Source organism: Paramisgurnus dabryanus, chromosome 17, assembly GCF_030506205.2.
Source record: "Paramisgurnus dabryanus chromosome 17, PD_genome_1.1, whole genome shotgun sequence".
NCBI classification, from domain to species: Eukaryota; Metazoa; Chordata; class Actinopteri; order Cypriniformes; family Cobitidae; genus Paramisgurnus; species Paramisgurnus dabryanus.
In genome coordinates, this window is record NC_133353.1 from 13378331 (window position 1) to 13441060 (window position 62730).

A 62730-nucleotide genomic window follows, 5' to 3' on the forward strand; every position below is an offset into this window, starting at 1 on the left:
AAAACCATTGATAATTTTCCTAAGGATTGAGGTAAAGCATATTCCCAAAGTCCCACCTGCTTTTCAGTCTTCTTTATATACTTTCATAACCGTGTAGATATCCCTTTGTGTTTATCGTTTAGTCAGATATCTTTTATTGTTAATAATTAATTTGTTATTGTAAGTTATGTAAACACCAGGACCCCATAAGAGGGAATTTTGTGATCATTCATTTAAGGAAAGGCATTATTTCTGTGTTAGTAATGTGTTAATGTGTATTAATGTGAGCTTGTGTATGATTTGCATGTAAATCCACCCCCTGTCAACAAACTTACCTCAGCCCATTCAAGAGATGATGCCTCAGCCAAGCAACCTGCTAGGCCTTCAGTTTGAAGATTGAAAGTCACCGCATCTATGAAGTAAAGAAATTCACGTCTGACTGTGGTCTGGCTTCTTGGACGTAGATTTGAGGTGAGCCCAGGACAAATCCATCATAAAGTTGAATCTATGGTTGGCCAACTTGTACAATAATTTCCCAAAAACATTTTCCTAATGAAGTAATTTTTGGCCCCTTTATGTGACACCCAAACAAACACTCAGATACTTGCAGAGTGTGACTGCAGCAGGCCCGCTTGTGCAATTCTGCTATCGTGTCTTTGTGCTGACAAAACAACAGGCCTTTTCTAAACCTGTGATGAGACAAATGAAGGGTCTCTCTCTCTCTCTCTCTCTCTCTCTCTTTCTCTCTCTCATACACATACACAGAGACAGAAAGAGAGAGAGAGAGAGAGAGAGAGAGAGAGAGAGAGAGAGAGAGAGAGAGAGAGAGACAGTCATTCTTTTCAGATCCATCTGGAGTGGTAAATAATGCCTGTTACATGTTATCCAAACATTTCCCCATGTTTATGTTAACAGGTTGTTTATCCTGTGAGACAATATGTTGTTATCATAATAACATTTCCTACCCGACATATACGTTTTTCAGACATAGGCTGCTACTTGCTTTTAAATTTTCTCTGATTTCATGGCATTTTAAATATATATAAAAAGTACCAGTTTTTTCTGAAAACTAAAGGCTGTGATGTGTGAGGGAGAGAAGGACCAGAGGACAGAAAGGATGTCTTGTAAAAGTCTAGAGAAGAGTGAACAAATCGAACGGTCATCGGATGCTCCGGATGGTGGATGGGGTTGGATGATCGTGGCTGGTTGTTTCCTTACCACCGTTTGCACACGTGGGGTCACTAGGTCAGTTTTATGACTACTTCAGGACAAAGCTGTATTTTTCTGGCTTACCTGTACAATAATTTCTGTGGTATCATACTAATGTGTGAGATATTTTCAGTGCAGTGGATCATTTGAGAAACTCAACCAGAAGGAATTTGACAGTCTTGTTTTGTTTTAAAGCTTATCTACACAAAACTAAAATAGTCAAAAAGCGTATACAAAATCAAACAGGGCTCCTTGACACTTCATCTCACAAATCTATAATTTTTTTGCTGATTGCAGGTGTGTGTCAATCTTCTTTGTGGAATTCCAGACATATTTTTCCAAAGATTATTCTGCAACTGCATGGATCCACTCGCTGTTGGATTGCACTACAATGTTGTGTGGTAAGAACCGTGTAAAATCATAAAGTGTTGGGATGCCTTTAAATAGTGAATCTGGAACTCTGGGGTCTGAACCGAATCACTCTATTGATTTGCAAACAACTTTGATGTCAGAAAGTTAGTGCCGATAGGTTCATAGTACATAGTCCACTCTGTACCACATTTAACGTGCAGCCAATGAGAAAAAAATGTTCCCACAAACACTTTATTGTCACAGTAAGTTCAATTGTTATCATATACACTGGGAAGATCCCTTTAAAAAGTTATTAATATGCATACCATTTAGGTACAGATATGTACATACCTTTGCAATACTAATATGTACAGTAATAGGTACAAGCTGACCCAGTGACAGCTTTGTACCTTTTTTCTAAGAGCGAAGGGATGATTAACAAAGTCACATATATCAGAAGGGTTTAATTTGTGATTAATATCTGAATTATCATTTTCCTCTGTCTCTCTCTAGCTCCATTGGGTAGTTATATAGGGAACCGCCTCTCCTCTCGTGTAGCTATCATAATTGGTGGGTTACTTTCCTCTACTGGCCTGCTGCTCAGTTCACTGGCCACCAGCCTGGAGTTTCTATACCTCACACTTGGTGTTCTTACAGGTCAGAAACTGTTGACACATACACATAAACCTATGCATTCTCAACACTGTTGCATACATTTATTTAAAGGAGAACACCACCTTTTTAAAATATTTTACTATGTTCTTACCTCAACTTAGACGAATAAATACATACCTATCCTTATTCAATGCGTGCACTTAATCTTTGTACAGCATGTTGTGAATGTGTTAGCATTTAGCCTAGCCCTATTCATTCCTTAGGATCCAAACAGGGATGAATTTAGAAGCCACCAAACACTTCCATGTTTTCCCTATTTAAAGACTGTTACATGAGTAGTTGCACGAGTAAGTATGGTGGCACAAAATAAAATGTGGCAAATTTTTAAGAGGGTAAAAAATTAGAACTATAATGTATGACGGAAGAGCACTTTGACCTCGGGCGCAGTAATACTGATGGAAGTTTGAACAAGAGGGGAGGAGTCAGAAGTGATGATGTTACTGCGCTGTGAGCTCGAAAGTGCTGCAAACTAAGTGCTCTTCCGCCATACAATATAGTTATCATGTTTTATCTGCTTAAAGGTGCAGTGTGTAAATTTTTGCGCCATCTAGTGATGAGGTTGCCGTTGCAACCAACGGCTCAGTTCACTGCTCACCCCTCGCTTTTCAAACGCATAGAGAAGCTACGTTTAGCTGCTACCGGACAGACACGTCATCGTCGGAGACAAATTAGTAAAAAAAGTTTATCTGTTAAGGGCTTCTGTAGAAACATGGCACAAAATGGCAACTTCCATGTAAGGGGACCCTCGGTGTATGTAGACATCTTATTCTAAGATAATAAACACATAACGGTGCATTATGAAAGGTCTTAATATACCACTGATCATATAGTTTTGTATAATATTTAGCATTTATGTCAAGAGATCCTTCTAAAAATTACACACTGCACCTTTAAAAAATCACCACGTTTTATTTTGTGCCACAATTCTTACTTGTGTAACTACTCAAGAAACAGTCTTTAAACATGGAAGTGTTTGGTGGCTTCTAAATTCATCCCTGTTTGGATCCTAAGGAATGAATGGGGCTAGGCTAAATGCTAACACATTCACAACGCGCTGTACAAAGATTAAATGCACACAATGAAAAAAAATAGGTATGTATTTATTCCTCTAAGTTGAGGTAAGAACATAATAAAATATTGAAAAATAGTGGTGTTTTCCTTTAAATTAAATCTGCGTACATTACATAATATTGACCATCTAAAGTTGTTACTCATGCAGTCTATGTGTTTATTAGCATGAAACCGGGGATGCTAATTCTCCTGATTTCCTGCATAGGTGTCGGATTTGCTCTCAGCTACACACCTGCAATCGCCATGGTGGGTTCCTACTTCAGTGAGAGAAAAGCATTGGCCTATGGAATCTCCATGTCAGGAAGCGGCATCGGAACTTTTATCCTGGCACCTGTCGTGCAACTCCTCATTGAGCACTTCACCTGGAGGGGGGCGCTGCTTATCCTGGGGGGTCTGGTGTCCCACCTGTGTGTCTGTGGAGCCCTCATGAGACCTCTGGGGAGGAGGCAGAAGATGGATTTGGAGGGCAGCAAAAATGGCGATTTTTTGGACGTAAACCTAGCAGAACTCAAAATGGAATTGAGTGCACAGGATATTATGCGTTCGGTAGAAAAATCAGAGAAGGAAAAATTGATCAATCGGCAGAGAGGTGGAGAAAAACAGATGGTGGTGGATAAATCCAAGTCCTTTGATACAGAACAAACACACTCCAGTGAAGAGCTGAAACATGAACTGGAGCGCTCGGAATGCTCCGTAAACACAAGCATGAATGAATTGAACAAAGACTCAAACACAAACCTCACAGTCCGAGCTTTACTACAATCAGGTGACTCGCGTTCGGGCGACTGGAAGAATGTAACAATCCCAGAATCAAAGTCTCAATCAGTAGTCAAAACTAACCACACCACTCTGGCACAACCAAAAACGCTGGATGGGTCCAGGGACACTTTATGTGCTGACATAAGGAATGCAGCTTTTAGGGAAACTTCTTTCCTGTTGATACCAGACTTCCTGCTGCTGCTGGTATCCTTATTGTTCCTTGCGTACGGTTGCAGTGTGCCATTTGTTTATCTAGTGCCGTATTCCCTGGGTGCAGGCGTCAGCCCTCAGCAAGCACCATTGCTTATGTCTATACTTGGAGTTTCAGGAATTGTGGGTACTATAACTTTCGGCTGGATTGCGGACAGGAAGTAAGCACAAGTTTGTTGTAAAACCAAGTGTGCGCACTAATTGTTAAAAGGTTTATAATTGTTGTAGTTATAACCCAGATTTTTGCTGTCTTGTGTGTTCAGGTGTTTGAGGTCGTATAGGATGGTGAGCTACATGTTTGCCGTAGGGTCAGAAGGGCTCAGTTGTCTCTTTCTGCCTCTGCTGAGAAGTTTTGCCCTGCTGGTGCCATTTTCTCTTTTCTATGGCTACTTTGATGGAGCTTATGTTGCACTGATCCCCGTAGTGACTTCTGACACTGTTAGCCCCGCCCACCTAACCTCAGCACTGGGAGTTGTTTACTTTCTCCACGCCATCCCCTACCTGATCAGTCCACCTATTGGAGGTAATCCGTTACCCTATTTTACTTACTCACTATATTTTATGTGGCCAACACACACAAATATACACAAAACCAACTTGCTCTTATTACACATATAAGGATGCTTAATTAGTTGTAAATGCTCGCAGCATATTGAACTAAATCTGAATTTTCAATGAGAGCTTTCTATCTCTTCCTCAGGTTGGTTAGTGGATCAGACAGGGTCCTACACTACTACATTCTTTCTCAGTGGAGTCTCTTTGATCTGCAGTGCTGTGATTCTTGCGGCTGTCAGATTGATCCTTCATTGCAGTAGAGGGCGCTCTTACCTACACTAATCCTAAACAGGATACATAAGTGATTTGCAAAAAACAAAAACATTCACTTGGACAAGGACGTTTAGAGGAGTGTCACCACTGGAGTTAAATGTTTTATTATGGGGTGCCGTTTGTAAATTAAGGCATAGTGTTTTATCCAGCACAGTTTTAGCACATTTAGCATCAAAACATGTAAAAAAGGCGCGCCGCAATTTTGAAGGATCTCTTTTTTACTAATTTACTGACAAATTTGTGTAAAATGACAATATATTTTCTGGGATAAGATTTTATTGAAGGGAAAAATATGAAGTGAAATGTTAAATGTAAATGCTTAATATAAATGTAAATGTTAGCACACACACACACACACACATACATTTATAACAAACTAACATTTAAATGTAAATATAAATGTGTGTATACATATATATATATATATAGTCTTAACATTTATATTTATATTTTCATTCATATATATTTAAAAACAAATGTTAGTTTGTTATAAGTGTGTGCGTGTGCGTGCGTGCGTTAACATTTATATTTATACTTAACATTTCAATTTAACATCTACATTTATATTTAACATTTCACTTCATGTTTTTCCCTTGGACAAAATCTTATCATAGAAAATATATTGTCATTTTACACCAATTTGTCTGTAAATTTGTGCAAAATAGATACTTTAAAATTGTGGCGTTGCTGTTTTACATGTTTTGACGCTAAATGTGCTAAGCTGTGCTGGATAAAACAATATGCCTTAATTTACAAATGGCACCCTGTATTTTATTGCCAAAATACAATATATACACCAGCTTTTACCAGCAGTCATTATGGACTAATTTATGGACCATTTATTGTAAACATGGATCACAGTGAAAAGTAATTAAAGGCATTTTAAATAAGAAGGGAAACAAATCTTTATTTTTTATTTTTAGAAAACATCTTACGGTTGTTCAGTTTGGAACAATACAATAAAGTGTCCTTGTATTTGTATCGTTTGCATTTACCTTAGATAAAGTAGGAGCAGAAAATTATTTCCAATGCACTCATACTTGTAACAGCTGTAATATGTGTTATTATTACACATTAAAAACAGTGGTTTAAAAGCAATTGTGCAAGTAGTAAATCTACTCAAGACATATAATTCGGCTCCTAGCGTAAATCATAAATGCATATATAAATATGGAAGTGGAATCAGTCCCATTTTACTAAAATGCAAAGCAAGGCAAAATAACAAAGCCTAAATGCAACAAATGTACTTTCACACATTCCCAACACTTAAAATAAACTTGGATTAGTTAGATGTTGAATTTACTTTTGTGTAAAAAACGTGTTTGATGAATTTTAAAGGCACTTAATGGTAGCGAGAACCCTAGAAAAAATTCATGGGGCCCAGAGCAATATTGTAAGTGTGGGCCCCAGCCCCATCCATACAAACAGCATACACACATCAGTGTTAAAATAAGTACATGTCAAGCATCCTTACAGTACTATTTATTCCAAAATGTTCTTTGATATTTTTAAGTATTTTTTGGAAGGGCTTTCTTGCCTTTATTACCTAGGACAGTAAAGAGTTGAAAGGAAAGCAGAGGGTGAGAGAAAGACCTGGGTCAGACTCAAAAGTCCCTGAGAGCCAACAACTCTTTCGTGTCTGGCACATGTGCATAGCCCACTGCTCTACAGCTCAAGAAAACATTCACAAATTTTCATTTTTTTTGTCAACAAATGGATTATCCGTGTTATTGATATTCTATATATACACTTCTCTACCTAGGCACATATGATATGAGGACGCTTCTAGCACACTATGTTACCTTATCTTATTTTTCATCTGTATTAGATAATAGAGCTGGGTATCGATTCAGATGTTCCAGATCGATTCGATATCTATTCACAGGCTATCGGATCGATTCTCCTTTCGATTCCGATTCTTGGATCGATTTTTATGCTCGATTCTCGATGTGACTCAATGAATATAGATTTAATACAAATACTATATTTATAAAAAAGAACAGTGAACATAAGTTTACAAGGGTAATTAAAGGGATAGTTTGGCCAAAAATGATATTAAACCCATGATTTACTCACCCCCAAGCTGTCCGAGTTGCATATGTCCATCGTTTTTCAGACAAACACATTTTCGGATATTTTAGAAAATGTTTTAGATCTTTCAGTTGATTAAATGTAATGTTACGGGGTCCACGACCTTCAAGTCCAAAAAAAGTGCGTCCATCCTTCACAAAATAAATCCAAACGGCTCCAGGATGATAAACAAAGGTCTTCTGAGGGTAATCCGCGCAGTGTTGTTGTAGAAATATCCATATTTAAGACTTTATTAACGTAAATAACTACCTTCCGGTAGCGCCGCCATCTTAGACTCCTCTGTATTCAGGAGAGAGTATTAGCGTAGTGTACGCATTTTTCTTAGTGACGTATGACAAATTCGGAGGGCGGGGGCACAGAGCAGCAGCAGAGTAGCCTCCGTAGGCTGCGTAAGCTCTCATCCTGAATGCGGACGCGACTAAGATGGCGGTGCTACCGGAAGGTAGTTAACATTACATTTAATCAACTGAAAGTTCTAAAACATTTTCTAAAATATCCGAAAATGTGTTTGTCTGAAAAACGATGGACATATGCAACTCGGACAGCTTGGGGGTAAGTAGATCATGGGTTTAATATCATTTTTGGCTGAACTATCCCTTTAATCAAAAGAAATTAATAGCCACAAACCTGTATATTAAACTCTTTTATTTTAGGTACACTTGGGTACATTAAAACAGAACCCATCTCTAATTTTCAAATGCATACAATTATGTTAAATACAATACAATTCTGATGCAAGATGAAAAATGTATGCTGAAAAAAGTCATTCCTTGATCAAACAGGATCAAGTTATTTCATTTTTTTCAAAATTGTGGCCTTTGAGAATCGATTTTGAATCGACCAGGTTAAAAAAAAAATATTAATCGAAAAAACTATTTTTTTGCCCAGTCCTATTAGATAATCCAGTAAAGATCAACATGAAACAACAGAAGAGAACAGGACTCAAGCCAGACTTTGAAATCCGGCTATCCAAGCACTGCTGTGTCACATGTCAAAGAGCTGCCCACAAGACTATACTGTAGCTCTGACAGATTGATCTTATTTTAAAGTATACTGTTTTCGTTTACAGTCTTTAACTTAGCTGTAGCCTCGTCTCTCTTGACGATTTTCCTTATCTGATCTGCCGTTGTTTTATGCCCCTGTTCCTGAAGTGTTTTGAGAAGGGTTGGGTAGGCTTTGCTCAAACCCTGAAACTCATACCAGTCCTGCAGAAGTCTGTAGGTCTGTTCCTTCACATCTTTTGGGTGGTTTTCCTGATGTTGTTCAATGTCGACGGGAGGCATGCCAGTGCGCCGGGCAACCCTTCTCATCATTGCTGGTTTCATAATTGAAGCAATATCTTCGATGTAAGGATTCAGGTCAACATCTGTACGTAAAAGATGAGAACATTAATATAGGCTCCTTTTATTGATAGTATTTAACCTGATGTTATAATATACATACCTATGAGTTCTTCCTAAATGGGAAAAAATGTAGAAAAAAAAAAGAAATGTATCATTACCAGTCTTAAAATTTCTTATATTGTGTATTGAACACAGTTCATCTGTACAAGAGTGCAACATAAGAACATGATAAATTACCGGTGGGACTGTCTTTTCCTCTGTTTTGTCCTTAAAACAAATCTTTTTTCTCCATAGAACAAACACTATCAAAGCCACGACCAAAAGTGCCACTAAAACACCAATAACAGCCCCTGAAACACATAAGCAACCATAGTTATTTGTCTATCACCAATCTCTGTACTCTATTTATTTTAATATTGCATAAGCATTAGAGTATATATTTAGTAACTAATAATACTGTATGTATACACACAACAGCACTCAAGACAGTGCATTTTACTGCAATCTAATATAAACAGGCTCTTGGCTGTGCTTGTAGATTGTACCAATAATTTTGCCATTAGAATCAACAGCATCGTTGCACACGGTATTGTTGGTAGAAGTGCAATGTATTTTTACTCCTCTTTCCTCACACCTGTAAATAAGAGGCAAACAGAAAAAATACTTAAGATCTCTTCGAAACCCGGTCTGCAAACATTTGGTTCTCATTGCACACCCTATTTCTGACTGGAAGACCCTTCAGCAGAGTCTTTATTCTGTGTCAGTCTTTATTCTAAGCTTATGCAGTTAACGCTTATCTCTGTCATAACTTAACTCATAGACACAGATGCATATATTTACATTTGCGCGTTTAATCTAACAATGCTATACATTTTATCAGTTTACATTATGACGAGTGTCCAGTGAAAAATATGTTTTGCCTGACAACTTACGTGTCACAAGGTTGACACACCCTGCATAGGTCACCTTTGTCACAGTAGTGACCCTCCATACACCCACAGACAGTGTTGTAAGAGGGCGAACATTTTTCTTTTGTCTCCATTCCAGCTGTTGAAGTAAAGCACAAGCAGAGAACGCAAAAATGTAAATATCTGCATATCAATCCTACTTTGGAAAGGTATTAGCTCACATTTACATTATAACGTCTATTTATAGCTGGCAAATAATCAGGTTAAAAGGACAATACAAGCACCTTTGACCTACCATTAGGATCACAGATTTTACAGCCGTGACAACTGGATTCACTGTTTGGTTGTGTCGTAAAGGAGTTAGGCCCACATGGTTCGCAATTTGTTACAACTTTGTCGGTACAGTTATTGAAGTCTTTGGCACTGAAACCTGAAACACAAACACACATACACCCCTTAGGAAAAATGACAGAGCAGTGTAAAGCACACTGTCACTAGACTGTGGATAAGTGGCAACATGGTTCTATGGTTAAACTACATGCTGGTGCCTGTAGTGAGATATTAATTCTGGTTACTCTGGTTTTACTAAATTTCACTGCCAAACTGTGGTTGCTGTAGTAAACCATGGTTCATTTTGTTTTAGCAAATCTTTTAAAAACCTGGTTGCATTTAATTGATTTAAATTCACTAAAATTTTATTAAATAGCAATTAATTACTTAAATAATGATCATAGCACATTTTAACACACATAACACACTTCCCATTATTTAAAGGGATAGTTCACCCAAAAATGAAAATTCATGAAAATAATTTTCTCATCCTCGTGTTGTTCTAAACCTGTATGCGTTTCTTTTTTCTGATGAACACAAAATAAGATATTTCGATAAATGATGGTAAGCACACAGCTGATTGTAACCATTGACTTCCGCTGTAGGAAAAACAAATACGATGGAAATTAATGGGTACCGTCAACTGTGTGCTTACCATCATTTATCAAAATATCTTCTTCATCATTTATAACAATACCTCCATAATATTTGTTTTTCTACTATGGAAGTCAATGGTTATAATCAGCTGTGTGCAAAATCTGATATTCGCCCTGTGTTATTCTGTCATCCTTCCCCTTTTTTTCCAAACCGTGACAAACACCACTCTCCCTTCTCTGCAGAATGCAATAAATCTGCTCAACAACTCACAGCGCACAATTTCACGCATTGTAAATAGGGATCGACCGATATGGATTTTTCAGCGCCAATGCCGATACCAATTGTTTTTCATCAGCCTTAGCCGATGACCGATACAGGCTGCCGATATTTGAAGCCAATACTGCTTTTGCTCACTCAGTTTACATAAAAAAAATGACACGATGATGCCAAATGTTACAAGTCTCAATTTTAAAAAAGTAACATGTATAGAACTAAAAAAAAAAACTATATTTAACAAATAGTAAAAACAGGTGAGGGTGCTATGGAACCATCTTTTGATGTTGTCATGGAAAGGTTGGTTGTTTTTAGTCACATGACCTGCAATCGCTTGCGGCTTTCAGCATTCTGTCTGTAAATAATGGCGAAAAAAATCGGTGAACACGGCAGCCACTTATCGGCCGATGCAGATACACATAAAACTCGCAAATATCGGCCGGCCGATATATCGGTCTATCACTAATTGTAAACATGAGGGTGTTGCTTTGAATACACACGGAAACCTGGTTTTCCTACTTAAACTTCGTGAACAAAAACAAAATAATAATTTACGTGTGGGGCACTCGAGCGAAGGAAAAATGCCGGCTGTTGCTTGTTCTCACAAGACAGCATTAAGCTTTTGTCATGCTAACACATTGACCACAGGGGATCTTATGAAAAACTTTCCATTATTTTACTCGAAAATAAAAAAATTATTTATTGCGTTTTGCGAAAAAAAGTGTTTTTATAACAAATATTTGAAAATAAAAATATGGATTAGAATGTTTTATGTACTTTTACCCTAAAGATGCTATGTGAAAGTTTGTAACAGAAAATAGTGGTTGTCATCTTGTCATTTTCTTGGTATAGAAAACACATTTTTTACCCAAATTAGTCAAAATGGATTTATTGCGTTTTGAAACCGAACTCTTCATATCTTCTTTTGTGTTCATCAAAAAAAAGAAAAAGAAATTCATACAGGTTTTAAGGTTTAGAACAACATGGGGATGAGAGAATAATGACAGAATATTCATTTTTGGGTTAGCTATCTCTTTAATCATGTTGTCAATACTGGAAATTACTGAATCGCAAGTACAGTAACATGACATACCTTATTATAAAATAGATATTTTACCTTATTATAGTTTAAGCTTAATTAATCTGCATATGTTTTAAACACTTAATCTCACCGGAGGGGCAGAGGCAGCAGGTTTTCCCCTTTAGTAGGTAAGTCCCGTACTCACAGTCCTCGCGTCTCCTGCGCATCAGCCTGCACTCGCCCAAATCTTCGACCATCATCTTAAATCAACAATAACTGTGTCAGACAGATATGACATGAAAGCGAGTATCTTTCCAAACCATTTTGGTTAAAGGGATGTTTTATCCAAAACTGAAACTCATTTACTCACCTTCATTTTGTTTTAAACACGAATGAGTTTTTTGTATCTTTTTAAACACAAAATGTCGATAAATAGTAACAAAACATTTGACGATACGTATTGACAGGTTTAAAACAACACGAGGGTGAGTAAATGATGACAGAATTGACACTTTTTGTTGTAAACATCACCACTAAAGTGAAATCGAAAGTGAAACCGCTTTCGAATGCATTATTTTAACGAAATAAATATTCATTTAATGTTTTGCAACTTTTCAGAATTTGTCATTATAAAACAAGACATCTTTACACAAAGACTTATGACCAAATCCATAAAAGAGTTTTCCAGTCTGTATTTTCGTTTCTTTGTCATTCACATGTTATGGTCATGGTCGAATTGATTTTTAATTTTAACTTAAGTAATAGTTTTCTACATACAAGTCGGTAATGTTTTACGGATTTACTTACCAGACAGCATAAACTAACGGCGAGTCTGTAAACATTCATGTTTCAGGAGTAGGCACCTTGGTTGGCACTCCGAGCACATACAGTTACAGTAATGAAAACGGAAAGGGAGTAGGAAGTGATGTGCTTCTCAAAAACATTTGAAGAAGCCGTGACACCAGTTAAATTCCTTTAGGGAGCGCTAGTCAGCTTACAGTAGACAGACACAAATACTGATTTGAAATATTTTATTAGCTAATTGTAACAAAATCAAATATGACATAAAAAGACAGCGGAGTGATAAGTTAGATAAGCATTTTAGTACTCGACCAGGGGTGTATTCCAGAAAGCGGAGTTAACTTACCATTAGCGAAACTCTGAACTTTCGGTTGATTAACCTAAAACCTGCTTACCATGATCATGTCGGTTCTGGGGGTTACCTGATAAGAGTTCATTCAACCAATCTTCTACTGTAACTTAAGAGTTAATGCGCGCACACTGCTTTACACCTAGGTGACCAAAGTACACATTTTTTGGTAATGGAATTCCCTTTTGTGAAGGCCTGTCTAATCTAACTATAAATAAGAAAATGCCGTTAATAAAACGAGTCACACGATGACTTATTGACCTTTCACCGGACAATCTCTTCCGGGACGGTCCCTCGCTCACTCACGCATGCAGCGCGAGCGCGCTCACGCCTATACAGAAGGATCCCCCTCGAGTACATTGACCGAAATGCATGCTTAACGTTAACTAACTTATATTATTTTACAAGAACGACGCGAGTTGCTGTGTGTAAGCTCTCTAGAACGTTAGATGCAAGTAACGTTAGCAGCGCAGCTAAACGTATACACACAACATACAATCAATCATAAAAAATGATGCATACATGTTCACTTACTTCGTTTTTTGGGGGGGATTCAAAGGATTGGAGGGGTCTGGTCTTTGTTTTTTGACTAAAAACTAGTCATACTTTAAATTACTATCATAAAAAAAACGTAAAGTGCCATAAAAATATTTTTCACACCCCTGGTAAACACAGGCAGGCTCATACTGATCTTATAATTCTTTGATAAATCCTCATAAATGTTGTTTTTTTATTATTTAAATCATTAAAAAGAATACATTCAGAACAGGATAAGAATAAAAAATATGACAACCAAAAAATAAGCCTGTAAACCTTATATCATAATGTCAGAATGCAATATACATCATATCAAAACTAGAGAAAAAAAAAAGAATAATTAACAGCCATGTAGCCTAATATAAAATGCACAGTGAAATGATAATTGTTTTTTTTAGAGATACTTTTCACTCTTATTTTCTGTTCATGGTTGTAAAAAGTACCCAAGGTTTTGCCATGGCTGCTGATATCATGCTAAGGGAACCTAAAGGCCATGTGGTCATGTGATTTACAGAAATTGTTTTGATGCTCATCACATGGTTTCCTCACTGCTTGTTTTGTTTAGCTAAAATCTCAAAGTAAAATTAAGTTATATAAATTTTATATTTTTAATCCATGTTTCTTAAATTAAGCAATAAGCCACATATTTAATGAAATATATGTGGTTCCTGCCCAACCTTATAAACCCTATGTCATTTGTCAGGTTATCTGTGGTTGTTTTCTGTAGAAACTGTATGTGTGAAACTGTAGGTCTTTCTCTTTGTTTAGATGTTGCCATAACGTTGCATCATTTATTTTAGGAACCAGCACACAGGAAGGTTACACTTGCGGGAGCACGAGATGGCCATTTCAGATCCCTTTTATGTCTAAACAGTTAGGCTACAGTAAAACCGGGAAGTTTAACTCTGAGATCATGTTCTTACGTAACTGTGCCACTGCCACCACATTCTCTATGACAGATTGACTTTCAGCTATGTGACCCAGTTTCTGTCATTTCCTTATTGGTTGAACCCCTGCTGTGTATTATGGTAAGTTTAATTTCTGCTTTGGTATACTGGCAGATGGCAGCAGAGAACAATACACAGACACATACACAAAGCACAACATGTTTCACTCCTACAGTCATAATACGTTGGTCACATCCACATACAAACATTTACATAAAACCACACATTATATACATTTATGACGTGTTCTGTGTTTCTCTAGAAGGAAAAAGTATGAAAGCAATTACTGTAATCTCTAACACACCCATTCCACCCATACAGAAAAATGTGCACCTCTGTGCAAGGTATGAAGCTGATCACACTCAGAGATTTATCACCACTTTGCATGTAGCAATATGGTAATATAAAAACCACCAGACCAACCTTCATTCTCACCTTAGCAAGTTGTCACGCTCGATTTTCTTTTTGTCCTTCTCTGCTTACATTAGGAACTGTCAGGTAAAGCTGTTTGCTTATGTGACAAGCATTTAAAGTTAGAAAAGGGTAGAAAAGACAAATAAAGAGATAAAAGAGATGGGGTGCAGTACTTGCAGTTAATTTTCATCGGTCCTGCCAATACACTCTAAAAAATATTTAAGTTATCTTCAACCCAGCGCTGGGTCAAAAAGGGACAAATTTAACCTGTTGGGTGTAATTTTACTATTTGTTGTTTAAACCCAAAATCTTGGGTTCTTTTACCCACTGTTCATTTATATAAACAGTTTCTGGGTTAATATAACCCAAAGGTTGTTGCTTTTTGACCGAACACTGGGTTAGAGTGTATATGGGCTATTTGTAAAAGTCCATAAGACAACTTATACCGGTAGGCTTTTTGTGACGGTCCTCAAATAGCTACTAAGCAGTCATTAGACCTTAGTTCTTTCAGTCCCTGTCATTTTTTCTTGTTCAATCTTCATAAAGTTATCTATATATTCTAAAAATGTGTTGGGTTATTTTTTTAAACCTACACACTAAAAATGTTGGGTTATTTTCAACCCAGCATTGAGTTAAAAGCGACTAGCCTAGCCTGCTGGGTTGTAATTTATTTAACCCATGCTGGGTTCTTTTAACACATGCTGGGTTCTTCATTTAACCCTTTGTTGGGTCACATATGAACTTTTTCTGGTTAAATTTCAACGTAGCTGCTGGGTTCGCCCCTTTTTGACTCAATGGTGGGTTGAAAACCACACAATATATTTTTTAGAGTGCAGCATTTGGTCAAAAAAGGTCGATTTAAATTAAACCAAACAGCTGAGTTTTAATCCAACAGCCATGTGTTGTCATCGGTTTGTGGATGCTGTGTTGTTTCAACCCAAAATACATATCATTGGGTCACATATAAACATTTTCTGGGCTAAATTAAAGTTGCAATCTGTAACTTTTTTTTTTCAGTTCAAAATTCACATAAATCAGTTACTAAATATAAAAAAATGAGTATTTAAAACCGTCTCTGTACCTTGACCCAATTCAAAATGGTAGCTTAGTTAAAAGTTTGAAAAGAGTAATTTATCTTTGCGTGATGACGTCCCGTCTGTAAACAAAGAAATAGGAGCCGGCCGCTTCATCGCATGTGCTCGAATGAGAGTGTGTAGCTTGTTGCTTTTAAAAATCTGTTGCTTAAGAGTTTTAATATGTCATCTAGATGGCCGCGTTTAATCTGTAAAGTTTTAAAAGACCATCAAGATCATCTGGCGATTGGCATGTAAATATGTCAGTGTATTATGTTCTTAAATCAAGGGAATCATCTGTATAAAAAGTAAAAGCTCAAAATTAAATACTGAACCAGAGACAGCTTTCTCAAAAACAGTATGGTATCTGTTGAAACACTTGCCTTATCATTTAGGCAAAACAAACGTGGCAGATATAGCTTCACTTCAATGTTTACCCCAAACGTGTGGCACATCCACCAGGTAGATGGGTGACAATAGATAACTAACATTATTCCCCAAATAGCAGCAATTTTATATTTCAATCAGAGATGGTGATATAGAGGCCAGAGTTACGGACTGCAGCTTTAACCCAACAGTTGAGTATAGTCATCGGTTTGTGGATACTTTTTGTGGCTTTAAAGGGGTCATATCATGGAAATCTTATTTTTCCATGTTTAAGTGCTATAATTGGGTCCCCAGTGTTTCTATCAAAATGTGAAAAAGAACAAACCAGTAACTTATTTTTGGTAAACCATTCTATGTGAAAAAATAGGTCAAATAGGGTTGATTAGGAGGCCAATGGGCTAGTTTGGGCTCTTTTTCGAATGACATCCAGGGATTTTTAACGACCACAGAGAGCCGAAAGACGGTAGTTTTTGACAGGATAGTGGCCTGAGTGGGTCCTAACTCCCCAATATAGTGACAGGTGACACTATATTGGGGAGTTAGGACCCACTCAGGCCACAGGGTGAGCACCCCCTAACACCTCCACCAGCAGCAACCTGGCTTTCCCAGGAGGTCTCCCATCCAAGTACTGACCAGGCTCAGCCCTGCTTAGCTTCAGTGGGCAAGCTGTCTTGGGCTACAGGGTGATATGACTGCTGGCATTCACACCAGCCGCGGTAGAGGTGGCTATTTGCGCGTATTTGGACGCGTGAACATTTAAGTTTACTCGCTTTATTTGCGTGTGAAATTCTAGTCATTCGAGACATTCACACGGAAATTCAAGTCATGGGAGGGGCTTCTGCGACTCTGCTAAAACTCTGCTCGCTTCCTGTAATCACGTCACTACTACAGCAAGGATTGGTTAACACGCCACGGAAATCCGCCGAAGTTCAGATTTTTCAACTTACGCGTTTCCCGCGGCAATGCTCAATTTGCACGGAACGTGCCATCCGCGCCGCAGGATGCCTAATCGCGTCTTTGTATTGACTTCCTATTGACAACACTGCCATTTAGTGCAGAGATCAGATAATTTGCATTTAAAAGGACACACCCCAAAACGGCACAACAAAGTGCCAATTTTAACATGTTATAATAAATTCTAGATGCTTTTTTGAGGTAAAACTTTAAATATGTATTTTGGGGACCCCAAATATTTATTTGATATTTTATTTTATCTTTAAAAAGTCTTGTAGATATGTCCCCTTTAAAAATTAAAGTTGGGAATGAATGTGTGTGCATTCAATAAGGCTGTTATCATCCCTCTGTGTTTGTGATTACGTATTAGAAAATCTATGTGTGTTTGGATGATAATGTGTTAATGTGTCATGCCAACAAAGACCGAGAAGATTTCCAGAGAGGTTTTCATAATCTGAGGTCAGCTCAAATCCATTTTAAACCTCTATGATTGCCTTTGTCTGTATATGAGATGTATGACAGTAAGCCAGGTTCACAGAGAGGACACACTCGTCAGTGCTGATATGAGAAGCGTTGGTGCCTGTTATCCGAACCCTGTATTAATTTGGCTGTGACGAATGTTAGCACGGTCTAGCATGGCTGATCGTTTCGGGGGAAAAACACGGCATATTCCTCTAATCCTTTCCCCTTGGGATTCTGTCTAATAAACCGCTCTTTAAAATGAGAGCGTATACGCTTTCAGAATACCAATGTCCATACATTACCAGTTCTTGTCAATCAGTGTCTGACTTTTTTTCACACATGCACAAATGGGCCTTTTGCTAACTGGTAGAAATTTAACAGAAACAAATAGGTTATTCTTTCAGAGACTTGGACATAACTACAATTTCTCATCCTATTTCATTCAATAAAAGTCTTAAAGGGGACATATAAAAATCTGACTTTTTCCAAGTTTAAGTGCTATAATTGGGTCCCTAGTGCTTTTATCAACCTCGAAAATGTGAAAAAGAACAACCCAATAACTTAGTTTTGCCAGTCTCTGCAAGCATGTGAAAAAATAGTTCATTTGAAATTTGGCTCCTCTTGTGATGTCAGAAGGGGATCTAATTATAATAAAAGGACAGATCTGAAAGCTAACTCAGGTCATTGGGTTAATCCTGAAATGAGCCTCAACTTGAAATGTATTTCTGTACTATTTATTAAAATGCCACAGCTATACTTGTAAGAATTTACAACACCCCCATATTTCTTACTGTATAGCAAAAGATATTGCAGAACTTGCAACCCATGGCTAATCCCCACTTCCGGTCTGGGACTAATCCAAACATAGCACATCTGTGCACCAAAATTAAGTTTATAACCAGAATAGTTTTGTACTGCCCAACCGTGTAGTTGAGATTTAGTCAATACTTTTCAATATGAGAAATATCAATTCAGTAATGAGATAATGTAATAACAAAGCCATATCACTTTCCAAACTTAAATCAAATAGCTAAGAAAAAGCCTTTTTAAAACAAGGAAGTCCTCAAAATGTGCACAAGAGCCTCAGACAGTGCACAATGGTTTCCAGACTGTCATTGCATTGCATCAGCAGGAAGTTTTAAGATATGAACTGGAGGCGTATATATTCATGGTGACTGAACCTCTTCCTGATGAAATAGAAACTGTGCTTGCCGACAGAGGAGGACAAGCACCTCATTGGTCATTCAGGCTTCGTTTCTATGGCTCCCCGATGGGCAACCAATTACAGTGAAGCAGAACAGTTCCAGTCTCCATCATTAGTGGGTGTAAGTTTAGTTTGATGTTTTTATCAACACCAAGGGAGACGTTTGACAGACTATGAAAAGATCATGAGGGGCAAAAAAAGAGCAAAATGAAAAGGAAGCGAGCGAGAGAGGGGTTATATATCAGTCTTTGTTATGGGATTAATTTTCGTCTCTGTGTCTACTCTCTATAATCTTGTGACTGGAGGAAACCACATACATAAAGAAACTGCATTACGGCTGGACAATTATATGCACTATACTCCAGTTATATTTAAATGTCAAACCCTAAATAGCTCCAAACAAACTGGTTTAGATCTAAAGAAGTGTGCCTAAAGCCAGCATGGGCCTACAAGGGGCGATTTCCCAGACCAGGTTTAGATTAAGTCAGGACCAGGCTTAAGCTATAAAAGGATATTTGAGTAGGTTTTTACAAATATACCTTACAAAAACGTGACTGGTTTTGTACATCTTAAGACAAAACTATGGCAATGATGCACATTAAGATGTCAGTATAAGCTGTTTTCAGTTAGGACAGCTGAAACAAGCATTTTAGTCTTGGACTACACTTAAACCCTGGAAACAACCCCTGCATCATGCATATGTCAATCTAAAAATATACATTTAAAATTGTATTCCTTAATCCCAACATTACATTTGACAGCATAACCAGCATTCAATAACTAGCTTTGTAAAAAAATAAATTATGGAAAAAACTTTTACCAAGGTCTAGATTTTTACACAACATTTTTTCAACCTCCTGGCCAACTGGTTACAAACTTTTTCCACTGTTGGAATAAATTCAACATGTTGGTTTCTTAGCTTGGTGATGCAAGAGCTGGCGATAACATGATTTACTTTTTTTACTAAATTAAAAGTCATTTTTATTTACTTCCCAAATATTTGCACACCAGGCCCACTAAACAACAGTAATGATGGCAACTTACAAGCAGAGTTGGACAGTACAAGTACAATTTTAGTTACGTTTTCCAAGCATCTGTACCTTATCAGTGAATGTCTTGGGAAAACATTTACTTTTTCTAAAGCATAGAATCATAGTTTATTTATTTATTATGCATATTAAAATATGTTCTTTTAAATACATAAAACTTGTATGCCATCGTTCTTTTACCGAATAGGAATACATGAAGAATGTATTACAGGGGAAATATCATGAAAATCTGACTTTTTCCATGTTTAAGTGCTATTATTGGGTCTCCAGTGCTTCTATCAACCTAGAAAATATGAAATAGATCAACCCAGTAACTTAGTTTTGGTAAACTTTTCTATTCAAACATGTGAAAAAATAGGTCATTGAAATGTGACTCCCCTTGTGATGTCAGAAGGGTATCTTATTATAATAATACCACTATCCAACCATCAAACATGTTTTTCCATTTCCATTTAAAAGAGACACACCCAAAAACGGCACATTTTTGCTCACACTTACAAAGGGGTGGGGATGTGACGATTACCGGTTTCACGATTATCGTTTAAAATTTTATTATAATTACAACCGTGTTTGAAAACCCACGGTAAATCCTGTCCGGCCAGAATCAGTTTGACGCAAGCACACAAGAAGGCATTTAAGGGATAATGTGTTGTATTCATTCATGGTAAACTTATTAGACAGATTAATTTTTTTTACCACAGAAATAATTTCAGGGACATGAAATATTAAATTGTGATTTTCAAAAATAAAACTTGCTCAAATGTTTTCAGTGTGTGTATCAGGTCTTTTTGAACATTTCCATCTATAATCATGATATGAAATTTTCATACTGTCCCATCCCTACAAAGTGGCAATTTCAATATGCTATAATTAATTATCTATAAGGTATTTTAAACTAGAAATTCTTATACATACTCTAGGGCAGTGGTTCTCAATCCTTTTCTGTATGCGGCCCCCCGGTGCATTCCTTCGCGGCCCCCCCAAAGTAAATTTATGACAAAAAACTGTTCTAAAATTTTACATTTTAATTAAACAAAACATTAAGTTATACAAAGTAGTGCTGTTGGTTAGTAGCCTTATTTTCTTTTAGGTTTAATTACACAGAATTCATGATAAATTAATGTATTTTATCAAATGTCATAAAACTGGGGCCCCCTGGCACCATCTCGTGGCCCCGGCCCCCAGTTTGAGATCCACTGCTCTAGGGTCACCAAAAATGTATTTTACATCTTTAAAAAGTCTTGTGAAATGTCCCCTTTAAGAAAAAAATAAAAATATTTCACTACTGTCCACCTTTGCTTACAAGCAACCAATCATGTCATGACATATAACCATGCCATTTGCTGAGAAATCCAGTTTGCAATCATGCTGTGGAAATGCAACTATAATTGGTTAATAATATGCTCAGAAATCTGTGCAAAAGTGCTTGCTGACTTAAGAAATGTTTAACCATGTGGATGCCCTCGCATGAACTGGAAAAAAAACCCATCACAATACCAGCTCAATGTGATTAAGTGATTTACCATGTTTGCAAATTGATATCAGACAACTGTTTAAGAGAGTTCTGACACTTTTGTTTTAATAAAAACACATCATATAGCATTTATTAAACATGGACACTGACTCCAATGACATGCACACCAATTTGTCCTTTAAATGTTGAGTGTTAACATTATTGCAAACACTGGTTCCCTGCGCTTTCGTGTATTATATTTTTTATTATCTTAGGATAAAAAAGAAAAAATAAAGAAAAAAACATCGACAATTACATGGGATGTCGTGTTTTTCTGCATAATTTATCGTTATACACAGTGGGGGTGGAGGAGGGTGGGGTATGTGAGGCTAGGAAAAGGGATGCTGGCACACCGCAGCCTTGATACAAGAGCCTGAAGGACTACGTATCCCAGCACACATTGCGCAAAAAGGGGTCAAAGGTCTTAGCGCCTGCAGACAGCACAAGAAGCATTCACAGTAAGGAGGGGAAGAGCGAGGGAGAGGTGGAGAGATTGATTGCAGCACTGGCCTGGGTAAAGACAGGGAGGAGAGATGTGTGGTCTGCTCTGCCTCTCCTCCCCTCCCCTCCCCCCAATCTCCTCGCCTGATTGCCTAGATTTTTATCGTCTTTGACACAAAAAGGGATTTTATATACACAATAGCTACAGGACCCTCCCTCCCACCTCGGACGACGGTGTCATTATCCACACAAGAAAATCATCAATCAAAATGAAGTAAAACAATATATTGGTCAGGATATTTCAATCGATGGCGTCTGACATGACATAAACTGTCCTCGAGCTGTTGGGAGGGCTGGAGGGGGAGGGTCCTTTTCTCTTCAGTCTATTTTCAAGTTTTCTCCTTGTTGTATTTCACTGGTGTTGGTTTTTCTTGGTTTTGTCCGGCAAGTTTTTGACTAAGTGTATGTGTGCAGATGCCAAAAAAAAGTGTTCAGACTTTCGTTATCTGTGCGTGCTGTTCCTCATCGAAAGGTTCGTTTTCCGGATCGGAATCAGTGGTGTCGGAATATCGGTAGTGATCGGGTTCGTTGTCACTGGCATCTGGAGTGACAGAGGTTGAAGTGCTCGCTTCTGAGTTTGAGGGTTCCTCTACCGTTTTGGTGAAGTACAACTTCACCTAAGAAAGAGAACAAAACTCAATAAGTCATCGCTGAGTCGTATCTATACACATAAAACAGCATAATAACAGATTTTTGAATTTAAGTATAGGACTGACACCGAAAACTCATTGGTTTTACCAGAAACAGCATATCAAAGATCTCACCTTAAAGTTGGGCGAGAAATATCGGTTAGCTTTATCTTTGTTGGCCTTATCAAGGTCGTTTTTCGTTAAGGTCAGAATCAAGTAGTCTTTATCTCCATCTGCCGATGCCGCTCTCTCTCCTCCCCTATCTGGCCCTCTGTCAAGTGTTCCTCCAACGATGACCGCTCTTTCCCTCTCTCGTTCCCTCTCCCTCTCTGCCGGAGAGCTCAGGCTTTGAGAGGAGAGGCTGTCCACGTCATTGACCACTGACCCATTCTCCACTTTCTCCCCAGCTTCCTCAGGTCCCGGGATGAAGAACGTGTTTATCCAGAAATGGAACATTTTATCCTGCACACCCACACAAGCACAGCAAAGGTTTACATTTGGGCATTTGATGGCCATAAATAGCAAGTGTTTACAAACACAAATACACATTCCAACAACTGCACTTATAAACACTGTTTGTGTTTCTGAGCTCTATATAAACTCCGACATAGGACAGATGTGCTCTGTTAGGTTAATGTAATTAAGAACATATTCAGAAGAAAGTAATGCGATAACATAGTCGAGTTGCTGAACTGAACAGTCTAGAGATGCACAACAATAGGAAAACCACAAACCGCCAGAAGGCGACGCCTCCGTGCAGCCATGCCAACGGCCATTACAATGCCAGCGGTAAAATGTATCAAAGGTAAAAGGTACCAGAACTTACCTTCTTCATCATCTTGCTCTGTTTGTGGAAGAACTCCACTTTGATGTCACCACAAACAGGAAGGGGCTGAGGGAACTCGAAGATCATGTGCTTTTCTTCCCTTCGTGTGTGGGCCGGATTTGACGTGTGGATTTTTACCTTCAACTGATACACAACGAACTGAGGGTCTGTTTAAAAAGGGAGAGAGAGATGGGGAGATGGAGAGAGTGAGAAAGCAGGGAAAAAGAGGAAGGGAACATAACAGATAGATGAAAAAAAACATTGAGAAATATGCAAAAGCAGCACAAAAAGGATGCATTTATAAAAAGGGGAAAAAGAAATGTAAACTGTGTTTATTATCAGATAAAATAACTCCACCCGCTCTGACATCATTAGTCAAGACATGTCAGCGGTTAAAAAAAACGGTGTTGATGATGCAGAAAGAGAGAAGATATCACCAAAGAAAGAAGAACCCCACATAACCGGCAGCCCAACGCCTGCATGCAACCAGCACAGTCAGCCAGGAAAGAAGACCTGAGACCCATGTTCGCTGTGAAACACTAATTTTAACAGGGAGGTTCATCTGGTAAATGTACGCTAGAGCAGATAGTGCCCCTACGCCATTCTAAACGTAAGAGCTAAATGTAAAAATATTAAGTAAAAATCTAAATTAGGTAAGAATTTATTATTACAGATGTTAGGATGTTGTGAACAAGTAAAGTTACTTTGTAACATATTTACGTCAGCAAATAAAAAAAAATGATCAGTACATGCCTTAAAGGAACACTCCACTTTTTTGAAAATAGGCTGATTTTTCAGCTCCCCTAGAGTTAAACATTTGATTTTTACCGTTTTGGAAACCATTCACCTGATCTCCGGGTCTGGCGGTACCACTTTTAGCATAGCTTAGCAAAATCCATTGAACCCGATTAGACCATTAGCATCGCGCAAAAAAAATAACCAAAAAAGTTTCGACATTTTACTATTTAAAACTTGACTCTTCCGTAGTTACATCGCATGCGAAGACCGACAGAAAATTAAAAGTTGTGATTTTTTTAGGCGAAATGGCTAGGAACTATACTCTATTTCTGGCGTAATAATCAAGGACTTTGCTGCCTTACCATGGCTGCAGCAGGCGCAATGATATTATGCAGTGACCGAAAATTTTCCCCTACTATTGAAAGTAACCAAGGGGACTATTTTCGAGCGCTGCGTAATATCGCAACTTTTAATTCTCTGTAGGTCTTAGTAAACGATGTAACTACAGAAGAGTCAAGTTTTAAATAGGAAAAATATTGGAACTCTGGTCATTTTTGATCGCAATGCTAATGGTCTAATCGGGTTGAATGGATTATGCTAAGCTATGCTAAAAGTGGTACCGCCAGACCCGGAGATCAGCTGAATGGATTCCAAAATGGTAAAAATCAATGTTTAACTCTAGGAAACTGGAAAATTAGCAGATTTAAAAAAAGTGGGGTGTCCCCTTGAACTCATCACTAGTTCATATTTAAGTAAAAGTAAATTACAGTCTTAGTTTATTATTATATATGGACCCTTATTATAACGTGGAGCCGTTTAATAGCTATTTGTTTATGAAAATATCTATCAACATCTATGTCTAGGGTCTTTTAAGATAAGAACCAAGTGCATTCAGAACTTTCCTTAAAGCACTGGGTCTAAATACACTAGAAGTAACACTGTACTGAACTGGACTGAATGCACTACAGGGCAGAGCCTATCTGCCATTTGTCAACATTTCCCTAAACAGTAGTAGTAAAATAATGCCATTTTACCCCAGTGCCAGCTGCCTTTCTTGAAGCCCTGGGGATTCACCTCACTCCTGTTTTTAATAGTACTGTCCCCTTAGAGAAAGAAAAGGAGGTTAAAACACCACCACCACCATCATCTCAGCCAAGAGCCCAGCTGCATCACACTGGCCCTGGCCAGACAGCCACGCTCAACGCACCGGTCTCTATGTCATCTACCTCTGAGCCATGGGAGTTCTCATACTAAATCTACACTTTTGGTCCCATTTTGAACTGTGAAGAACTTCCGCCAAAAAGGCAGTGATGTAGGGTGCATTTCGGGTTGGCGTTCAGTCTGGCTGTGGTGCACAGGTCCACTGATGCGAACAGAACATAGACAAGCACATGATGTACGAATGAGGGAGCGAGAAACAAATAGCATGATTCTGTGATACACAAGACTGTGGTGGGGTACAGGAGCCAATATTAATAAAGCCCTCAGGAGAATTTATAAAGATCAAAACAGGAACAGAGAAAGACAGCGTACTGATGAGTGTTAGTGTGTTAGGAACAGAGCCAAGGCTTGGTACAGAGCAGAAACCGTGAACACAAATGCATTTCCTTGTAATATCCACAGCAACACATGACAGCATAACTAGATCCATTTTCATCATTTGGGACTTTTATGTTTGTGCTATACATATATTTATCTTTACTGAATTTCAACCTTCCTATGCGTTTCAAGAAGGGTAACTGTCCATATACAGAAATGTAAAACTTACTGCAGGTGCCCCCACTGAACATGGGCAGAGTCTGGAAAACCATCTTATGGAAGAGGAGAGCGACGGGTTTATAGTCCAGCTTGTTCTTCAACAGATGGTTGTAGTAATGCACATACCTGCGCTGGCTGGGTATGGTCACCCCCTGAAAGAGAGAAATGCTCGGTGATTTTAAATGTAAAAAACATAAAATACTTTTAACTTTATGGCAATCCTTAAAACTTACAAAAACGTAAATACCATAACATGCAAACTTAAATATTAAACAAGCATACAACAATACTTGTGGCAGTTTCACATCTAAAATAAAATGCAGAACCAAACCATTTTGTACCTTTTTATCCCTGGTCCTAACTTCCCCATAAAAGTCTAATGCGTCCTGGGCCTTTGCAAACTTCTTGCGATGCAAAAGGTAGGCACAGATCATGACCCCCGTGCGACCTTTGCCGGCCTTACAGTGGATGGCGGCGACGTGGTTCTCATCTTCTGACAGCCAATGATCCAGATCTTCACAGAAAGGCTTTATTAACTCTAACTGAGGTGGGTTGTGGTCTTCAAATGGATACTGTGCCACTATAAACAAAAAAGATACAAGACTCTGAACTCATTTTTATTATATTTTATAAAACAACAGATAATCAGTTCAAGGGTGGGATTGTTTACATTTATGCATTCAGTAGGTGCTCTTATCTAAACCAACTTTCAAGTATGCAAGATAGGAATGGGAATTCAAACTCTCAACCCCTTAAGCTTCATCAACTAGCTGAGCTCCAGAAAAGCGTGCCAGTGATTAAATATGGAGTAATTGCTAGTTTACGTTTTTTATTTGTTAAACAACCAAACAAATGTTAAGCAATGACATGTTAGCAATGTTGGGTGGGTTATCAAGTTTCACATGCGTATGATATATGCCAAAAACCTTTGATCAGCAGTCAAACCCACAACCACACAAAAAGTAAAGTAGGGCTGTGACGGTTGTCATAACCACTGCGGTGGTGCAGAGCCATCGCAGTGATAAAGTGCGACCCGCGGAGGTGTGCACGTCACAAACCATGAAAAATATAAAGTTCAATCTCAGCAACAATTCTCTCTTGGTCACCAAAGGTTGCGAAAAAGTATCAATCTGCATTACCAGCACGTCATCAGAATGCGTTTTCAGAGCGGCTGGAAACATTATAAACCAATGAGGTTCCTCACTTGAACCATGAGTTGTTTCACAGATGGAAGTGCTACAATAAACACACTGGTGTGGATCCCGTGGGTGCTCGACTCTGGTGCTAAAATGCTTCACATTTCGAGTATAAAACCAAGCGGAAAACACACAGCTTTTCTACTTTTTATTCATTCATTTTATTTATTTGACAGTGACAATGCAAACAAACATAGTGTGAAGCAAGCTTGTTACTGAAGTGCTGCATAAAAAGTAGGGATGCACCGATAGGATTTTTTTGGGCCGATACGGATATTAAACACTTGTATACAATACTAAACAGTTGGTCTATTAGCTAGTTTATTTCTGAATCAAATAATTTTTACTGAACATGGATTTGATCTAATTAACATTCAACTGACCAACATAATAAGAGAGGCAAAAATTAAGCTAAAACAAATATAATAAGACAGCATGACAACCTTCAAAGGTGGTTTTTGCATTTAATTTATTAACAACATTAACTCATTTTTTACATATAATGGATGTCTTTATGCATTTAATTAATAAACAATCGGTATCGGCCTTTCTCATGCTATTGCCGATATGCCGATGGTTTCAAATTCATCAAAAATCGGCCGATAAATATCGGCAGCCGATACATCGGTGCATCACTAATAAAAAGTTTTTTGCAAATGCTAATTTTCAACTCTTGTCCCTGGTTGGGCTTTAGACACAATACAATTTACATACTTAATCATTTCAATTTAAATCGATATAACATGATATATAGACAACTCCTGTCCCTGGTTATAAACAATCAATTTTACCCATAAAATTGTACAGTAAAGTTAGTTTACATACTACACACATATATATCATATACATATCTTACTTATATTAATTAAAAATGAGTACACCTTTGGTTTGTTTTTAACCAGTTTTTTAGCCTGGAAGTAAACACTTTAAAGTCCAGTACAGTCTTGATGTCAGATGGTAATGAGTTCCAGAGTTTGGAGCTCTTCACAGAGAAGGTCGTCTGACCAAAACTGGTCCTGGAGTATGGTATTTTACAGTCATGATTTTTTGTGAAATTCCTAGTGACTCGAGTGCTGCTTTGTCTCTCAATAAATGAACTTATAAAGCTCATTTATTGAGAGACAAATAAAGCTTCGGATTAATTTAAAACAGTAGAGATTACTTTGTATAGTTTTTTAAATATTCTTTATAGGTTTATCAAATTTAATTGAGGATCTAAAACCAATCCTAGATACTTTAATTCTGTAACTGGGTGATTTTCTTTATTTTGTATATTAATATTAAATCTTCCTTTTAAAAGCGATTGTGCCCTCCAGAGCTTCTACCATCATTATGTAACCTAAGCATTGCTTGACGTAGAAAGAAATCAGCGCCTATGAACACGCACATATATCCGATCTTCGTTTACATTTTTATTTTTCAAAATATATCATGCATTTTATATATGTATATGAAGAGTTTCGTTGCAAAACAAGACATTTTTGTCAAAACATGTTTATTATTATGTTATCATGTTATTACTTTGTTTTATGGTGCTACTGAGCTGTATTTTTTAAGTTATTAAGGTTTAAATCAAAACAAAACAACTGCAGTTGAATTGATATTAATTGGAATGCACCACAAAAAAAAAAAAAACGAGATTTCTAAAAAAAAAAAAAACCCAAAAAAACGGAGTTATCTCGTTTTTAAGAGTTTCGTTGCAAAACGAGATAAATCAGGTTTTTTTTTTTAAATCTCGTTGATTTATAAATAATCAATGCGCCAACACACACACAAACTATAACCACCATGAGAATTGGTGCATCACCTGGTAAAATACTGCCACCATCACAGCCCTAAATTCAAGAACTAATACGATAATCTTGTGACAATTCTGATGAAATGTTTTGTTGAGCTGTGTTTCCGTGTATTTAAGATTCAAAAGACTGTTTAAAAACCTTATTTAACAAACAACATTTTGATTACGTTAATCGCCCATCACATTCAGGCAAAATAAAACAAATGTTGTTACTAAGAGCCAGATTCAAGTGTCCCCTACGAATTTCCATCAAACCACCCAAGCTCCAAGTGAAAGAGCAAGAAAGCCAAGAAATGTAAGGTTATAAAAAGTGCATGCTGTTCTTACCTCTACAGTTGAATTTTGTAGCATCATAGTGTCGCTCTGCACATCTGAAAGAACACAATATCATTTAACACTGCTCAGAGTATCTGATTTTCTTATAATAGCCTAAATCATGCATGTGAGTGTGACAAAATACTTACAAATTATAGATCTTATAATGGTTCTTATGCTTGGAGTCTAAAAACCTGGAAGGATAAAAACAACATTTATGAAAAAACGACAAAATGCACAAAATAAAATTAATTATTTTAGGGGTGACCCCGAATAGTCAAAGATCTGTTTTGGGATTTGTTCACTTGCACTTCCGGCATTTTGCACACATTTGTTCTGCACCTTGTTACTTCTGACCTCATTTTAGTTTTTATTCATTATAAAGGTAAATTTTGAACTAATTTCAAACTGTACATTTTGGGTTGCTCTTGGTTGTACCGATGTTGCACTGTTTTGCGTGATGCAATTTAGCTGAATGCGCTAGGTGCTCTGCGTGTCATGTTAAAGATCATATTAAGGATCAAACGAAACTTCTTTTTTCAACAGGTATAAGTTTTAAAATGTATTATAAACAGGGTGGTTATCTTGTCAAAAATTGAGCTATAAAAAAGGTAAGCAGTTTCTTTAAATTGCACAAAAAAATATCTGCACCAAACCTATATTTGACACGATTTTTTTAATATTATGGTTGATTTATTATCTTTTTCAAATGACAGAAAAAAGATTCCTGAAACTAATGCATACACACACGTAGATGATTCGACTATCAGTCAACTAAAGGCAAGATTCGACAAATGGGACACCCCTATATTATTATAGAAGTATAATAATGTTTTTGAAGTGGGAATCAAAGTTGGGCACTCTGTCTAGACAGAAAAAAACAGATGGAGAGAAAGAAAGAGAGAAACACAGAAAACTGAGAGAGTGCAAGACAGAAACCTTTGTCTATGTCTAGGGTTTCCTTCTGCACCTGAACTTACCGTACAACGTCATCAATATTATTTCTGTAAACTCCTTCCAACCGTTCTGCGGGAAAGCCCATGGCAATAATATTGGGATAGATATCTAAAATAAATGTTAAGGAACACAACATATATGCCCAACAACTTAAAGCAAACGTATGGTAAATACACATCATCATTTCAAGAGCTTGCATTTGTTGCTGCAATTCGTCAAAACCCTAAAATAAAATAGGCCTGATAGTTGTTTCCATGTAACCTTAACAAACAGGTTTACAATATCCAAAACTACTAGCCTGCCTCATGTAAATAATGTTGGATACAAAGATATTTGCATTTAACATTCATTGTTTAAGACGAAAAAACAGTCAGTAATAAGATACGAATATATAAATTGATAAAGCCTTAAGATAAACTTTTGTGACCAATGATGTCACTGGGCCAATCGGACAAGGGCTATCCTTATTGTTGAGCCCTGCATTTGTTAACCCAATGTCAACAAACAGAAAACAAAAAAGAAACTTGTAATACAGAAGCTCTGATATTGGTGTAAATGTCAACTCTCATCTCTCATCTTTATGCATTGACCTTTATATTTTAGCAAGTGTTAGACCGTAGGCACAGCACTGTCTGCAAGCTCTCCACCTACGCCAAAAGCAGGGCATCATAATCCTTACCTAAACCAACCAGGTCAAAGGTTACAGAGCAGCCGCTGTGCTCAAACAAAACTCCCACACTTAACCATGCAGCTTTTCGACAAAGCTTTGTTTCCTGCTCATAACTCTCCTAACGGAGCCTTGTTCTTTTCCATTATTATTTCGTTTCTCACTTCCTCTTTTTTCGTGCATCTGTAGGTATTTCTACTGTACGTGCTCTCTCCCATGATGTGTGCATACTCTGGGGGAGGTTCACACCTCGACCACAACACAGCAGAGAGAAAGAGAGAAGTAGGGTTTCTCTGTTCTGTTCATTTCCTGCACACTGTCAGAATGGAAAGCCAGAAGCTTTTTAATTGGATGAGTCATGCTTATTTTTAGCCCAATTCCTTTAAAACGGTTGGCGCCTTAAATATCATAACTACTGTTAAACACATCCCGAACATCGTGTTCGTAAAAGATACGGATTAGAAAAATAACAATACACTGTAAAAGGACGGTGAACGAATTTGCATTTCATCACAAATTAAGACACTTTTGAGTACAGTAACAGTTCTGGGTCAATTGATAGTCAGCTAAAAACAAAATCAATAATTTATATAAAACTTGTGTCAACAGTCCAATTTGGTTCAAACTGGTCACATTCACAATGCAATAAAATTGAGATCATAATGTAGTAAAAATTATTAAATTATAACCAATTTATTACATTAAACTCACCAAAAATATTGTCATAACTGTAATAAATGTAAACATTGCAAACGTATTATTAGTGGTGCTTGCATTTATGCAAAGCATCACTATTATTATAAATCAGAGACTTGGGGGTGGGCTTGTTTCACCAAGCATAATCATTGGTGCATGCCAATTCTATCCCTAGCAACCAAACAGAGTACTCTAACAACGGTTCAGGTGAGTAAGAAGAGTGGGTGGGCTCGTTTTCTTCATAGCTTGGACTGTAATCTTTGGTGGATGCCCATTCACTCCCTAGCAACCACCCTGGGTCCCCTTACAACCGCATTGTGATTAAATAGCAACAGCCTATCCACCACCCGGGGTACCCTAGCAAAAGCATAGTAACACATAGCAACTCGCATAGCAAAACACTAGCACTCAATTAGCAACTGCATAGCAACAGCCTAGCAACCACCACTGTTACCGTAGCAACCGCACTGCAACATCCTAGCAACCATCCCAGGTACCAAAGCAACCAAAGAGTAACACCCTAGCAATCACTAAGCAACTGCATAGCAACCACCACTGTTACCGTAGCAACCACATTGCAACACCCTAGCAACCGCCCTAGGTACCCAAGCAACCAAACAGTAACACCCTAGCAACCACGTAACAACTGCCTAGCATCCACACCGGGTACCACCACATAACAACTACCTAGCAACCAAACAGAATACCCTAGCAACCGTTTAGCAGGACCTATATCTCTGAATCAGAACATGTGTGTGCGCTCGTTTGACTCATGTTGGCAAACAGAACGTTGCGAGTTTTGCCATGGCAAGCACCACTTCACATTTTCTTCAGAAAATTGTACATTACTTTTTGTGTATAAATAAGCCAAAAACTAACTATTTTATTTCCCACCCTCATACCACAGTAGGAAATGTGAAAACAGGGATTAAAAATGAATGACAAGAAAATAAACCGAACATGAAAGGGTGAGACATTGAGGATTTGGGAAAAGAAACAATGAGTATTATTAAGTTTGTGAAGCTTCGTGACCAGGAGGCAAAACAAAACTTAAAGTCATTACAAGTTGCCACAGTGTGTTCATATTGTAATGATTGTCTTAACAATAACCTATTACATTATGTGAAAAATTGTTATAACAATGAAAATTATTTTTTACATTAATATTGTATTGCGTTTTAAGAAAATTATTATATAATGAATATTTTTGTAATTAAATGATGTAATAGTTATTAGATTGTGCAGTTTTACATTATGTGCAATTATTACATTATGGATGTTACGACAAGGCTTTAGAAAAAAACACACGGCTAAAACAACCTATCGAAGCGTTTTGCAAAGATGAAAATACTGTTTTGACAAAACCCACAGCTTCCTTCAAGTACTGGAGCAAAACGATTAGGTAAAAAAAGGTTATGTTGGTCAAGCAAATACATCCTGATCAAGCATAACAACAAATCTAGACTTTCATGAAGACAATCACTATTTACAAGGTTGCATTTGTTTGCGTGCCGTTTAAAAAAAAATCACGTGCATAAGTGTTATAACGTGCATAAAATGATGTGTGAATAAAATATTTTGAATATGCCTCAATGCAAATACAATGTAGAGCAGAAAATGGGTGTTTACTGCACTTGCCATTCTATGATGCTTTCTCTCATTAGCCAAGCAATATTTATCTCAATGTCAGCTAATCAACTCTCACAAGTCACACTGAAGGTAGCGTTTTTTAACACAAAGCATTGCAACTCAGAAAACTAAAAGGCCATACACACCCTTTCTGAATACAGCTGCATTCACATGTTTAAATGACACTTCAACCACACACACACATTTTAGAAATCAAGCAAAGGCGTTAGAAAATGAGATTGAGAAAAAGTGCTAGAGATCAAAGACAGTATATGATTCAATTTGAGGTTTCTCAAACAATACTTTTCTTATGATACGATAGAAAAATGCAATAACTTGCTTGCTACATTATCCGTTATACGACATGCAATCCAATAATGCTTTATGCTTGTAAAACCAAATTTGTAATAAAAAAAAAAAAGGTAAAACCAACACGTTTCATGTTTGTTCTAAGAAAAGAAAACCTTAATTCCTTTTTATCGGCAATCTCTCTGCTGTGGGCATCAACTTAAAAACTTAACTATACATAACTATGTGAAGTATTAAAATCATTCAGTTACTGCAAACCACAGCAATATTTCTTTCAGCCCTACCTTCTTGGCATGATTGTTTAACCCAGCAAGGAAATAAACTGATCTTACAAAATGAGTCCATTAAAAAAAGTCTCTGTTACCTGCTTGGCAAACTAGATCCGCACATCCCTGATGAAGTTTGAACTTTAAGGCTCTGACAGCTTGCGTGACATTTGAACTTTCCCAGCATCCTCAGCACACCAGTGGTGTAGCCTTGCAGAAGCAGGGGTGAAATTTACTGCAGCACACTGCCAGATGGCACGCCAAGAAGTAATGCAGGACAACCATCATTATCATCACTTTAACAACAAGCTGGATTTAAAGGGCACTACTTCAGAATTTAAAAAGAAGTGCAAAGTCTTAACAACGCAACTTTAATTTAGGAAAGAAAATTCACCAACCTTTTATTCTGAGTTGCTGACTGAACACCTGATCTAACACACTTCCTCAAATATACAAAGCTAACGCCTGCTGGTGCTAAATTAGCTACAACAATCGCATTTCCCTCTTTCAGAACCTGAGTGTCAAAGTAATTACTCCAAACTTTACAAAAGCGGACCATTTAGTACATTCATCTAAAATCTGAACTGGGTGGAAAGCTGATAACTAATTACTAGGTGGTGCAACATGTTCGATATCAGGCCGTTCAAAACGAGGAAGAGGTCATCCCACAGAGATCTATTATAATTCATTCACCAGCAGGACATTTTAATCTAAAGGGAATTTCCTGTGTGCTGTACATCATATGGCCATAAACTGAATATCAGTCTGCACAGAAATCATCAGATATTCTTTTTCTGTTATGGACACAAAATGACTATTTGACTTCAGAATCACGACCGCAATTTATCACTGTCAGCTGTATGGACCTAATGACAAAGTGGGTTACATGAAACCCTAAGAGGCACTAGATTAAGTAATTACCTTTCAGATGGGCTACAGAGGGTTATAGTTGTGCATCTTTGGTTGTCAGGTTATAGTTGTACATCTTTACACTTGGTTTGAGGCTTCTTACTCACTAAGTAGTGTGAACGAAGGCTTGACAGAAGGTTTCATTTGCACCCCCACGTACAGAGCGTTTGTAAATATACGGTTAGGACACATTCAAATGATCATACATGCCATATCCTTAAATGATTAATAGCCATTAATCTATAAGAACTGACCAGTTTGTAATTGCATGCAAAAGCACAGATTTGTACAGTCCGCACAGCTCTTCAGTTATCCTGCATGAATTGGTCTTTGCATAAAAAAATTGTGAAACTAAAAATCGCATACAGCGGTTATCGTACAGAATAAGTATCAGTTTTAAGTATGGACAGGGACCACCTGTCATTACATCCACGTAACTGTCAAACCAGAAATTTGAGAAAGATGACTAACAATGACCAATATGCCAAATTTAGGAAATAATTTAAAGAAAATCTGCATGACTATCATGACTAGGCATAAAAGGATGGTGCAGTTTTGCTCGACATTTAAAAAGCCATAAAAGAAAAGTCATAATTTGCTGAAACGTCAGAAGCACTGTGCAATTCAGGGCCCTCATTCTCACATCCCCGACCTTTCAGACGATTACACAAAAATGTGACGAAAATATAAACAAATAACACAGGAAAAATTGTACATATTCGGCCAAGGATACATGTCAGGTCCAGATCAAATCCATCTTCCTGGTACCTCCTCTTATTCCGACTGACTATTTCTTTAATTTTGGTCATTGCCATGACAGCAGTTCACAGCACTTCAATTTTATTCCCGTTTATTGTTAGAGAAATGGGGTTATGTCTGCACTGGATGGCTTTGTCCCAATCTCCCCCGAGTGCGTGTGCAGTGCACGTATGTGTATATGTGTGCGCGTGGGCTGGCCCGGTGGGTCTCGCGCAGCGGGCCGGATTATCACTTCGCGCAGACTGGCCTCTATCCTCTCCGGCGCAGCAGGCCCGAGTCTCCTGGTCGCGCAGTCCTCCGAGCTGCTGAATAGGTCCACAGATCCTGCGATCCGGTCAAAGCGGAAAACATCCGATATAAAAGTAATAAGGCAGAAGTCTGTGTGTCCGGCGCGCGCGCCGTGATCAGGTCCAAAGAGAGGAGCGAATCCTCTCCATCTCCGCGCGAAGAAAACACACAGGAGAGCCTTTCCCGACTAGCATCGCCCGCTAGCCGCCACAGCTAACCCCCCCCAAACCCTCCTCCTAACGAATGATCATCGTCGTCACTGGATGGTCAATGTAGTTCCGCAAAAAAATGACAACTGACAGTCTCCACCTTTACCGTGTGTTAAATATGCAACGATGGCCGGCGAAGATGTGTAAAGATGTGAGATTTATCGGTGGGACTCATCTCTCCTCAGTGCGCTCCGCAGCTCCGCTCTCAAACTGCCATCATGGCTTCCCACGGAGGAAAAAAGAACGTAGATCCGGCTCATTTACCCAGCGAGAAAAAAACATATCCCGCCGCCACAAGCTTAAGCAGTGCGCGGACGCGTGCCGTTTCGCTTACAAGACATGCGTGTTGAATGCTCGCATTTAAACAAATCAGGTGAGAAAAAAAATCACACGTCTAGCACGCACTATATGAAAATGAAATTATGGAAATTTCAAACAGCGGCTGTAATAAAGCAACGTTCGCGCTGAAAGGTGGAAGGATACGGATGTGAGAATGTAAGCAGTCCCTGTCAGAGCGATCACGTGCGCCGCGTACGGTGTCGGTACATTGTTTCGTTCCGTGCAGAGCGGCGGTCTCACTCCCTCTCTCCCCACCACCACGGAGTGGGTAACCTATATTTTAGTGCATTAGGGTTAATACTATACAAATAAAACAACGACATTTCTTTAGCTGTATTTGTAAAGTATCTGTCACGTTACATCACCATTCATTATTAATACGAATTAAATGCGTATTTGCATCAGTGATTAAGAAATCACGACAAGGTCTGTCTTGACAGATTTATTAGAACCCAATTATTATATTTCTTTTAATAAATGGGGAACTTGCAGAAAAACTGAATTTGCTTAAGATAGAGATTTTGTGACAGCATTAGATGCTGTAATAATGAACTTCACGCCACCTGTTGTACATACGATGAACGGTTGGACAACACACTGTGTTATTTCTTAATAATTAAGAAATTATTGCGCTTTCAAAAATATTCATTTTATTGAACAGCGGTATAATTATAGTAGAAGTGAAGTAACCATGTAGTTTCTAATTTGTATACAGTATTAAGCCTACCACAGTTTTAAAATCAAAGGGTGAGAACCAGAAGGGCGTAAGTGACATTTTGGGTGAAATAGAGATTTAAAGACACTTAACGCCCTTCTGGTTCTCACACCTTTGAAACGATATGGTAACTGGTTCCTGTAGTTAGACCAGGATAAATTAGGCTGCTTGGTGATTTATAGGCATATAAGGTAATTGATAAGCTACGTCACTGTGGTTTAACTATAAATAAAACAGCAAAGATGAAAGAAAAAGCAGTTCTTTTTGTTGGAGTCTAAGGAAACCATGTACTTTGTTGAATAAGAAAGTAAAAATTCAAGTAATAAACATACAGGGGTGGTTTCCTAGAATGCATGTTTAAGGTGGCTAAATTTAAAAACATTTTGCAATGACATCTTAACATACACTCTTAAAAAAAGGTGTTAACAACAATATTAAATGACACATCTCTGTGTTATTTTTGAAACAACACACTTGTGTTGTCCCTTTTATTTATTTGTACACAAAAAATAACACATGACACATTACAGTGAGGAAAATAAGTATTTGAACACCTGCTATTTTGCAAGTTCTCCCATTTAGAAATCATGGAGGTGTCTGAAATTGTCATTGAAGGTGCATGTCCACTGTGAGAGAGAATCAAAGAAAGAAAAAAAATCCAGGAATCACAATGTATGATTTTTTGTAACTATTTATTTGTATTATACAACTGCTAATAAGAATTTGAAAACCTGAGAAAATCAATGTTAATATTTGTTACAGTAGCTTTTGTTTGCAATTACAGAGGTCAAACGTTTCCTGTAGTTTTTCACCAGGTTTGCACACACTGCAGGAGGGATTTTGGCCCAATCCTCTACAAAGATCTTCTCTAGATCAGTCAGGTTTCTCTCCTGTCGCTGAGAAACACGGAGTTTGAGCTCCCTCCAAAGATTCTCTATTGGGTTTAGGTCTGGAGACCAGCTAGGCCACGCCAGAACCTTGATATGCTTCTTACAGAGCCACTCTTTAGTTATCCTGGCTGTGTGCTTCGGGTCATTGTCATGTTGGAAGACTCAGCCTCGACCCATCTTCAATGCTCTGAGGGAAGGAGGTTTTTCCCCAAAATCGCAATACATGGCCCCGTTTATCCTCTTCTTAATACAGTGCAGTCGCCTTGTCCCATGTGCAGAAAACACCCCCAAAGCATGATGCTACCACCCCCATGCTTCACAGTAGGGATGGTACTCATCATTGTTCTTCCTCCAAACACGTTTAGTGGAATTATGACCAAAATGTTCTATTTTGGTCTCATCTGACCACATGGCTTTCTCCCATGACTCCTCTGGATCATCCAAATGGTCATTGGCAAACTTAAGACAGGCCTGGACATGTGCTGGTTTAAGCAGGGGAACCTTCTTTGCCATGCATGATTTCAATCCATGACGTCTACCAACAGTAACCTTGGAAACCGTGTTCCCAGCTCTTTTGAGGTCATTAACCAGCTCCTCCAGTGTAGTTCTGGGCTGATTTCTCACCTTTCTTAGGATCATTTGGACCCCATGAAGTGAGATCTTGCATGGAGCCCAGTCTGAAGGAGGTCATGTTTATTACATTTTGTAATGATTGCTTCAACAGTGGAACTTTTTTCACCAAGCTGCTTGTCAATTTCCCAACAGCCCTTTCCAGCCTTGTGGAGGTGTACAATTTTGTCTCTAGTGTCTTTGGACAGCTCTTTGGTCTTGGCCATGTTAGTAGTTGGATTCGTACTGATTGTATGGGGTGGACAGGTGTCTTTATGCAGATATTGACCTTAAACAGGTGCATCTAATTTAGGATAATAAATGGAGTGGAGGTGGACATTTTAAAGGCAGACTAACATGTCTTTGAGGGTCAGAATTCTAGCTGATAGACAGGTGTTCAAATACTTATTTGCAGCTGCATCATACAAATAAATAGTTAAAAAAAAATCATACATTGTGATTTCTGGATTTTTTTTAGATTATGTCTCTCACAGTGTACATGCACCTACAATGACAATTTTTAGACACCTCCATGATTTCTAAGTGGGAGAACTTGCAAAATAGCAGGGTGTTCAAATACTTATTTTCCTCACTGTAATGTATTAAATAGGATAACACAAAACAATGTGTTAAAAATTAACACATCCTTTCTCAGAGTGTACATAAGTGCTATTGTTCTATTTTAAAATGCACATCAAGTTTATTTCCAAGTTATGTTTGTTAAAACTACTTAAATGTGCAAAAATAACAGGCCTATAGTCCTGGATTAATGTGAGCCTTTTCTAGAAAACTATGTCCTATAGTGCTAAATCAAAAGATAGTTAAAATGTACTGAATCTAGGGAGATGGGTGTGTTCTGTTCTTATGCCAAGGCTGTTCTGTTTCAGGTGTCATAGATGTTAATTTCCTTGGAAAATCCATGCACATCGACTGCAGTTATAGCAGAGTTAAAGGGGACATATCATGAAAATCTGACTTTTTCAATGTTAAAGTATAATTGGGTCCCCAGTGCTTCTATCAACCCAAATGTGAAAAAGAACAACCCAGTAACTTAGTTTTTGTAAACCATTCTCTGCAAGCAATAGTTCATTGAAATTTGGCTCCCCTTGTGATGTCAGAAGGAGATAATGCCGCTTCTTAATCTCATTTGCATTCAAAAGACAAATTTTTGCTCACACCTATACAAAGGGGCAATTTTATCATGCTATAATAAATATCTATGGGGTACTTTGAGCTAGATTTTCACATATATACTCTGGGGACACCAATGATTTATTTGACATCTTAAAAAGTCTTATGAAATGTCCCCTCTAAACAGGGTTACCTGGAGCATATTGAATGTGGTGTGGAGTACTCTTTATCAGGGTGCTTTTTTTCTTTTACTTTAATACATTTCGAAGCACAATATCATACCTTTTATCCCACTACATTTCATAGTAAATATCTTATAATACTTAAATAGTTACAAAAAATCTAGTACTTATATAAAAGTTTATATTAAAGTAAAATGATACATACATACTAGATTTTAATGTCTGGTAAAGGTAAAAACAACTTGCTTTTATGAAATGTAGTTGAGTAAAATTACAGTATTTTGCATTGGAATGTATCCAATCCTTAAAATCAATTTGGGAATGCTTCATCTAGACTCTAGAGGGACACACATAGTTTTGCACCTTAATGTGCATCATCTGAGCTATATGGTTCATACTTTTCAAGTTTTGGGACCAGTGTTCCAGACAGGACACATTACATGCGCTTTGGCCATGACTGTGGACGAAAGATGATGAGATATTCTACTAAAATGAACTTTATCAATTGGTAAAGGTTTACCGCAAACGTTAGCTAAAGTATATTTGCATATGCAGTTATTTTCCTGATGGCGTCATCTGGTTTCTTTCATGTGCGCTGGTGGCCACCGGATGGCGGTAGATCGTCAACTTGTTTGTGGCATAACCGCGTGATGCATAACTTTAAACTTAGGTTACGCCATCCATCTGTTAAATGTAACGTTTGACCTTGTTTCAGAGTACAGAAAGCAAGCTGTACATACACTTAGAAACTGTGAGCTGCATTTAAAAATGCAGCAACATGAAAAAGATTATGCAACTACAGTACAAAGATTTAATTCGAAAAGATAAGATAACCGGTCATTTAAATTACATTATACTACATTTGTTGTTCACATTCTCATAAAACATGTTAATAATTGTTGTCACAGAATTAATACAATAAATCTAAAACAATAAATATGTTATTTGGAATAATTTCCCCAATATTATCCCATTTTGGAAAGAAAACTTTCAATATAAGAATAACAAAATCTCACATGTGTATCGGCCACATTTAAACACTGCTCTGATATAAAGACTGAATTTAGATTATAGCTCGTTCCCATGCTTTTAAAAAGCATAAGGCACATTTCTAAATAATTTAAGAACAATATAGCATTACATCTTTGGGATTGAATGTCACTTAATCAGGTTTAAGGCACAATAGTTTAAATTTCACAGCTGAGAGACCCTTTTTACCTACATTTGCCTTATCTGTAATCCAATAGTTATTTACACGAAATCTCAACCAACTTTTCTGCCTGCTTCTCAATAGCAGGGAAACATGTGGGAAGCTGCACCCTGATTATTCACATGATCTGACCTAAAAGTCCAAAAGTAATCCATTTTATGTGCACATTCATTATTCAAAGCCATGCACTGTTTCCCTGTTCTGAGGTATTCTCAGTGTAAACTAATCTAAATCTCTCTCCAAAGTCTGTGGTTTTTTAAGGTTTTCAGTGTGTTGGAATGTCTTGTAATGTGGCTCCTGATGGGTCAGGCTACGTGTCATCATCACTGGTCTTTCTGCAGGGAATTGTAATACTCAGTGAGGACTTTCCAGGCTTTAGGGGCCATGAAGCCATCGGGGGGGTTTTCTCCACAACGAGCCATCTTGCGCATCTTGGTCCCGGAGATGAACTCAAAGTCTGCATGCCTGAGAAACAGATGTGTGAAATTCATGAGTAATATAGTGTAGATTTCCAATTATTCAGCAGGATTTTTATCCACACCACACAGTCTCACCTGTCTTTCTCGTAAAAGTCCATTGCCTTTTTGGTCTTATTATATGCGGCCACTCTGAAGGGGATGATTTCCACCGAGGTCAGTCCAGGGGCCATAGACAGAACTTTACCCCCATGAGATGGATCATACAAGTCCTGCCCTGACTCCGGATGGGGCATTCCAGCGGGATCACGACCTACGATGTAGAAGTTACAACCTGCTACCATCCTTGCACGACAATGCCACTGGACCTAGCAGACAGGAAAAACAGATGGTTCGAGCACTGGCATGTGCTTTGGTTTTGAAATGAGCCCATGAGATTGTCTTGGAGTCAGAAGTGCCTTAATTTACTCCGTATATAAAGTTGGATTAGCATTGTTAAAGTTTGCGTGAGGCTAACTGACGGTACATGTGTGTTTGTCTTTAAGCAACCATGTGACGCTACTTTTTATTTTCTGCTTACTTCAGTAGGTCCTGCATACATCATGGGTGAAGGAAAGATGGCCACAATGGTGGAGTCTGGGTCTAGTATGCCCTCCTCCAACACGGCTGCATGCTGCTTCATCCTCCAATCTAAAGGCACATCGTCATCTTTGGTCCAGCCTCCCAAAGGATGCAAAAGCAGCACGGGCCTTTTATATCCACGTTCCTCTAATCGTCGCCGTGTGTCAGTCATCAACAGGGCATGGCCATTGTGCACTGGGTTCCTCAGCTGAAAGGCGAAAATGGCATCTAGGAAAAGAGTGGAATGGTAAGCAGTTGTAACTTGTTGTGTAAATGTGATTACCGTATATGTGTGCATTTGTCAGACCTTAATTTTCCTTAAAGGTCACACTTTTCAGGTATTATCTTTGATCAGTTTATTTTTACCTGCTTTCATGTCTTTAAATCTCTGCTTTAGCTCCAGTGGAGTAAGGCGGTATTGATCCAGCCCATCGTTCCATCGAATTCGCTCAAACACTTCTAGTTCACCCCCTACCAGCCAATCACCGCTTTCCATTACCATCTGGTAGAAGGTAGAAAAATTATGATTGTTGTGTGTAAAACAGAACAATATCCAACCAATCAGCAGCAATAAAAAAGAACAGCTTGCTGAATGTTAGTATTGAGCATGCTGCACAAACATCCAAGTTGTGTAGAGACGATATTATGGATAAAAGTCCTATGTGTTGGTGTAAGTGAACACAAACAATATAATTGATCAGATTCCCTACCAAACTGCTTATATGGAAAATAACAGGCTTAGTGAACCTTTATTGAGTCATTTATCAGGAAGAATGATAATGAGTGGCAGCTGTGTCAATGCAAAGCAGCAGATGTACTCATTTAAAAATCTATCCCAATGATTTAAGTTTAAAAATTAGAAATACAAAATGATGTTATACATATATAAGTTATGTCCAGAAAGGTGTGAAATGAGAACAAATAGACATGATTGACAAATTAAAATGTGTGTGTATCATCAGTTCTTTTGTTTATTTAATTATTTATTATTAAAACTTTCATGCATTTCCTCTACAAACATGATTGTTTATCACTGTGCCTTATTTTTTTGTTTTTATTGGCATTTTTATTGATTTGAACCACAAAACATGTGATGTCCATTCCAGTGGACGCAGGGTCTGAAGGGGTTAAGATGTTATTTATTTAACAAACTTATTCCTTCCATTTCTGATTCCATTTTCTAGTTTAACTGTATATGAAAACCTCCATTTAAATGGTTTTATACTGTTTTGGTGGTATGTCACGCATCTCTTATCATAGTATTGGTTGAAAAATATTACCTTTATGTAAGGGTGTTTAGGGCAAGTCGTTCCCCACTGGCGAGCACAACGTTCTTCTTTTCGATGTGGAAAGAACTCTGGGTTTCGTAGGACGGCGACACGTTTTCCCTGATACTCCAGAGCCACAGCCGCATTGCCATTTAAACTTTCTTTAAGCTCCGTAGCAACAGGAAGCACAATGGGTACTGAGAGGTTGATGTTACCATCTGCAAATAAGGATAGGTAAAACTTGTCATAACAGATTTGGGGTGTTAAGCAGTGAGTGCCCTACTACTATAATACAGTGGTTCTCAAACTGGGGGATGTCCCCCCTTGAGGTGCGCGATATGGTGCCAGGATAGTTTTATGACATTTTCTAAAATACATTAATTTATCATAAATTCTGTGTAATTAAACCTCCAAAAAATCTACTGACCAACAGCACTACATTTAATATGTTTTGTTTAAGGGCACCTATTTCAATGCTAAACCACGTTATTTTGTGTATTTGGTATTATACAATGTGTTTGTGTTGTTTGTGGTTTAAAAACACATTATTTTCCACATACGGTAGCTCCACATTTTACTCTCATCCTGAAACGCACAGATTTGAAAAGCTCTGTCTCCCTGATTGGCCAGCTAATCTGTACGTTGTGATTAGCCTGAATACCTCTGACGTCAGCCGTAAATGTGACGCTCCTTACCATATTTGAAAGATTCGGTCACAATGCAATGCTAACAGTAGTTAAAGGTGTAGTCCAGGAAAAAAGATTTACGTTGGAGATGATAACTCATATCATCGTTTACTTTGGTGTATGTACCTTTTGCTTTTCGTTAACATGTACTAATACACACTTACACACCAAAGGTTAAAACGTGAATCGGAAAATAGGTGCATTTTATGTCATGAATTTTCATTGGAGGGGGTGTAAAGAGATTCACCCGACACAACGGGGGGCATGCCAAAAAGTTTAAGAACCACTGCTAAAATGCCATTTTTATGCATTACAACCTCCAAATTAGAAAATCCTTTATCTTTTAGAACACAGAATCTAATTTGACATTTTGTGCTGTTAACAATATGTATGTCAGTATGCTTTGAGTGTAATTTGCTTGTAGCCAGTGTAAATACTATACTATGGCCAACCCTGTTAAACCAAACAACAAGATTGGGTTGCACAAGAAAAACAGCCCCTTGCATCATTCCTTTTCATGAAATGTAGCTTCATCACTACCAAATGGGGTTTAATATATGAAGCATTTTAGAAAAATCGTGCAGAGCTTGGATCAGGTTTCTGCTGTAACATTACTGGCACAATAAAGACATTGATCTTTGTTTGTGTGGTCCTAGTATTACCAGCAATTTTTTGTCCCCATGAGGAAAACAGCTTATAAATCATACTAAGGGGGCGTGCACACCAAAGCTTTTACGCTGGCGGCTGGCGTATGTTTTCAATACTTTCCAATTTAAGCATGGCGTTTAAAAAAAATAAATACCAGCAGTTGGCGTTTTTTACGCACTGAAAGCCGAGAGTTGAAATATATTCAACTTTGAGTGGAAATCTCAGCTCATCAATGTCAGTTCTCACAGAGTCGTCCAATCACAGTGGAGTAGGGGCGGGACAGATATCACAACAACCAACAGGCGCATCATACAACAACTGATAAACAAAGCAAAACTATCACAGCAACCAAACAGCTCAGCTGAAGAAAGTTGGCAGGTGGCCGAAAAAAGCTGGCAGTCAGTGTCCGCCTGGCGTTTTTAACCGCAATTATAGCTTTGGTGTGCACACCTCCTAAATGGTGTTTATTTAAAAAAGTAAAAATGCTGAGTTTTCTGTAAGGGTTAGATTTAGGGGTTGGGTTAGGGCATGGGAATAGGTTTTACAGTATAAAATTAATTAAAATATGTTGTTGTTTTGTTTTAAAATGCACCTCAGTAATGGTTTTCTCTAAGGCATTTTTATAAAAGTGACTTAATTATCCAATTAAGTCCAATTATTTAATCATTATTCAACTAGCTTGTGTGTGTTTGTGTGTGTGTATGTGTGTGTGTGTGTGTGTTTTTAAAACAAAAACTAAAGGGCTAAAATAGTTTACCTAAAAAAAGAAAACTCAGTCATCATTTACTCACTATAAAAATAACTGATCAGCTTATGTACGGTATACAAAGCCCATGTATACAGGCCGTTCTCATTGCTTTAAATACGTGTCTGTGCTTTATTTTACCATCCAGGAGGTTGTTGAAGTGAAGAACTTGTAGGTATTCTTTCTCTGTCATGAAGCCTTTAAGAGGACTAGCCCAACCCTCAGCCAACAGCTGCACCCACTGCATGTCCAACTACACACACAAAAATACAAAAAGCTGCATTTACAAACCAAACAGCTATTATCACATTTATGGAAAATCTATTCGGATTGACTGTTTATGTAGGGTTAGAGTTCAGAGTCTGGAATAAATTTGCAATACAATACGAAAACAGCACACTGTTACCAGTCTGATTAACTAGTTATGTGTCATTCTGGTAATTATTCATTCATATTATTAAACATAAATTAATGAACATGATGATTTTGGAGTGGTTCCTGGCCGTGAGTACTAATACAGCTCAGGTAAGGTGATGGTTACCTTGGTGATGCTGATAGCGGGAAGGGTGCTGGCTTCCGCCTGTGCCAGCTTGAGTCTGTTCTCAGGCACAAAGAGTTCATTAATCTCCTCCATAACTCCAGTGGGAACGATGCTCTGATAGAGAGAGATCATGAAAAGAGAGTTGAAAAATCATTGTGTTTGAATATATGTAGATCCATGAAACACAGCTTGCAACAAACGAGGGTCAAAATGAGTAGAATGTTAAAATATAGATGATGCTGAGATTCTTTAGTGGATACGTTGCTAATGCTATCCCAAAGGAGCTAAGAAGACATTTTGAAAGAAGCTGTGAGCAAGACTCGTTCCATATTCTCGTTCTGGTTTCCATGTTTTTTGGGGAAATTCCATAGACGTAATGCATTTTATACCATACAAACTGTATATTCTATTCCCCTTACCAACCCCAACCATCACAGAAAACTTTCTGCTACTTCACATTTTCAATAAACATCATCCTGTTTGATTTATAAGCTTGTTTCCTCATCGGGACATCAAAATGTCCCCACAAGGTCACAAAAATACTGGTTTTCCTATCTTTGTGGGGACAATTGGTTATACACATATATGATATACCATCCAAAGCTACTTGAACTTGAATCTGAATTATTACTTTATCTGTAGTTTATAATCAGTACATAATTTCCCACTCCACCTGAGTTTTACACATGTCTTACAAAGACTCTAACCTTGGACTTCTGACCGGGAGGTTCTAAAAAGATAAGGGCATATGAATTTGAAAATGGCACGTGAAGGATGTCCTCAAACATACCTGTTCCTTTAACATATCCACAACCTGCTGGATACATTCATTAACCGTGAGCTCGTTGGTCTTCAGAACTAGCTCAGGAGCTTCTGGACGCTCATACAGAGAATCTATACCAGTGAAACCTAAGAAAATGAAGGAATAGGAGAAAGAAGAAGAGTCAGTGTGAGTTTTTTTACTGCATATAGTGTAGTTTTAGTCTGTGCAAACTTTGATTACCTTTAATCTGTCCTGCTCTTGCCTTCTTGTAAAGCCCCTTAACATCTCTGCTCTCGCAGACCTCCAGGGGAGCATCTACAAACACCTCGAAAAAAGGCAAGCCTGCACTTTCAAGGATTTTTCGGGCTTCTGCACGGTCCTGCAAAAGCGTTATTCATTTTAATAAAACATTATAAAAAGTCAAATAAATTAAACTGTACATGCATTACACCATTTGTCTGATGCAGTTATTTACTTATACTACAGTAAGTTTAGTTTTTCATTTAAAAAACAGATTCGCTGTGTAATAATAATCCTGTTTTTTGGTCGTGGTGGTGTGATCGCTCACTTTGGTAAATGGTGAGATGAAACTAGTGATGCAGACCAGCCCAGCATCTGCGAACAGTTTGGCCACTTCAGCAATACGGCGGATATTCTCCTCACGATCCTCAGAACTGAAGCCCAGGTTCTTATTGAGGCCGTGACGGATGTTATCACCATCCAGAGAGTAGCAGGGAATGGCATGGGACACCAGGTACTCCTCTAATGCAAAGCCCATAGTTGTCTTGCCAGCCCCCGACAAACCTAAACACATGTACAGCAGATGTGGCAGTTTTATTACCTTAAATGTTTAGGTTGTCACAGAAGTATATAGTGATACAAAATGTTTGACTTGATCTGATTTTAGTTTGTTTCTGTATATTTGTGTTTGATGTGTGCACATGCTTTACCTGTAAGCCAGATTGTACATCCTCTGAAACCACCTCTGGTTCCTACAACCTGCCCTCTCTTACTGCGACTGACATGATGAGCTTGATATGTCACATTAGTAGAGGTTTGCCGACCCTACAGACACATGCATACATATCAGTTGGTGTGTGGTGAGTGACTATGATAGTAATAGAATTTTATTAACAAACTTGAAAAACATTTTATAAGGTCCACAAAATGGGGTTTTCGGCAGCAGAGATTGAGCTTTTAAAGTCGCCATGAAACGGAAGTAGCGATTGCCTTATTTTCCCCGTGGTGACGTATATCCGAATGAAACGGCTTTTGAGATGAAATAAGGCAGGGCTGGATTTGAATTTGTCCATCGAGATCTGATTGGATCGTTTGAAGTTGGGTCGTGTTGCTAATTGCTAATCACTGCGATCTTCTCCCGGACCCCGCCCACCTGCCATACTTTTGACCGGAAGTGAAGAGAGATCGTTTTGAGGAGGGGAGGAGATTTGCATTTTTGATTAAAGATTATGAGCACACACGAATTTTTAAAAAATAATGAAGCTCACAGATAAGTAATTTGTTAATAATACCACACTATTAAAAATACATATATAGTTTTTCATTTCAATTTCATTGCGACTTTAAGTCTTTTTTCTTCAAATAATGATGTCATAATGGGTAATGACGTCATAATGAGTAATGATGACTTAATCAGCGATGATGTCATAATAGGTGATGATGTCATAATGGGTGATGATGATGATGATGTCATAATTGGTGAAGATGTCATAATGGGTGATGTCAAAATGGATGATGATGATGTCATAATGGGTGATGATGTCATAATGGATGCTGATGTTGTAAGGGGTGCTAATATCATAAGGGGTGATGACATCATAATGGATGATTATGTCATAATGGGTAATGATGTCATAATAGCCAATGATGTTAAAAAAGAATTGCATGTGCTAAAGATTATAGAAAAGAAATTCTGTGTTTTAAGTGTTTATACAATGACACTAAATATATATATATATATATATATATATATATATATATATAGAGCAATGTGTTTTGTATTTTTATTAATTCTAGAGCAAGAATTCTAGAGTAAGAAAGAGCTGTTACTAGAATTAAAGAAGTACGGGGCCTTTGGTGATCAATTGAAAGTCTTTGGGACTGGATTCTGATTGAGAACTGTATGGTCAGTGTGTAGCAGATGTAGCTATGATGATGTGGCTAATTCTCTCGCCCTCACTCTTGCCCCAGTTCCCCAGAGAACCAAGTTGGAAAAATACTGGGTTTGGAGGAAAACCAGCACTTGTTTATAAACAGACCATTATATCAATTAAAAAGGAATGCATGGGCATAAGCTTTAGACAGGACATACACCCTTAGACAAGATCAAAACTGAAATAGTGACTGTTGCACATCTGAGGAAAACTGATAAATTATGTGTTAACAACCAGAGGAGCATAAGCCTTTAGATCTTCGCTCTGTCAGTGATGTCATTTACCCACACACACGCACGCACGCACGCACGCACGCACGCACGCACGCACGCACGCACGCACGCACGCACGCACGCACGCACGCACGCACGCACACACACACACACACACACACACACACACACACACACACACACACACACACACCTTCTTCTCATACCCGTGTCTCAAATTTGTTTGTGGAGTGCTTAAAAAACAGATTAATTTAGTACAAGCCCTGCTGGTTTACACTAAATTCCAATAACAGACATCGTCTCTTGAACACACACAGTCATTTAAAGTTTTTTTTTCTAGCCAGTTTTGTGAATGAACATGGTCAAATATATAAACATAAACTGAATGAGTCACACAAAATCACCTGAAAAAACGCTGGATTTTACTACACATGTCTTACTGTCCACCTGATTAAAGACTTTAGTGAAAATCTTTATGTTTGTCTTGTAAGAGAAAATAGTCAAAAAATGGTTCCTAGCTGTCACTAGGCATACCCTTTACACATTTAAACCTAAAGAGTTCAAATGGGGGACGGTTAGGGGATAGTTAGAACGTTTAAAGTAAAAAAAAAAGATATTTTTGAGCTTTTGAATCATTCTTCTTTAAGTTTCTGGGCTGTATTATTTTATGTCTTGGAGAGGTATTTTTATGGTAGAAAGTTTCAAATAAAGTTAAACATTTATCTGAGTGTTTATAGACTCAGATACATGGTGTTTTTTATATATATAGTGAATTATAGTTTGTCTTGTTTGATCTGTGGGTCCCAATAACAACTGAACTCTGATCCATGACTTAAATGAACTCTGATCCATGACTTAAATGAACTGACATAACCTCTAAAGCAGAGTTTAACCACATGCACAAAATCACTTCACAGCCTAATACTGCTATATTCACACAATCTTCTTATCTTTGTTTGCTTATTTATCACTCTCTTTGATTGATAGTATAATTGTGGGTCTATTATTAAAAAAACTATTTTCTATTTTGTAGAATAAGCTCTGAAAAAATTAAATACATTTTCTATCATTTATTAAAAGAATCTATTTTGTAATGTATCTATTTGTTTTGTAAAATCAGATTTGATTCGTTTAACATTCACGTGCAGAAAAGCGCTTGCACAATTTATTCCCCGAAAAGACTGCATTCAGTTACATAACAGTAGCCTACCTCATGAAAAAAAGAAAAAAACTAGCAGATATTACGATAAACTCAGTTTCCATACATTTCAGACTGTTTACAACAAATGCCTGTTTAACGCCAAAGAAAAGACCTGTCAAAATAATTCCGTCATAAATGAGTTTTGGGAGTAAATCTCACCAGGTTTTCTGTTGTGTTTACAGGCATCTCTCCCCGGTGCAGTGACCTAGTGTGTGGAGACGGGCGGACTGAAAGCTCAGGTGAAGTAGTTGAAGGTAGTTGGTAAAAACGCGGAAAAAGACACGTTTTTAAGAGCTGTCAGAGACACGTCGCGTTCCTTTGCCCGGCCCTTGTCCCACCTCCCGGGACGCTCAATCTACATACGTGTGAATGGAGAGCAGTGTACCGGTGTGAGACATGTAAGGCATGGAGGAGGGATCGAGTGCTCGTGGATGGTAGATGGTGGGGGCGGAGAGGGTAAAAAGTGCCCCTTGTTCCACATTTATGTTTAATGAAATGAAAATTATTCTTGGTCACGATTTGTGCCTACGTTCAAAACAGATTCATATTAATTTCACAAGAAAATTTAATAAATGGCACAAATTTGCTTAAGATGTTGTGATTGGAACAATATTGTGGTAGCCTAGTTCGTAGATGTAGAATGTTTGAGCTTAAACAAATTAAAGTATCTGAAAGACTACCATAGTTTAATAATTCACCAGTACATTAACCTCCTAAGGCCTGGATGTCCACACATGTGGACATCAAATGTTTTTGTTGTTTGCACCATAATACTTAATTATGTTTAACTGGAACCTGTTGTACACAAACGTGGATAATTACACTGCTTCATGTTCAAAGAAAAATATTTGGTTATTTATTGGTTATTCCTACCCCAAAATAGCTGGAAGAATTCAGTAAAAAGACAAACCAAATCAGGTCTTAGTAGGTTTATAAAGTGTAGTTATAACTATAATATACCACAGTGAAAGCCTAATATATTTACTAGCTGTTTTTTATAGTAAATACTAAAATATACTCAATTATTTTGATGTGATCACCAAAAGGTAACGCGTGTTAGGAACATTAGTTCATAAATATCTACTGTGCATTTTCACCACAAGAAACACCATAAAGCTGCAATCCTTAACTTTTTTTTGTAAAAATGATCAAAAAACAGTATTTGAGCAGTGTTCAAAACAGTTTACTTACCTTAAAATGATTCACAACATGGTCAGAAATAAAGGTACAAATCTGTACCGTTTCTGTCACTGGGGCTGTACCCTAAGTTTCCGTTTGGTACCTTTACAGGAGTACAAAACAGAATACAATTTTGGGTAGACCTACATTGTTAGAAAAAAGTAAAAATATGTACCCTAGCTGTCAGTGGGGCAGCACCCTTTAAAAAGGTAATTGTATGGACCATTAGGTACAGATATGTAAACATTTAGTACCAATATGTACCTTTGAGATACTAATATGTATTTTTCAGGTACTAATATGCTCTCTTTGGTCCCAGTATGTACCTATGAGGTATTAAAATGAAATCCTTAGGTGCAAAGCTGTACATTCAGGTACAGCCCCTGACAGAAAAGGTACAGTTTTGTACCTTTATTTCTGACAATGTATAAGAATAATTTCTAAATTGTGCTGTCGGGTCTGATTTTAAGATGTGTATCTAATTTGGTATCTGCTTGTTCACATCACTTAATGTAAAGCTATAATTTTATTCTCAAAATATCACAACTTTTTTCTTGTAATGTTGACTTTATTCTAGAAGTATAACGTCTTTAATGACTTTAACCTCAAGATATATTTTCCTTTTTCATTTTAGATTAGCATAAACCTTATTTTCTAGTAAAGTAACCTGCACTTTTATGTTTCTAACGGAGATGGCGATATAAAGTTGAAAGTTACGAATTGGAGCTTTAAAGATGGAGAATTAAAGGCATATGATCCCACCCTCCCTGCAAAACAGTTCCAACACCACGCCTCCTCCAAAAATGCATAAGCACGCAGCAGACCAGAAGTGATATGAAGAAGAGAATTAAAGTTAGGTTGCCTCTGCTATTCTTGCTCTTTCACACCCTTTATTTTAAAGATATTGTACATTCAGTCAGTGGTTCCCATGGGGGCACAGGATCTAATATGGTTTAAGGTCAAATAAATATGCATAAAATGTTTGACTAATAATTTTATAAAAAATATTTTATAAAATGTATGTACTCACAATACATAGATAATGTAGTTAACAATTTTATTATGTAAAATAAATATTCAAATTTTGCACATGCCCTTGTCAACGTATTAGCAAAATCAAAAGTTAAGATGGATGTAGAGCCTATACTCAACAGTTGGCCCGCCCCATTGCACTTTATGTGTCCCGCAGCCTTTTGCGCTGTCAAAATATATAATCCAGTTAAAATCATCCTGACCATTTATCAGAAATGATAAAATGTTACGAGTAAGACACACTTAAGGCAAAGTACAGAATGTTACATTTAATTAATATTTGATTAAGTTTCAACATGTACATGCTTTACCAACTAAAACAACAACATTTTGTCCTGACTCATGTATTGTCACTAAATGCAAGACTCAGACTGGCGACTGCAGAAGCAATGGATCAAACTAATCCTACACAATCTCTGCTTTTCAAGTGTAAACAATTAATGCACCAAGACACAGGTCATTAACACTGCTCAGACAATTCTCTCAATATGCTCACATTAAATAGAAGTAAAATACAAATGTGTTGCACCACTAAGTTGGTAAATGATGTATGTTAAAAAGGCTAGGGAGGGTCTACTTGTCACATGAGTAAATTATTGGTCACAAAATATCGATTTGAAATATTCTGTCATTTAATTTGTAACAAACTGGTATGTGAACCATAAAATCCTTTATGGCAGAACAGCAAAACAGCTTTTTAAAATTCATATTACTCTTTAAAAATTCTAAAGACCAACACGTGGCAAAGTCTTCCAATTGCGGAAAATTCAGATCAAATCAAATTTAATGTATAGCAATACAGCTAGTTTTGAATCAGTTTTATTGAAAGCCACAATATAATACTTGACCCAGTGAGTGAGCTGAAGCTTAATGTAGTAAGACAAAAAACTTAAATGCTTGGGTGCAGTGGGATGAAAAACCTTAAGAGGAATTGGATTCAACATATTCTTGTTTTGACAAGGCAAACAATAAATATTGCCAAATGCTATGCAAATATTATGCTACGCATTATGTACTTTCCTATATAATGTGTGTACTTGTCATGTATTTAATAAATAATGGGCAGGTCTAGCCTTGTAACCCAAGTGGCCAGTTTAATCTCAAGGCCAACAGGTTGCAACTAAGGTGCCCTTGAGCAAAGCACCAAGGGCATCCAATTGCTCTGCACTGTAGGGATAGCTGCCCACTGCTGTGTGTTTGTGTGTGCGCGTGTTTTCACTATTCAATAGATAGGTTAAATGCAGATGTCACATTTCGAGTATGCGTTCCATTCTTGACAAACATTTCACTTTCTTAACATTGTAAGCATACTCATTTAGAAACAGCTAGAGAGATTCAGGCAGTGATCAGTAAAGCATCCCTTTATTGTCTGGCTGGTTTATGATTTACGTCAGAAATGAGGTACACAATGTGCGGTACAAAGAAAAACTCCAGGAAATTACGCAGGAATCACACATTAACTGAACCCAAAGCCTACTTAATTGGTTCAAAAATTTATTCATGTACATGTGCCTTGAAAATTCAAGTCATGCTTAATGAGATAAATCTAAAACATTCCATTTGCGAATATAATCTGAGTTACAGATGTGTTAATATAAAGGCCTATGCTATGCTAACAATTATACAGTTATTAAACAATTGTTATTATTTGTACACTTACAAAAATCTTTGGTCTGAATATATAAACATTATATATTGATTGATTAAAGCATACAATAACTTACTGTACTGCATCAGTAAGGCATTTTGAGGTTACAGGCATTATCAATCAAGTGAAAGTGAATTTGGTCAAACTTTTTTTGCTGAACTTACAAAATAAATATAAAGCCAGTTTCCATATGAAGTAAACTTTAGTTGCAGACTACAAGTCTTGTAACTAATAATACTGAATTGTTATTTTGTGCCCTTTTTGTCAGCCCATGATCATTGCACATAAAACTGAAGTGGACATTTAGGGACGAAAATGCATGTTTGAGCTGCTTCAATTTAAAAACACCTTGCCCTTACTAATAATAAAATATATTGTGAAACTGTTTTGTCTCAAGATGCACATCTGTACTGTTTTTGTATGGTATGTCTTTAAAAACTTCTTAAATGACCTAATATAAATAAGGTCAAGTACTGGATTAACCCAAACCCTGTCCAAAAAAAAAAAAAAAACATTCAGATCAATTAATCTTTAACATTTCAATATTACAAATATCAATATTTTTTACAAAACATTACTGATGTGCATCTTGAGACAAAACAATGGCACTTATATATTTAAGAGATGTCAGTGTAAACAGTCTTCAGTTAAAACCGAATTTTACTCTGGGACTAGATTTAAGCCCTCTCCAGAAAACCACCCCAAAGTGTTATATCTTTTTGGCAGCTGTTTCATCCACTTCTGAATTATACACAGCAACACTATTGGCCTGGCTGGTGGTTTTCAAAGATATGGTAGTTTTACTTTTATGAAATTTTACACACAATATCTTGGTCACACCCACTCAGCAGAGCACTGTAGCGCTTCTTCACATCCTTATACAAGGGGACGGGATCACTCAGTCCAGGCAAGGTCAAAGATTTTTCATTGAGTCGCACCCCCATTCTGATCCCATCCGAACAATCGTACATCACTACCAACAGGTTGGCAGCATACGGCACAAAGCGGCCACTTCTGAATGTTCTGTTCTGTTGGGTGGCAAAGTTAGTTGACTTGAGAGGTGTATCATCCTTAAACAGATCCAAAAGGGTGAGGAGGGGAATCAGAGTCTCAGCGTGGCCGACCTGCACCATTACAGCCTCTGATACTGAACTTTTTGTGCTAAGTCAACAAAATAAAACAGAAAAAAAGAGTGAAATTAAATGTTATTTATTCAAATCACGTCTTAAAATTATTTATTCATGTCTTTTGAAACCGTAGTCTTGGCACTTAGATTAAAGCCAACAAACATGTACATAGGCTGCCCTGAAATGTTCTTACACGACTGTTTACAGAGCATATGCATTTTTTTCACACTGCCAAAAGACGATCTCCCGCAAATTATTGGAAATGTATAATGTTTTTCCAAAGAGTTATTGATGATGTGAAAGGAGTGTTGGTGGCATGTATGTAAATTTTTTCAGTTTCTGAGTTGGGTGTGTAAGATACCAAATCCAATGCTATGTCATATTAATCAGTGTCTTGTTGACAAAAACATGGTATCGTTTTGAAATATGTCTGCAGGTCTTATCAACTTTTTTGGTGGGTTTGAAAATATTTTGACACAGAGGGTTAATTGTAACGCTGTGCTACAACTAACCCCTCAGCACTTACGATATGAAAACCTTACGATAACGTTAGCGTAATTCTTGCCGTTGTTTTAAATAGGCTACACATGAATGATTGCTGGCTGTCAACAAAATAAATGTGCCTGTCTTATCAAAAATCGTGTGTCAAAGTGATTTTTGTTTATGTCTTTAAAATTGATTGAATAAGGTCACATCAAAGATTGAAATTGAAAATTAGACTTTGATGCTCATTATCTCAGAATTTGATTTTGAAACTGTAGTATGTTTATTACAGACTGGATAAAATCTATAAAAAAATTGTCATGATTGTTCTGCTTTTTCTCACATATTTAGACATTTGTATCCATTTATAATTGAACTTTTGTTAGAAAAGGGCTGGATGAATGAATACAGTGTGGATTTGGTGTAATTTGTAGAAAGCAAACTTCAAATGTTCATTTGTAGCAGAGATGTGTGTGTCAAACTCAAATATTTTTTTGAATGATTGAGCCAAAAGTCAGTCAGTCACCAGCTAAGCTCAAACGGCACTGCTAAGCTAAGCTGCTGTCGAATCACAACACACTAAACAAGCTATCAGAACTCGTTACGTATTTCTGAAGGAGGAACTTTAAATCATGATTATCTTACAGTTGCACCACCCTTTTAATCATCATAATCATCTTTTACTATTTAGAAGTCTATGTAGATGAAGGCAAATGAAAATCAATTTGTACATTGTACTTCGGATATCAGCGTTACCTGTTTTTGCCCAACATGACATTGAAAGTAATCGCCTTCACAGGCGAACTTTACTCGTACAGTGCCCTTCCTCGCCTTCACGCTGTAAGCAAAACTGCTACCATTGAGTAAGAGATGCCGTAGAATAACAAAGTATGTGGGATGTGATGTGGGATGCACCATAAATCTAGATGCCTTAAACTGTACAACACTGTACATTGCACATTACAAATTATTCTCCCTGCTGTTTTTAATAATGAAGAAGTGCTCCACAACCAAACACAGTCAGATTGAGGACAACAAAAGAAACACACACAGACTATAAATGTATGTTGACTATATAATAACACAGCTAATAGCACAAGAATTTAGCTAGAAACAAAAACCAAACAACAACATATGAACAGGGTTGTGCATGACTTTGTGAACTCTTAAATATAGATCTGACACAGCTGATTTGTTTAGAATGCACTTGTGTGATGATATCAGTAAATATACTATAAATAGTATACATTTAGTAATGTTAAAGTATAAAATACAACATATGACATTTTTGTAAAGCAGTTACATATAGTAAATGTGAAATGCTTCAGAATACAACTGTACACTTAAATCTTCTTTACATAACTTAATAAACTTTTAGATTAAAGTGATAGTTCACCCAAAAATGTATTCTGTCCCTCATGTTGTCCTGTATGTGTTTCCTTATTCTGTTGAACACAAAAAAAAAAAGATATTTTTTATCAATTATGGTAAGCACACAGTAGATTGTGCCCATTGACTTTCATAGTAGTAAAAGCAAATACTATAGAAGTCAATGGGTAGAATCTACTGTGTGCTTCCCATCATTTATCAAGATCCTCTCTATTGTGTTCAACAGAATAAAGAAACCCATACAACAACATGAGGTTGAGTAAATGATGAAACAATTTCCATTTTCCCCTAAATTCATTTGTTTTTATCGTGTAATAATGTTCATATTGTGGTTTCAATAAGTTTTTTTTTAAATAGCAGGTACTCTGGACCATGATAGCTGGGTAGGCTTTAAAAAGAAGATTGCTGATGCAGATACACTTTTACACTCGATTTATCAGATCTTTCTTTAGCATTCCATACAGACTTACATAGATCGGGGCATAATAAAAGCAACAAAAGACTAGACAACAGACACATATCCCTACACAAACATACCATCTAGTGTAAAATTAAATGCTTTCATTTTTAGTGACGTTGTCGGCATTTTAAATATTTGCCTAGTCATGACCTATAATAACCAAAAAATGGAAGGGCCAGGAAAGAGCAAAATCATCCACAAACCTGCAAAACCTGTTTGGTTTACGCAAACAGTTACAGAATAAAATTATCAATTTGTCATTTGGGGAAAGCATACACTGATCCAAGGCGATCAAAATCCACAAAGCATGAAAACATCAAGTATTTCTATGCGTGTTAAATTTTGGAATGTTCATGAACATCATCCGCTTTTGTTGTAAGAAGAAAAAACAACCAGGCCAAGACATTATTCAGCTATGTACCCATAGAAATTGTTATTAGTTTAGAAAATTTGAGAGTGAGTAAATGATGGCAGAATTAAACTTACATTTTGGGTGAACTATTTATTTTGATAAAAAATGATGCATGAGACACATAGGAAATTCCTATTCCACAGAGCATGTGTGTATTGATTTTTTTTTTAAATGCAGGTGATTCCTATAGACAGTAAATGCTATGTTATGTAGTTGTAATACCGATGTGCAACTGCTTATTGATTATATCCGTATATATGGAAACCCTTAACCATCTAGTTTTATTAACCATACACACGCACCCCCACACCCAAGTTTATTTAACTTTCAGCTTAACTTTCAAACACAGCATAGGATGTAAAACAGACCAATCACTCACGTACAGGACAGAATGATTAGAGGAGTGCTGATTTTTTTACGTGAGGGGATGTAATAACTCTAGTTCCTGTTTTGACGCTGTGTATTCTGCGTAACGTGGCGTGCCGGCCAGGAGCACTGTGTGTTAAATGGGTAGTGGGTGTGAATGTGGATTTGTGAAATGACGCTGGTTCGGCAGTAAATGTAAGATAAACATATTTCTTATGGATGGTTTGTGTTACTCTCAAATAGAGGTGTTGTCGTATTACACCTTCCTCTCTCTTTACTGACCGGTACGAATAATCCTGTTCATAAAACAACAGAGTCAATCCCTTTTTTAAGGCACTTTTGCCTTGAGAACATCAGCTTACTCTAGAAATTCAGTAGTGAATGGTGAAAATATGAGTGTCAACTATTACAACAGATACATCTATTTTTTTCGTTTTTTCTTTCTTTTCTTTTAAACGCCATACCAGCTTCTAAGGCTATATTCATGGTGACAATAAAGTATAATTAAATAAAGGAAGACTAGAAAATGTGTTTAAAATGTATTTCCTCTAGAAATCTTAAAACCATGTTTGGATTCACTTGATTAAAAACCTTTTCAAAAGTATCAACAGAGTTAAAAAGGTTTCAACTATTTTTTCACTTGTGCTTGAATGGTTTCTCTTTTAAAGCTAAACAAGAACACAAAGTAAAACAGATGCAGTTAGGTTGTACTTTTCTACTCTTTACCTGCTGATCTAATTTTCTTTATTCCTTTTTTTAAGTTATAACAATTGATACTGCTGTGAAAGCAGGTACCAGCCACACTATCAACTTGTTACGTCTGATGTCACGCACCATTTCCGGTCAAATAGCTTGCAGATGCCATAGAGAGATAACAAAGAATAGACAGTTGATCATAACCTAAAACTACCAAAAACTCCCGATCCTAATTTTTCTTTCCATAACAAAATCTGAGATGGCGAGACATGGATTCTTGACATGGATTTTTATTATTATATTGCTGTTGGTGAATCCGTGAGCCTGGAGACTGCAGTGTACACTGTGAGTTTAAGATGTTCCATTTTAATGGGTAATATGTATAAATAGTGCTCATAAACAACTGTTTAAATAGTATCCTCCATTAAAATTACTAAAAGTTTGGACCCGGAAACAGTATGTCATGACTTAACAAATTAATTCTTTCTCTCCCGAATTTAGAATTATTTTACCATCACACAGAACAACTGTATGGGGGTAAACCAATAACAATATAAAATTTTACTGTGAGTTATTTACTGTCAAGTAAGAGGGATTTTACAATGCTCTTACTTGATCTGGTCTTCAATTCGGTCAAGGCGACTGAAGAGGTCATGAAACAGGATGCAGCTGGACTTGCTGTTGATTTCATGTCCGTAGCTTCTCTTCCAGTACTGTTTTAGGTCATTAGCGTACTCCATCACCTGAGAGACATAACAACCATAATATTTCAACACATCTGACCTCTTACCATATTGTAGGGGTGCCCAAATTCAGTCCTGGAGGGCCTGTGTCCTGCAGGGTTTAGCTCCAACTTGCCTCGGCACACCTGCCTGGAAGTTTCTATTATGTTTAGTAAGACCTTAATTAACTGCTTCCGGTGTGTTTGATTTGGGTTTGAGCTAAACTCTGCAGGGCACCGACCCTCCAGGACATGGCTTGGGCAATCCCTGCTATAGCGCTTTGCTTATAAAATAAGTTCATTTTCTGTAGACTAAAATACTTAAATAAAAACCCACAATGGCAATAAACCAAAAACAATAAATTATCATTTTAATTTTAAAAATACTATTTTGGCAAATTACCAACATTTTTCTGTTTCAGTAACTTTCAATGAGCTGGTAATTAAAACATTTGTACATTATAAGTAGTACAAGTACATAACTAGAATAAACAATTAGGGGTCTTTCCATACCTGTGCATCTGACTCATCAAACAACTGGCACCAGGGTGTGTTCAAGTCTCTAATAGTGAATTCATAAGCACAAAGGTAGAATGCTGCTTCCATTGAATCTACAAAACAGAGCAATAAGTTAAATCTAATGAAAAATTACGCTTCTTTTTCTTAATTTTTATGTAAAAATGCAAACTAGACATTCGACAACAACAGGTGCTAGTGTGCATGATAATCTGATATATATGGTGTTTTTCAATCGGAGGGCAGCATAACATATTTTCATTATAAGAATATAATGAAAATATATTTTTAACCCATTTTGTGTAGACAATAGTAAATAACTAGTATAGTATTAGTTTTGATAAACTATTTTTAGTATTATTTAATAATGTCTTCTATAGTAAATAAAGTTAATCAATTCATTAAACCAGTGGTTCTCAAACTTTTTCAGTGTGCGGCCCCCCAAAGAAATTTTATTCAAAATTTGTTTTAAAACATAACATTTTAATTAAACAAAACATATTAAAGTATACAAAGCAGTGCTGTTGGTTAGTAGCCTTTTTTCTTTTGGTTTAATTACACAAAATTCATAATACATTTATGTATTTTATAAAATGTCATAAAACTGGGGCCTCCCTGGCACCATCTCATGGGCCCCAGTATGAGAACCACTGCATTAAACAACTCTAAATTTAATGTTTATAAATCTAATCTAAAAAAGAAAAAAAATCTAACTTTTACATCTTATTACTAAAAATCTGCAGCCTATATGCAGGTTGCATTACGTCAAGCCTGGTTTATTTAAGTTAAAAAAGCATTAGATTTGCAAGTTATAAGCACATTACAACAATTTATGATAAAGTAAGAATAATAGTCATCTTTATAATTGTTAATATTGTGAAATAAGACGGTATATATAAAATTGTTCTTTAATTTTATTCTTGAGGAAACAGAAACACTTTTTAATCAATACTGCCATCTACTGTTTCACATAAAAATTGCACTTGCAACTATCGAAAAGTCTCTTTTGTATTTGTCAATCTGACGTCTGTTTGTGCATTTTTATACAACTGCTGTCAAATAAATCTCTGCACTAATCTCTCAATCTGAAAGTAAAGATTGTTTCATCAACTGTAATATAACTTAAATGTTGGCTGAGAACTTGAGACTTCCCTTTTTCTTGCAGAAGTGCAGAAAACTCAAAATGTGTTTCAAGGTCAAAGTGACTCAACAGGAAATAAGTCACATATATTATCATCCCAAAATAATTATTTAGGCTCTATATTTTGAGTTGAGGTCAAACAGTCTGACAAGTTTCTTGTTGCTTCCAACAAGAATTTGCTCTGTTCATTGCTGTTTGCAGCTTTATCTTTTAATATTTGATACTGGCTCAAATTATGACAACACAGACCATCAGTGATGCTGGCATAAGGGACTTCCAGTCTGTCAGCCATTTTCTCCATTGCTCTCTTCATCTCTGGGCCTTCATGAAAACGTTTCATCTCTGCCAAGGCGCTTTTGTTACTCTCCACTTCTTTCACATACCGTTCGCACTGGTCGAAGTAACGCATCAAAGTGTCATTTACTGTGATGTTCACGTCAACTTAAAAAAAAACACACAAAGATTAAACAGTTGATGTCCTCCCTGTACAGAATTGACATTGTGATTATTTATTCATGAATGGCACTTGGACACTTACAAATGTGACTCAACTTATGTACAGTGTATCTTTAAAGGTAAAGTCCATTCAAATATGAAAATTAGTATAAAATATAATTTGTAATTTTTGTATTTGGTTAAACTATTCTTTTTCATCAGTGTGTAAATAAATGACCCAATCAATGATCAATGCAAAACAAGTCTAACTTTAACCCTTGTGAACACATCAGTGACTTGGCATGCAGGGAAATGAACTGTGTGGCTTTATGACTAAGTGTTTATGGTAACTGAAGGGCTAGGCTCTGATGCATTACCTTCTATATTTAGTCCTTCCATTAGTCCCATCCTAAAAGCTATGGTACTGTTTACACATCTGTGTTTAGAGCTGGTCTTCAGTTTCAAGCCTCCATTACGCACATTGTCCTCGGACAGCAAAGATGGGAACCATTTGATCAACCTCTGCGCCAAATAACTATGATCATCTCTGCCTTTGTCCACCAGTTGCCCGTCCATGTCTTGGGTGTACCACATCGTCCACTTTGACTTTATCTCTGATAAATAGTTTGCATTACCAGAAGCATTACGCAGCACGAGGTTATAGAAATCACGCATCTTTTGTACGTTTTTAATGGTCGGCAATCTCGTCCCATGACGGATTATTGCTGTCAGATGCACTGCACTGCATTTAGAGGATGGTTGCGTCACGAGTGAATCGTTTATGGCGGAAATATCATCGATTAAGTAGGTGTTAACCTCCTCATACCGACCTTTGGTGCCAAAATACCTGGCAATCGTTGGTATACTTTTTAAAGGTGATTGTACATTACAAGATGTCATAAACGCCCAGTAAAAAATAACGCCATGGAAAAGAACAAAACATGTTGTTACCACTTGCTTCACCATTT

At 37.2% G+C, this 62730-nt stretch overlaps 5 protein-coding genes across 8 annotated transcripts; 1 reads left to right on the forward strand and 4 right to left on the reverse strand.

Annotated features, from left to right (window-relative positions):
• The first annotated feature begins 319 nt into the window (after window positions 1-319).
• On the forward strand, window positions 320-5246 carry slc16a12a (solute carrier family 16 member 12a). Of its 2 annotated transcripts, none has more exons than XM_065255230.2 (7): window positions 320-450; window positions 1055-1224; window positions 1486-1589; window positions 2053-2196; window positions 3491-4415; window positions 4518-4777; window positions 4955-5246. In XM_065255230.2, exons 2-7 carry the CDS (start codon window positions 1061-1063, stop codon window positions 5089-5091), a joined length of 1734 nt encoding a protein of 577 aa, XP_065111302.1. In that variant the 5' UTR covers window positions 320-450; window positions 1055-1060; the 3' UTR covers window positions 5092-5246. The 2 variants fall into 2 exon arrangements, with proteins under 2 accessions (XP_065111302.1, XP_065111303.1); XM_065255231.2 differs by having other exon boundaries at window positions 333-450; window positions 1036-1224.
• Window positions 5247-7748: 2502 nt separating this feature from the next.
• Window positions 7749-13060, reverse strand: fas (Fas cell surface death receptor). 2 transcript variants are annotated; one of them, XM_065255229.2, is made up of 9 exons: window positions 12793-13060; window positions 12453-12638; window positions 11797-11905; window positions 9720-9854; window positions 9449-9563; window positions 9062-9150; window positions 8754-8866; window positions 8617-8629; window positions 7749-8539 (listed from the first exon to the last, which is right to left on the reverse strand). In XM_065255229.2, the coding sequence occupies exons 2-9, from the start codon at window positions 12489-12491 to the stop codon at window positions 8217-8219; spliced, it is 936 nt and encodes a 311-aa protein (XP_065111301.1). In that variant the 5' UTR covers window positions 12492-12638; window positions 12793-13060; the 3' UTR covers window positions 7749-8216. The 2 variants fall into 2 exon arrangements, with proteins under 2 accessions (XP_065111301.1, XP_065111300.1); XM_065255228.2 differs by having other exon boundaries at window positions 12453-13060.
• Window positions 13061-21374: 8314 nt separating this feature from the next.
• Window positions 21375-36036, reverse strand: ptena (phosphatase and tensin homolog A). Of its 2 annotated transcripts, XM_065245029.2 has the most exons (10): window positions 35263-36036; window positions 30077-30161; window positions 29246-29290; window positions 29109-29152; window positions 26129-26367; window positions 25798-25939; window positions 25064-25132; window positions 23292-23458; window positions 22601-22927; window positions 21375-22453 (listed from the first exon to the last, which is right to left on the reverse strand). In XM_065245029.2, the coding sequence occupies exons 1-10, from the start codon at window positions 35342-35344 to the stop codon at window positions 22268-22270; spliced, it is 1386 nt and encodes a 461-aa protein (XP_065101101.2). In that variant the 5' UTR covers window positions 35345-36036; the 3' UTR covers window positions 21375-22267. The 2 variants fall into 2 exon arrangements, with proteins under 2 accessions (XP_065101101.2, XP_065101102.2); XM_065245030.2 differs by lacking the exon at window positions 25064-25132.
• Window positions 36037-40398: 4362 nt separating this feature from the next.
• Window positions 40399-50563, reverse strand: papss2a (3'-phosphoadenosine 5'-phosphosulfate synthase 2a). Its single transcript, XM_065255225.2, has 12 exons — window positions 50317-50563; window positions 47500-47614; window positions 47118-47353; window positions 46790-46928; window positions 46577-46695; window positions 45787-45900; window positions 45387-45498; window positions 43179-43384; window positions 42265-42400; window positions 41858-42126; window positions 41416-41645; window positions 40399-41326 (listed from the first exon to the last, which is right to left on the reverse strand). The coding sequence occupies exons 1-12, from the start codon at window positions 50341-50343 to the stop codon at window positions 41185-41187; spliced, it is 1845 nt and encodes a 614-aa protein (XP_065111297.1). The 5' UTR covers window positions 50344-50563; the 3' UTR covers window positions 40399-41184.
• A 3151-nt stretch (window positions 50564-53714) lies between these two features.
• minpp1a (multiple inositol-polyphosphate phosphatase 1a) lies at window positions 53715-62728 on the reverse strand. The gene is made up of 5 exons (XM_065255223.2): window positions 62140-62728; window positions 61577-61768; window positions 60184-60281; window positions 59562-59692; window positions 53715-55177 (listed from the first exon to the last, which is right to left on the reverse strand). The coding sequence occupies exons 1-5, from the start codon at window positions 62726-62728 to the stop codon at window positions 54823-54825; spliced, it is 1365 nt and encodes a 454-aa protein (XP_065111295.1). The 3' UTR covers window positions 53715-54822.
• Window positions 62729-62730: the final 2 nt, after the last annotated feature.

Bases quoted from the DNA above. Each gene is read 5' to 3' on its own strand.
- minpp1a (XM_065255223.2), bottom strand. From the start codon at position 62,728: ATGGTGAAGCAAGTGGTAACAACATGTTTTGTTCTTTTCCATGGCGTT. The intron at 61,769-62,139 runs GTAATGCATCAG...TTTTTTTTTAAG, and splicing joins GGAAGGACTAAATATAGAAG to TTGACGTGAACATCACAGTA. The intron at 55,178-59,561 runs GTAAGAGCATTG...TTGTTGACTTAG, and splicing joins CGAATTGAAGACCAGATCAA to CACAAAAAGTTCAGTATCAG.
- slc16a12a (XM_065255230.2), top strand. From the start codon at position 1,061: ATGTGTGAGGGAGAGAAGGACCAGAGGACAGAAAGGATGTCTTGTAAA. The intron at 4,416-4,517 runs GTAAGCACAAGT...TTGTGTGTTCAG, and splicing joins GGCTGGATTGCGGACAGGAA to GTGTTTGAGGTCGTATAGGA. The intron at 4,778-4,954 runs GTAATCCGTTAC...TCTCTTCCTCAG, and splicing joins GATCAGTCCACCTATTGGAG to GTTGGTTAGTGGATCAGACA.
- papss2a (XM_065255225.2), bottom strand. From the start codon at position 50,343: ATGCCTGTAAACACAACAGAAAACCTG. The intron at 47,354-47,499 runs GTAAAGCATGTG...ACATGTGTTTAG, and splicing joins ATGTACAATCTGGCTTACAG to GTTTGTCGGGGGCTGGCAAG. The intron at 41,327-41,415 runs GTGAGACTGTGT...TCTGTTTCTCAG, and splicing joins GACTTTTACGAGAAAGACAG to GCATGCAGACTTTGAGTTCA.
- fas (XM_065255229.2), bottom strand. From the start codon at position 12,491: ATGAATGTTTACAGACTCGCCGTTAGTTTATGCTGTCTG. The intron at 11,906-12,452 runs GTAAGTAAATCC...TGTTGATTTAAG, and splicing joins CCGTTAGTTTATGCTGTCTG to ATGATGGTCGAAGATTTGGG. The intron at 9,855-11,796 runs GTGAGATTAAGT...TTTGTGTTTCAG, and splicing joins CTGCTGCCTCTGCCCCTCCG to GTTTCAGTGCCAAAGACTTC.
- ptena (XM_065245029.2), bottom strand. From the start codon at position 35,344: ATGGCAATGACCAAAATTAAAGAAATAGTCAGTCGGAATAAGAGGAGG. The intron at 22,928-23,291 runs GTAAGTTCTGGT...GTGGGTGTGCAG, and splicing joins AGAGCAAGATGATGAAGAAG to GATAAAATGTTCCATTTCTG. The intron at 22,454-22,600 runs GTGAGATCTTTG...TCTCTTTCTTAG, and splicing joins ATTTCTCGCCCAACTTTAAG to GTGAAGTTGTACTTCACCAA.